General features: G+C 41.9%; 2 protein-coding genes and 3 long non-coding RNA genes across 9 annotated transcripts; 2 read left to right on the top strand and 3 right to left on the bottom strand.

Moving 5' to 3' along the window:
- LOC110435513 (ubiquitin-like-specific protease ESD4) lies at positions 40,164-57,648 on the bottom strand. Of its 4 annotated transcripts, XM_021461132.1 has the most exons (11): positions 57,559-57,648; positions 57,382-57,463; positions 55,960-56,033; positions 55,417-55,647; positions 42,748-42,928; positions 42,534-42,626; positions 42,327-42,452; positions 42,098-42,198; positions 40,887-40,965; positions 40,622-40,739; positions 40,164-40,457 (listed from the first exon to the last, which is right to left on the bottom strand). In XM_021461132.1, exons 3-10 carry the CDS (start codon positions 55,992-55,994, stop codon positions 40,632-40,634), a joined length of 954 nt encoding a protein of 317 aa, XP_021316807.1. In that variant the 5' UTR covers positions 55,995-56,033; positions 57,382-57,463; positions 57,559-57,648; the 3' UTR covers positions 40,164-40,457; positions 40,622-40,631. The 4 variants fall into 4 exon arrangements, 3 of the variants coding, with proteins under 3 accessions (XP_021316807.1, XP_021316809.1, XP_021316808.1); XR_002453231.1 differs by lacking the exons at positions 55,417-55,647; positions 55,960-56,033; positions 57,382-57,463; positions 57,559-57,648 and adding exons at positions 47,337-47,391; positions 48,666-48,836 and having other exon boundaries at positions 40,234-40,457; XM_021461133.1 differs by lacking the exons at positions 40,164-40,457; positions 40,887-40,965 and having other exon boundaries at positions 40,640-40,739.
- LOC110435516 lies at positions 44,175-46,663 on the top strand. The gene is made up of 3 exons (XR_002453234.1): positions 44,175-45,123; positions 46,311-46,396; positions 46,596-46,663. It is a non-coding gene; the product is annotated as an uncharacterized LOC110435516 (long non-coding RNA).
- On the top strand, positions 46,781-65,199 carry LOC110435512 (ubiquitin-like-specific protease ESD4). Of its 2 annotated transcripts, XM_021461130.1 has the most exons (11): positions 46,781-46,870; positions 46,966-47,047; positions 48,456-48,529; positions 48,835-49,068; positions 62,435-62,615; positions 62,737-62,829; positions 62,911-63,036; positions 63,165-63,265; positions 64,398-64,476; positions 64,622-64,739; positions 64,904-65,199. In XM_021461130.1, the coding sequence occupies exons 3-10, from the start codon at positions 48,495-48,497 to the stop codon at positions 64,727-64,729; spliced, it is 957 nt and encodes a 318-aa protein (XP_021316805.1). In that variant the 5' UTR covers positions 46,781-46,870; positions 46,966-47,047; positions 48,456-48,494; the 3' UTR covers positions 64,730-64,739; positions 64,904-65,199. The 2 variants fall into 2 exon arrangements, with proteins under 2 accessions (XP_021316805.1, XP_021316806.1); XM_021461131.1 differs by lacking the exons at positions 46,781-46,870; positions 46,966-47,047; positions 48,456-48,529; positions 48,835-49,068 and adding an exon at positions 55,659-55,823 and having other exon boundaries at positions 64,904-65,143.
- Positions 57,766-58,584, bottom strand: LOC110435514. Its single transcript, XR_002453232.1, has 4 exons — positions 58,495-58,584; positions 58,318-58,399; positions 58,034-58,119; positions 57,766-57,833 (listed from the first exon to the last, which is right to left on the bottom strand). It is a non-coding gene; the product is annotated as an uncharacterized LOC110435514 (long non-coding RNA).
- On the bottom strand, positions 58,702-61,061 carry LOC110435515. Its single transcript, XR_002453233.1, has 3 exons — positions 60,242-61,061; positions 58,970-59,055; positions 58,702-58,769 (listed from the first exon to the last, which is right to left on the bottom strand). It is a non-coding gene; the product is annotated as an uncharacterized LOC110435515 (long non-coding RNA).

The following is a 71,789-nucleotide window of genomic DNA, read 5'->3' as shown; positions in this document are numbered from 1 at the left end:
GCACGGGGACGGGCCGTGCCTAGCACGGGCACGCTACTGGCCAGGCCAGACCGGGCTAGTGTCGTGCTTATTAGGGCCGTGCCCGTGTTGGCCCATCGGGCCTGGCCCAGCTGGCCAACTATAGTTGCGCAACATCGGTGATGGACTCCACGCCAAGGGAAGGTGGAGGTGGCGTGGGCTGGTCGCCAGCGGGCTCGGTGCTAGGCTCCGGAATGGGCTTAGCAGTCTTTTCCTTCTTTAATCTAATTTTTGCAGGTGTCTTTGTGAATTCAACCTGTTATTAATGTGGGTATTTCAGTTTCGAGAGTGGGATCCGTAGCTTAAAGTTAAAGACATGAGACAAGTAGCTGGCAAATAAAAATAATTGGAACTAGCACTTCGCAGAAATACGAGCCGCCTTTGCACAATTTGGCCTTTGCTCTGGATAAAACAAGTCAGAATCAATTGGCAGGGGATCGACGATTACGGAAATTTCTTAAACAATCCCAATCAAACGCTCTCCCAGTAGAAGAGCAGGTAGCTACTATTTATACCAAAACGAGAGGAGATTTGTTAGAAATTGAACAAGTAAAGAAATTTCTGGATGAGTTACGTAAACACCTAAAAGATAATAAACCTCAATTCCAAAAAATTATATCTTCTAGTAAGACATTCACCGAGCAAGCAGAAACCCTTTTGAAGGAAGCTATCCAGGAACAGCTTGAACGGTCTTCCCTTCAGGAGCAAACATAAATATAACATGTCTATTCTTATTAGTATAATAGGCTCATTACTGCGGGTTTTAGAAGTAGCAGTGATTACACTTCTAGGAAACCAAAAAAGGGGCTAACAAATAGGAAAAATAGTTTTAATACCCAGAGGGACCCACTACACAGCCACACGGTAGTGTGTCCATGTTACAAGTCACGTAAATTTTTACACAGAAAACGTTTAATTTGTTGCGGCTGCCAACACTCAAACCCATGACCTCAAGCTTTACATGTAGTTTCCCTAACTATTACACCTATAAGATACTTGTATCCATTTGGGATATATCCATCCTTATTTTTTATGTTCATCTGGTTTTAAAATAAGTATTTGGTACCCAAATAAATTTAAATAAAAAATTGTCAACTATAAAATTTTATACCTTTTTAAGATCTACAACTTTTTTTAGTTATTTCTCTATCAGAGGTCGTTGGAAGAATTTGAATTTCAAATAAAAGGAAATGCATGCGATTTTTTCCTTAGATGTTTTCAATTGAAAAAGTTGTCAACTACGAAGTTGCACAACTTTTCGATATCTATAACTTTTGTTTTGGTCGTTTCTCCATCGTAGATCTTTTGAAAAATTCAAGTTCCAAATGTGAGAATTCAAACGTAATTGTTGTTGGAAGATGATTTCAAATGAAAACATGTCAACTATAAAGTTGTATAACTTTTTGATATCTACAACTATTTTTTTGGTCGCTTCTCCATCTGGGATATTTAACTACCACTACACACTCACTTATAACTATAGATAATATGGATTCCTTTGGTATTAACTTATATAAAAATCTTGTGAATCTAATATTTTGACATCAAAATGACTTCAAATTTAAAAGTTATGAACTACAAAGTTGCATAACTTTTTGATATATATAATTTTTTATTTTGGTTATTTCTCCATCCGTGGTCCTTTTCTACCACTACACACTCACTTGTGACTATAGAGCATAAGACTCATTTGGTACTAACACTATAAAATCTTGTGATGCATATTTGTTAATCCAATGATCTCAAATCAAAACAAAAATTGAACTATAAAGTAGTAGATCTCGTCGAGTACTATAATATTGTTATAAGTTCATCTTCATTGGATATTAGATGAGAAAGTTATGAAGTTTTTTGTGAAACCTATCACTACCGGTTTTCAAGCTACAAACCGGTAGTAATGATGACCCAATATATTTGCCGGTTCATGACTAAAACCAGTAGTGATAACCACCAATATCAGTGCCGTTTTGAGCTAACATTAACAGTGATATGTCGGTAGGCACCATCACTGCCAGTTTATAAGAAATGGTAGTGATGGGCCAACAATGAAGCTCAATTATATAGTAGTGAATGCCGGCTGTTGTGCTCGCCTATAGGCTTGTGCTTGCAGGCGGACTTAATGCCCACCTCGGGAAAGCAATTTTGACCACTTAGGATAAGAACTATGTAGTAGTGCTTGCCAAGCCAGTTTTGGCTAGCTAAGTGCCTAAAACCGTATTTTCTTGGTTTGGACTATAAATGAGATGCTAGATATATTTTTTGATCGTTTCAATGAGAGAAACATAAATGGTGGAGTCTGTGATGCACTTTTTATTAGATGATAAGTTAGTTAGCATAGGGCTAGGATAGCCTGTTGCGCCTCCACCTAGGTTGTTGGAGTTTGTTGTAAGTTTGTTGTAACAACCAGAGATGTAAACGCCACACCGTGGGGCTGTTCCTGGCCTATGTATAACATGTAACCGAGACCCTGGAGGGTATCTCGTTCCACCATCTTTTACATGGTATCTAGAGCCTAGTCCGCAAGGAGATCGATCCATGGCTCAATCCTCTTCATCGGCTGCCCCGGCCTCTCTCGCCCTAGGGTTTATCCCGGTGTCAGAGAAACTTGGCCGCGGCAACTATGCGATGTGGTGTGCTCAGGTGGAGTCCGCCATCAGAGGTGCTCAACTAGGGTGCTTCATCAAGGCGACGGCAACTCCGCCGCCGGAATTTCTGGAACCTGACGACAAGAAGAAGGTGGATGGGAAGGCGATTGATCCCATCCCCAACCCGGAATATGACGAATGGGTGGCAAAGGACCAGATGGTCCTGAGCTATCTGTTCGGGTCCCTCTCCAAGGAGGTCTTCGCCCAAGTGTCGTCCGCGACGACGGCGGCACAGCTCTGGGCGGCCATCGAAGGAGTGAACGTGTCCCAGTCGCGTGCACGGATGATAAGCACGCGCATGGCTCTTGCGACCGCCTCCAAAGGCTCCTCCACGATCGCCGAATACTACACCAAGATGAAGGGGCTCGTTGAGGAACTAGCAGCGGCTGGCCGCAAACTCGAAGATGAGGAGATGGTGTCCTACATCCTCACTGGGCTCGACCAGGAGTACAACCCCTGGTGACCGCAGTCACCGCGCGGGTTGAGCCGATCACTCTCGGCGAACTTTACTCGCAGCTTGTCAGCTTAGAGCAGCGTATGGAGCTGCAAAGTGGAGGGCCTAATCCCTCCGCAAATCTGGCTACCAAAGGCGGTCGTGGCGGAGGCAATAAGTCACGTGGGCGTGGCGGTGGCGGCCGTAGTGGCGGCGGAGGCGGTGGTCGTGGTGACCGCGTCGGATCTGGTCGCGGTAACGGTGGGCGCAGCAGCTTTCAACCTGGTGTCATCTGTCAACTCTGCGGCAAAGAGGGGCATCCAGTTGTTCGCTGCTTCAAGAGGTTCGACCGGAACTTCACTGGTCCGCCGCAGAAGAGTGCGTCGGCGGCCACCAGCTCATACGGCGTCGACACAAACTGGTACGTCGACTCCGGAGCAACAGATCACATCACCGGAGATCTGGAAAGACTGACCGTGCGTGACAGATATCACGGCGGTGAAGAGGTGCATGCAGCGAATGGGACAGGTATGGACATTGTTCATGTTGGTCACAGTATTGTTAGTACCCTAGAAAAATCCTTTCATCTTAACAATGTCTTACACGTTCCCAAGGCTAGCAAAAACCTTTGTTTCGTTAATCGCTTTGTTAGAGATAATGATGTGTTCATTGAATTCCACCCTCGTCATTTTTTTATTAAGGATCAGGTGACGAAGACCACCCTCCACAGCGGCAGATGTGAAGGTGGCCTTTACTCCTTGCGGTCAACCAAAAATAAGCAGGCGTTGGGTGTCATGAAGCCTTCGGCTTCCTTGTGGCATCAACGGCTAGGGCATCCTTCCACTCGTGTAGTCCAGGATGTTATTAGTCGCCACAAGCTTCCAGTTTTTCAAGATTCGAATAAAGATAGGGTATGTGATGCATGTCAGCAAGGCAAGAGCCATCAATTGCCTTACCCTAAGTCTAGCAGTGTGTCATCTGGTCCTCTGGACCTTGTTTTCTCTGATGTATGGGGGCCTGCCCCAACTTCTGTTGGCCGCAAAAACTATTATGTTAGCTTCATTGATGATCATTCAAAATTCGTTTGGTTTTATCTTCTGCAGCATAAATCAGAAGTCTTCCAGTGCTTTCGTGATTTCCAAAATTTGGTTGAGCGACAGTTTGGTCGCAAAATTCATGTTATGCAAACAGACTGGGGGGGGGAGAATATCAGGCCTTGCATTCTTTTTTCACACGTATTGGGGTAGAACACCATGTGTCATGTCCCCATGCCCACCAACAAAATGGGTCTACCGAACGCAAGCACTATCATATAGTCGAGATGGGTCTCACCCTCCTAGCCCATTCATCTATGCCGCTCAAATATTAGGATGAGGCTTTTTCCACTGCCGTGTACCTCATCAATCGATTGCCATCTAAAGTCATCAACAATCAAACACCCTATGAGCGCCTCCTTGGTCACTCCCCTGATTATAGTTTTCTGTGAACTTTTGGTTGTGCTGTTTGGCTGAACCTGAGACCCTACAATACCAGAAAACTAGAATTCAGGTCTAAACAATGTGTGTTCTTGGGCTATAGCACACTTCACAAGGGTTTCCGGTGCCTTGCTCCCAAGGAAGGCCGAATCTACATATCCCGTGACGTCGTGTTTGACGAACATGTTTTTCCCTTTGCTAGTCTCCACCCCAACGCTGGTGCACGCCTCCGTGCAGAGATTTCGATCCTTCCTGATGCTCTCCTTAATCCATCTCATATTGGGGATACAACTTTACCTGACCAACGTGATCATTGTTCAGCTGGTACTCACCCTGCACCAAGCTCTAGCGCTGTTGATGCAGGTGTTGAAAAAAATTCGAGTTCAAACCATGGAGAAAGGGGGAGCACAAGGCATCATTTCATGTGCTCCCCACCTGGAGGCAGCACAACTCCCGAAGGGGATCGCCTGACCGCTGAAACGGTCGCGCCAGGCGGGTCTCCCTCGGCGTCAGAGCAGGCTGGGCGTGTGGAAGCCTCCATTGCACCTGTTCTCTAGGAGACGACTCAGGCGGGATCTTCTGCGCCACTACCGTCCACCATGCCGGCCTCAGCGACACCAGTGCAGCCGCAGACGGATCTCAGCGCGGGAGGGAGTCTGACAGGCACAGATTCTGGTGGGATTCTGCCCTCCGGATCTTCTACGACTGCTGCTGCTGCTGTCCAGCACCCTGTCACGCGACTTCAGCAGGGGATTAGCAAGCCCAAACAATACACTGATGGCACAGTAAGGTGGTGTATGCAGGTGTCACCTTCATCTGAAGAACCTGGTTCATTGGATGATGCACTAGCTGATCCTAAATGGCAAGAAGCAATGAATAGTGAATATCAAGCTCTTATGAAGAACAAGAGCTGGCATCTAGTTCCTTGGCCGAAAGGGAAGAACACAATCGACTGTAAGTGGGTATACAAGGTAAAGAGGAAAGCTGATGGGACAATTGATCGTTATAAAGCTCGGCTGGTAGCGAAAGGCTTTAAGCAATGCTACGGTGTCGACTATGAGGACACATTCAGCCCAGTAGTCAAGGCAGCAACTATTCGGTTGATTCTATCTATTGCAGTATCGAAGGGATGGTTCTTGCGTCAACTTGATGTCCAGAATGCCTTCTTGCATGGGATTTTGGAAGAAGAAGTCTATATGAACCAACCTCCAGGGTATGATGACACATCGCATCCATCCTATGTGTGCAGATTGGACAAAGCTTTGTATGGGCTAAAACAGGCGCCACGAGCATGGTATGCACGTCTGTGTCAAAGGCTGGTGTCTCTGGGCTTTGTACCGTCTAAGGCTGATACATTCCTCTTCTATTACAATAGAGGTGGACATAGTCTGTTTGTCCTGGTATATGTGGATGACATTATAGTTGCTAGTTCGTCCCAGGAGGCTACAGCAGCATTGCTTCGGGATCTTCAGAAGGATTTTGCACTGAAGGATCTTGGGGAGTTACATTTCTTCTTGGGAATTGAGGTGAAGAAGGCTCCAGATGGGTTAGTCCTCTCCCAAGGGCGGTATGTGACAGATGTCCTCAAGCGGTCAGGGATGGATAATGCCAAACCAGTGGACACACCCCTACCGACCTCTGAGAAGCTGAGTCTCACTGCTGGGGACCCCCTCGGACCAGAAGATGCAACTCGTTACAGGAGCCTGGTTGGGGCATTGCAGTATCTAACCCTCACTAGACCCGACATCTCTTTCTCTGTCAACAGAGTCTGTCAGTTCCTGTACGCTCCAACTATAGTCCACTGGAGTGCGGTAAAGAGGATCTTGCGATATGTGCGTGGAACTATGCATCATGGGCTCAAAATCCGCAAGTGTAACTCCATGTTGATTAGTGCCTTCTCAGATGCTGGTTGGGCAGGAGATGTAGATGACCGACGGTCCACTGGAGGGTTCACAGTGTTCATAGGGAGTAATCTGGTGTCCTGGACAGCAAGGAAGCAAGCTACGGTCTCTAGGTCCAGCACTGAGGCCGAGTACAAAGCCCTTGCTAATGCCACTGCAGAAATGGTCTGGGTCCAAAAGTTGCTCACGGAACTAGGTGTTCCTCACCCTAGGATGGCTCGGCTATGGTGTGATAATCTAGGAGCCAAATATCTCTCTGCGAATCCTATGTTTCATGCTAGAACGAAACATATTGAGATTGATTTTCATTTTGTCCGGGAACGAGTAGCTGCAAAGTTGCTTGATATACGGTTCATTAACTCTGCAGATCAGGTGGCAGACGGCTTCACTAAGGCTTTGTCTGCCGCGAAGCTGAAGTTATTCAGATCCAATCTTAATCTTGTTAGTGGCTAAGATTGAGGGGGAGTATTAGATGATAAGTTAGTTAGCATAGGGCTAGGATAGCCTGTTGCGCCTCCACCTAGGTTGTTGGAGTTTGTTGTAACAACTAGAGATGTAAACGCCACGCCGTGGGGCTGTTCCCGGCCTATATATAACATGTAACCGAGACCCTGGAGGGTATCTCGTTCCACCATCTTTTACACTTTTTTGGTACTTTTATTGTTGTCAACAAATACTTACAAACATATATTTTATGCTAATTTGGTGTTGTGATATATTGTGGAACCTGTATCAGATTTGGCATATTGACCAACATGTACCGGCTCTATAATGGGTTTGTGGTCGACATTTTTAAATTGTTCTCATCAATACTTTTTTTCACTTTTCGTATACTTTCATGTTTTGCGTGCAAAGTGATATATAATCATTCTAAAAACTCGGACTGCAGAGGAACATGCCCCCTAGTATTCGTATTAAGGTAGAGGATTCCTCATCCAGTCTGAGAAAACCCTTACCCTGTGAGCAGGTTGGTGCTATAAACATGTGCTTTAAGCAACACGGGGCAGATGAGTGGTTTTTCTTCACCTTTGGCACTGGAATTCGTCCACTTAGCGGATGGAACCCAGGCCACGAGAGTGCCACACCTGGAGTGCTTGACCAGCCGGCAGTAGTCTAGCATCCGTTGGCTACAATCATTCTAATATATGTAAAAGTTTTGAAAATGTATTTTCATGCATGTACATCATTGTATACTGCCGAAACTCTTGAAAATATACGATAGTTGGTGTATCAAAACACTAATTCGAATTGACTGCTTCCTTTGGTTCCAACTATCAATTACTTACGCATCCAAACAATGGCATTGATATTCTTGGCCATCTCCGTTTCCAGCTAGCTAGCTTTGGTATTCTTGGCCAAGTCAAGTCCTCCACCAGAATATCAGCATTCAAACGGAGTCTTAAGGGGAAGTTTTTGCACCACAGGTGTGTATGTCTGGCTTCAAAACGTTGACACAAATAGACGCGTGTAGGAGAGTGAGAGTGTGATGAAAAAAAAGGAGAAAGGAGCTGCGGGCAGCCCTTGTGTATGAGTCTGGCTGCTTCGTTAGCTGTATTGGTGCATCCTGTTATGGATAAATTCCAGGGTGATCTCATCCCCTAGGATACTACCTCTGGGTCCTATCCTAACAGCACGAAAGAGGAAAGAATACTATGAAGACCGGTTCCCCACCGGGTCTTCCCCCACGACTCCGAGCGTGCTGTGAAGACCGGTTCCCTAACGGGAACTTCCCTCACGACTCATCGTGGGCTCGCTTACTTGGAGGAAGAGTTTCCCCCTCCCCTCCAGACTATGTATAAATAGTCGATCAATGGAATAAAGAATACATCAAGTTTATTTTACTTTCTCTCTGTTCTTGCATTTATAATTCTACTCGCAACACATCCAACAGTGCTATTTTCTCTTATAAAAAGGACTTGCTTGAGTTACTATTAAAATATCATTGAAAGGGTCAAAATAAATACTATTTTGGAATGGCTCTGGGCTATGGTTTAGTGCTTTGTTACATATATGAGTAAGATGAAATTTTGAGTTGGACAATATATGCATCTGCCTTTTGTAGGTGCACAATACTTGCAACATAAGTAACCAGGCCTTATACCAACTATTAAATCGATGCAACCAAGCTAAAACTCACCCACGTATCCCTGCTGCTACTGAAACTTTTCATAGTGGTGTCGGTTTGGTACGGTTTGGTTTGCATTGATAATTAATGTATTATTGGGATCGAAATCATTAGGAGGAATTAGTAGAAACTAGCTTTCCTCTCAACTTCCCTTGTATGGAGCTGGGATAGCCTTGTCTCAAAAGGTATGAACAGATAATAAAGCTAAATATGTCCACGCCCATCTAGCGAGGATTTAATTTGTAAATTAGGTAGCGTGGCTCAAACTTTGTAGCAATATAATGTGCCACTTTTTGTTCTTTCAACTATGCAAAAACCAAAAGGGGATTTTGTGTATCATGCCTGCAGCACTGCACAAATATTGGAGATAGAGAAGAAGATAATGCGTGATCCTCGTGGGAGATATTAGAATGAAAAAGGGTGAGGATGAAAAGACTTCATCAGATCTCGCTTGCCATAATATGGTCATGCAACTATGCCATGCTTTAAAACGCTTATATTATTCGCTTGCAGATTTTACAACCGAGAGCCGCCACTTCCGATTAAAAAAAAAGAATAGAGAGGCGTTTCATCTTTACCCTTGAAAAAACAAAGGAGGGGCAAGGGGAAGGTGGGTCTATCTCGCCAAAATCCCCACCAAATCAGACGCCGCTGCGACCGGACGGATCGACAGCGCCTCCCGGGTTTCAAATCCGGCCGAGCCCCCACTGAAAGGATCAAGATGCTCAACAGTGGGTTTCTCTAAAAATTTAAGCAACCTATAAACACCAATTCAACTCTTGTACCTAAGTGTATTCTAGAGAGCTACCGGATAAAAGTTTTGCAACCTGGTTCCAATCCTATTCTAGCATGGCAATTCTAGGAATGTAAAGTACTCAAAGTAAATGCTAAAATATAAAGGATGAGAGTAAGAAGAACGAGGCGATGTTTTGCCGAGGTATCAGAGAGTCGCCACTCTCCACTAGTCCTCGTTGGAGCACCCGTGCAAGGGCCTTACTCCTCCTTGGTCCGCGCAAGGACCAAGTGCTCTCTATGAACTGATTCTTCGACACTCCGTCACGGTGAATCGTCCAAACCGCTCACAAGCTTGACACGAGCCACCCACAAGAACTCTGCACGGTCTTCGTGCCTCCAATCACCACCGAACCGTCTAGGTGATGGCGATCACCAAGAGTAACAAGCAAAGAACTCTCAATCGATCCAAACAAGGCACTAGAGAGTGGTGGATGCATATTTGAACTCTTGGAACTCACTAGAGAAGAATTCACTCAAGAAATCTCTCAAATATTAATTCTCTCTAGGCTCTTGCTTCTCTCTTGCACCACAAGGTGATTCTCAGTTGATCAAATGAGCAAAAGACCTCCCATGGACGAGATGGAGGAGTATAAATACTTCCCATCAAGTCCAAGGGCCGGCCACTCGAATTTCACAGAAAACGAGTGCACCGGACACGCTTGATGTTGCACCGGACACGCTCCGCAGAGGGTCCGGTGCCCCATCAATGGCTAGATGTACCTGCAAACTTGCCCTACGTCGGATGCACCAACACAGGGTCCAGTGTCCCACCTAGACCGCGTCTAGTGAGAAGATAGTTTGCAGACCTCTCTGGGTACGGGACCGGATGCACTCCGTCGAGTCCGGTGCGTGCGTCCGGCGCCTAACCCTAGCCACTCGACGCGCTGACTCCAAGTCAGCACACACCGGACGCACCAGCAGTAGCACTATTGTGTCCGGTGCCAGCATCTAGTGCTGGTTCTCTACCAAAACTTCGTCAAATCGTGAACTTTCCAAAATGAAGTTTGGTTCTTTCGATCTAAGGACTTTCTCAGAGCTACCTAGTGCTAGGTTTACCAAGTGTGCACCACACCTAAACCTAAAGACTTGTCTAGGTCAAGCTACCCACTCAATGCCCCCTTAATAGTATGGTTAAAGGAAAACAAAGTATTAAACTACTCTAAGTGCCCTTCAACTCCATATGGCATTTAGACTTAGTCTATTCTTGACGATGTCCAACAATCCTTTGGAAACCGAAATGATTTCCACCATTAAATTGGTATTTTTTAGATAAGGGATAAAACAATATCCGGCCTCTACATCCGTGGATGTACACAGCCAACTATTACAAATCACCGATCAAGAAAGCAGAGAACCAAGTCTTATAAATAGACTAGGACACTAGAGCAAACGAAATAAATGCTTCCACCCTCTACTTGAAATCTGTAAGGCAATAATCTCTAATTTCTTGCTCATAAGCGAGAGTGTTTCCTTGGCTTGCTCGTCACGCTGCAGCTGAGCCCAATAGCGTAACCAATATGCTCCCCTGAAGATAACCTGCAAGATAGAGTTAACTTTGATTTTGTTAAAAATAACATCATTCCGCGAGCGCCAGATAGCCCAGCATGTGGCAGCTACCCCAACCCAGATCAGGCTTTTGATCCTTTTGTGCTGATTTATAAGCCAAGTACCAAACATATGATTGATAGTACTCGGTTGGTTCAAATTAGTAGCAAAGAAGATAATCCTCTAGATCATTTTTGCAAACGGGCAATCTAGGAATAAGTGTTGGATGGTCTCATTCCTATTACAATAAATACATTTCTGGCTGCCTTTCCAGTTTTTCCTGGTGAGGTTGTCTTTGGTTAGGATAACCCCTCTTTGAAGGAACCAAAGAAAAATCTTAACTTTTAGAGGAATTTTTATCTTCCAAATATTCCTATGGACAAAAGGTGGTTGTGTATCCATGAGATGAAGATACATTGAGCGAACAGAAAATAACCCAGATTTGGTTATATTCCAGTTAAAATAGTCCGAACCTTCCACCAATTGAACATTTGAAATACTTGCTACTAGATGGAGCCACTCTCTAAGTTTATTATCCACCAGAGCCCTCCTAAAAGAGATGTTAAGAGGGCTTGTGGTCATCACCTTAGACACAGTCACATGGGGGTCATGTACTATATTATACAAGGACGGGTAGCTAACTTTTAGAGGCTTGTCACCTACCCATGTATCATCCCACAACCTCGTCTCGGTCCCATCTTTGATATCAAAGGAACCCTTAGTTAGGACTTCCTCTTTAATATGCATGAGGCCTCTCCAAAAATGGGAATCGTTTGGTTTAGCCGTCACTTGAGTAAGAGTCTTTGATCTCAGGTATTTGTTCCTTAACATAGACTGCCATAAGCCATCTGTGTTGAGTAGGTTAACCAACCATTTAGCTAATAAGCATTTATTTTGTAACTTTAAGTCTAGGATGCCTAGACCCCCTTGGTCCTTAGGACGACACAAGATGTTCCATCTGGCAAGTCTATATTTATGATTGTCCGAAGATCCCTGCCAAAAAAACCTTGAACTGTAATGATCAAGGGTTTTAAGGACACCTTTAGGAATTTCAAAGAAAGACATCATAAACATAGGCAAGCTGCTTAAAACAGAATTAAGCAGCACTAGTCTTCCCCCATAAGATAAGTATTTTGCTTTCCAAGAAGAGAGTTTTTGTTGAAAGCGTTCCTCAACCTTTCTCCATTCAGAATTCAAAAGTTGTATATGGTGCATTGGGATCCCTAAATATCGAAAGGGATATTCTCCTGCATTACAACCAAAGAGAGTAGTATAAAAGGGTTCCATCTCTTTAGCTGCGCCATAGCAAAAGATTTTACTTTTGTGGAAATTGATCTTAAGCCCAAACAATTGTTCGAAAGCATAGAGCAAAAGTTTTAGATTCTTTGCTTGCTCTGGATCATTATCGATAAAGATAATGGTGTCATCAGCATATTGTAAAATTGACAGACCATCATCAATAAGGTGGGGGAGGACCCCTCTTATTTGACCATCGTGCTTCGCTCTGTTAATCAGAAGAGCTAGCATATCCGCAACGATGTTAAATAAGATGGGTAACATCGGGTCTCCCTATCGTAAACCACGTTTGGTTTGGAAATAGGGGCCGACCTCGTCATTGACTTTAATCCCTACACTCCCCCCTGTGACCATGCTTTCCACCCACCGACACCATTTCGGAGAGAAGCCTTTCATGCGTAAGGTTTGCAGAATGAAAGACCACTTGACTTTATCATAGGCCTTCTCAAAATCAATTTTGAAAATAATACCATCTCTTTTTTTAGTATGTAACTCATGGATGGTTTCATGTAGAATAACGACTCCTTCCATGATATTCCTCCCTGGCATAAAGGCGGTCTGCATTGGACTTACCACCGTTTTAGCTACCTTATTGAGCCTATTTGTGCCCACTTTTGTGAATATTTTAAAACTAACATTTAGGACACAAATCGGTCGATATTGCTGAATTTTGGTGGCATTTTGGATTTTTGGAATTAAAGTAATAATTCCAAAATTTAGACTGTATAAATCTAAAGCCTCTCTGTGTAGATCATGAAAGAGAGGTAGAAGATCATCCTTGATTACTCCCCAAAACACTTGATAGAATTCTGTAGGGAATCCATCAGGACCTGGGGCTTTATTGTGCTCCATTTGGAAGACAGCTTCCTTCACCTCAGATTCAGTGAAGGGACTAATTAGGATATCATTTTCCTCGGGGGAAACTTGTGGAATATCTAGATTTTGATCTTCCAAAAGGGTAATATCTGAATTTTCAGGTGGCCCAAAAAGGTTTTTATAATAACTAGTAATATGGTTTTTGAGGCAGTTATCGCCAAACACCACTCCCTGATCATCCTCAAGTTTATAAATGTGTTGTTTACGGTGTTTACCATTAGCTACTAGATGAAAGAACCTAGTGTTAGCATCTCTCTCCAAAAGGGTTTTGACTTTGGCTCTGTCATACCATTCTAGTTCTTCCTCTCGTAGAAGACAAACTAGACGCTCCTTCAGATAATGTTTAAGGTTAATTTCTTGATCAGATAAGAAAGCATTCTCAGCTTTCTTATCAAGGTTCTCTAAAAGAGCTAACAGTGTCTTCTTCTCTTTTCTGTATGCTCCTGCTGTATGTCTGGCCCAGCCTCTCAGATGTTGTCTGAGTCTGCGAATCTTATACTGCCAGCGTTCTAGAGGAGTGGACCCTGAGGATGGAGATCGCCAGATATTTGCAACCATATCATAGAATCCATCCCTAATAAGCCATCCCCTCTCAAATTTGAAGGGACGGTTCTGAGTCTGGTGGGTTGACGATCCCGTGTTAATCACAAGGGGAGTGTGGTCAGATATATTTCTATCTCTGGGTTCGACCGTTGCCAATGGGAACTGATCTTCCCATTCTGTACTGACAAGGACTCTATCCAGCTTCTCAAAAGTTGGATTCTCACCTGATCCAGCCCAAGTATATTGGCGACCAGACATCACAATCTCCCTTAAGTCTAGATGCTCAATGACCGCATTGAAAATATTTGGCCATTTCGGGTCAAATACCCCTGAGCTCTTATCCTCTGGGGCCCTCATTATGTTGAAGTCCCCTCCTATCATATACGGAAGGGATTCTTTGGAGCAAGTATTGGCCAGCTCTGAGAGGAATGCGCTCTTATTTTCAGATTGTGCTGGTCCGTACACAGAATATAGCACAAATTTAAATCCATTTGTTCTGTATCTAAGGGTAAATTTAACATAAAAATCACCCTCGCTAATAGCTCCAATATCAAAAATATTCAGATCGACCCCTAGAAGGATGCCCCCTGATCTAGCATGGGGTGCCATGGTATGCCATAGGAATTCATGTCCCCCACACAGATTTTTGAGGACATGATCCGGGAAGGATTCCCTTCCAGTTTCAGAGAGGGCTATGAAATTAATTTGTTCCTCCTTAACTAGTTCTGCCAAGAATCTGTGTTTAGCCAAGTCTCCCAGACCTCTGCTATTCCAGAATACCCCTTTCATATTAGGATTATTTTTGAAGGGGTCTTTGGCTTTTTGGGAAGTTTGCCTTTGTTTGAGATTTTGGCATTATGATATTTTTTTCTTACGACGAAGTGGAGAGAGATCTAGGATTTGATCATTCTCCTCGTCTAGCAAATTCTCATTGAGATCTCCACAGGCGTGGCTGAGAACTGCTTCTAGTCGGTCTTCCCTCTCATCATCCATGTCTAGGTTTGTGATATTAGATTTGACACTACCTTTTTTTATTAGCATGGAGAACCAACCTATCCACCTCTAGATTTTTAATGGCAACCACAGCCGTAGGTCCTAGGTTAATGCCTACCCTACCAAGGTTTGAAATAATATGCTTATCTGACAAATTTGAAAAAGAAGTACCTGCGGGATCGAGGTTCTTTTTCGCCTTCAGTCGTTCGGCTTTGTCCAGGGTACGCTCATCCGCCATCGTCGTAGTTCTGGTGCTACGACGTAGCACCTTGGTGGGCGCCTGCTTTGGTAGGATCACAGGGCTCTCAGCAGCAGTCGGTGTAATGACCTCCGGTATCACAGGATTGATCACCGTGGTCACTTCACCTCTGGTTGTCGTGGCTGTTGTAGCAGATGAGGTCGCGGTATTAAGCTGAGAGTCGTGCCGTGGCGTGGCTGGCAGTAGCATGCGGTCGTCTGCACCAGCTCCCGCCTTCCCCACGTGATTCGTGGAGTGCACGTGGTCTGCTCCAGCGTCCTCCTTCCCCACGTGAACCGTTGGGTGCATCTCCGCCCTGAGAGCAGGCTGGGGGGAGGCCAGGAGCAGCTGGACAGGGGTGCTGAGCGGCATTGCTTCCCCACCGTCGCTCGAGGCATGCTGAAACTCTAGCACCTGGGGGGCGATCTGTGATGTAGAATCCCTCGTGCACAACTGTCCAGCCGCGGACCCTTTCTCCTCGCAGCCCTGTACCACAACGGCGTCTAGCAAAACAGCTGTGGAGACCTCCGGCAACCCCGAGCCAAACACAGGAGAGAGTTGCATTTTGTTAAGATCATTATATGGAGCCCGCTCTTCATCCGTCAAAGGAGAATTTTTTTTCTAGTAGCCGCATCATCCTGTTCAAGCATAACTTTGAGACTGATCTCGCTGAACAGTTGGTCGCATGCCATGTCCAGCCCAGCCTCAAAAAAGGATGCTAGTGTCTTGTGGGGTATGTTCTAAGAAGGTGCCTGCGCAGTGCCAGCATTGTTATTAACATTTGGAGGGTTTGGATTAGAACCCTCTGCATCTTGCATCTCACGGTCTTCTCCATGATGATCATTATCCCTATCCCCATCGCCCAGCAAATCATCTTCGTTTGGATCAAATGGAGCATTCTGTATAGCTTCATCTGGCTTGAAAAAAAGGCGATATATGCTGCAGCCCACACACACATCAGCTTGCTTAGGAATTTGCTTGGCATCCAACACCGCCACAAGGATACGAACCTGTCCAGTTGTTCTTAGGTGAACCATATCAACCTTTTGTGTGGCCCCTATAATGGATCCAACTGCCCACAACGGAAGAAAAGAGCGCAGTACATGGGGTATCTTAGTCACTGTCACCCAAACTTGGTCTAGCACCTTTATAGGCTGGACATCATCAACGAATTCTTCAAAGATAATAGTGCCCTCTTTATTTTTCGTGGTGATTGTACGAATCGCAATCATACGATCCAGCTCCTCCTTGCTCGGAAACAGGACAACAAAAGATTTAGTCCCATGCTCTTGCACCTCCCAATCCCAGCGAACAGGTATGATCCTGGCCAGCTCAGCCTGCAGCAGCTTAGTGGAAACATCACCCACTTCCACTGATATGAGAGCTGCGACTAACGGTTGTGCAAGATTAACAATTTGACTGTTTCTTGCAGCCTGGATTTGGAAAAAGCCTGACCCATCATCAGCAGCCCCGCAATACGCTACTGTTGGTTTCGGGCCACGAAGTAGCGGACACTGATTTGTGTAGTGCTCCTCGATACAGATACAACACTCCAGCTTTACAAATTGCTCCTTCCTTTTCCTCTTTTGCTTACCTTGTTCGTCAGTCAAAAAATTCACAGGGGTCTCCTCAATGAAAGTACGGCCACGACCACGTCCTTGGGGACGCAGATCGGCCCCCTCGCCATGTGCGCTAGGGATGCCACGACCGGCCTCAGCGTTGTCTTGTCCCTGTCCAGCATCTTCAGTTGCGGCTTTGGGAGCACCACGACCCCGGCCATGTGCCGCAGCAGCCCCGATTGGCTTGGCAGATGCAAAGTCGCCACGCCCAGCCGCACCACCCGAGGATGGTCCTCCCCGACTCCCACGAGCGCGGTTCAGGCCTCCGTCGCCCCGAGCGAGTGCGTCAGCAGGGCCCCTACCCCGACCGCGGTGGCTCTCGGTTGCTCCACGGCCAGGAGCATGGCTCCAGAATCTCCCGCCTCCAGCCATCAGCACGTCGCGGAAGGATGGCCTCGGCGTGGAAACGGCGACGTGGAAAAGTGTCAGATTGATTTGGCGACGATTAGGTCTTCCAATAGATTGATGTTGGTCTGGTCCCACCACGTTATGGATATGGGACTGACCAGCCGGCACAACATGTTCCTTCACGGGCTGAAACCCACCAAAGTGCTCCTGGCTGGTTCTTGCGGGCTGAAGGTCCGGCAAGAAATCGCCGAGTGTCGCTGCCGGCGTAATGCGGCGAGGGGGCAGCGGTCCCTTCCATAGTCGCTTCCAAGGCGCTAGGACTCTCCTTGGGGATGAAAGGGAAGCAGTCCTCGCCGAAGGTACAGTCGTCTCCGAGGATCCCGGATTCAGGCGAGGTACTGCCACCGAGGTGTTCTTTGTGGGTTTCTGAAAAGTTGGCTGGATGACGCATCGCGGTAGGACCTCGGCGTCTCCAAGATCATCGCACTCCGACTCGGATTCGGAGTCCCAAAATTTGCCCGATCCTTCACATAGATGGGTAGAAGAACTGAGCAAACTCTCCTGGTTCGAGTAGGACATCATGCGCTTCCCATAATCAGGATGGACAACACAAGACTCCTACGCCGTTAATCTTCGCAGTGCCTTCCGAATGGATGGCGCTAACGACACGGAGGGCATCGTCCATTGCCTGGGAACACCACAAGAAGCGAAATGCGTGCAAAAACAAATTGAAACAGTAAAGTGAAAGGATCAAGATGCCCAAGAGGGGGGGTGAATTGGGCTTCTCTAAAAATTTAAGCAACCTATAAGCTCCAATTCAACCCCTTATGCCTAGTGTGACCTAGAGAGCTACCGGATAAAAGTTTTGCAACCTAGTTCCAATCCTATTCTAGCATGACAATTCTAAGAGTGTAAAAGCACAAAGTAAAAGCTAGAAGGTAAAGGAGTAGTGGAGGAAGGTGCTCGGCGATGTTTTGCCGAGGTATCGGAGAGTCGCCACTCTCCACTAGTCCTCGTTGGAGCACCCGCGCAAGGGTCTTGCTCCCCCTTGGTCCGCGCAAGGACCAAGTGCTCTCTATGGGCTGATTCTTCGACACTCCATCGCGGTGAATCGTCCAAAACCGCTCACAAGCTTGACACGAGCCACCCACAAGAACTCCGGGCGGTCTTTGTGCCTCCAATCACCACCGAACCGTCTAGGTGATGGCGATCACCAAGAGTAACAAGCAAAGAACTCTCACTTGACCCAAACAAGGCTCTAGAGAGTGGTGGATGCACACTTGACTCTCGGAACTCACTAGAGAAGGATTCTCTCAAGAAATCACTCAAAACTCAATCCTCTCTAGGCTCTTGCTACTCTCTTACTCCACAACAAGTTTCTCTGATGTTCAAATGGGCAAGAAGCCTCTCATGGACGAGGTGGAGGAGTATAAATACTACCCACGAAGTCCAAGGGTCAGCCAACCGTTTTCCACTGAAAACGGGGTCACCGGACGCACATTATGTTGCACCGGACGCACTGCACCGAGCGTCCGGTGCTCCATAACGGCTAACTGTACTTCCTTCTGACAGGTCACCGGATGCTAACTTCCAGCGTCTGGTGCACCGTCCGGTGCTCTGGGGAAACTTACAAGCTCCCTGCGCAAGGGACCGGACGCTACCCGGTGCGTCCGGTGCTAGCGTCCGGTGCTCGGGGAAGGTTTGCAACCTCCCTGGGTATGGGACCGGACGCTACCCGGTGCGTCCGGTGCTAGCGTCCGGTGCCTAACCCTAAGCACGACACTGTTCCAACGGCTAAGGACCTCACCGGACACACTCACAGAGCGTTCGGTGTAGCGTCCAGTGCCCCTTTGGGCACCCAAACTTCGTTGAAACGCGATCGCTCCAAAACGAAGTTGGTTTCTCTCGATCTAAGGACTATCTCTGAGCTGCCTAGTGCTAGGTGTACCAAGTGTGCACCACACCTAAACCTAAAGTCTTGCCTAAGTCAAGCTACTAGATCAAAGCCCCTCTTAATAGTACGGTCAAAGGAAAACAAAGTCCTAAACTACTCTAAGTGCCCTTTGTTGATATTTGGTAACGCAATTAGAAAATGATCCGCAAGCGTACGGATATCGGTGAGCATTTCACCCGGGAGGTTATCCAGAGTTATCGTATTTATATTTTTACCACTGGGAGAAAGGGTGCATCTGACTAACCAAATCTATTGCTACTATCCCTTTAGGCTACAAAGAATGTCTCTCGATGTGAGTGATGTATAGAGAAGACTACAACCTTAGTCTCGTTCTAACCTTGGTAAGGATGATCTACTGTTCTATTGGGGAGGCTCACGGAATCTAGACAACACAAAGGATGTTCGACCCGCACCTATAAACCTACCCGTCCTACTAACGAGATGTGATCTGCAAAGGTAACTCGGAAATGTCACGTTCCTCGCTACTACCACGGTCCAGCTAGTCAGGGGATATCTATGAGTACGCTAGCCTAAACACCACGTTTACGCTAGCAAGTGATTACTCTAATACTCAACCGGAAGAGGATTAAAGTAAACTCATAAACCAAAGAACAATAAAACAAGAACTTACTAGTATTAGATGTCGAATTACTGAAGAATCTTAGAAGCAAGCCTCGGGTTAGGAGACTTGATCCCGTAGGTACAACTCGGAGTAGACACCGACAGGCCGGCCTTCCTCCGATCCACACCTCCACTCTATCTCTCTCAATCTAGTAGAAACTAGAAGATCTATTTCTACCTTACATTGGTTGCTAAGCCTAAAAAGAAATATTATTTAGAGAAGAGGTTTTTCTTCGAGGGCACCCCTCAATCTCTATGATAATTTCTTGTCTCCTCCAGGGGCCAGAGGGGGTCTCCTTATATAGTCCTCCCCTTCTATGCGTTTTTGGGTCAATAGGCGAGGTGGTACTATGTTATTCTGGATCCAATAGGTCGGTGGAACGTCGTGTGCGAAGAGAGTCCAGAGGGGGGCGGGCGCCCAGGTCCTCAGGGCGGGCGCCCTGGGCCTGGCCCCTTTCGGGCTCCGCTTCCTTCCCGTGGCTTCTGGAGTCTTCTAGATGGTAGAAAATTGCGCGATGGGTTGATATCTCTATGTAATCCCGACATGTGGGCCTTTCTTCCTTATTTCCTGATAACCCCCTGCAGAAATAGACAAACACCAAAACTCGTGAAATTCTGTCAGATAAAACCCTAAGTCTAGATGTTGATTTCATTTGGATCCTTTTCTTCGTTTATTTGATAATTAAATTTGATACTTAAGGACCGTCAACACCCTTTCTTCACCATATGGCACTTAGACCTAGTCTAGTCTTGACGATGTCCATCCATCCTTTGAAAACCGAAACGATTTCAACTATTAAGTAGGCATGTACGTCCCTGTCCATCGAGTACCTATTTACCATGACCTTACCTATGACTTTGCCTCTGCAAAACACACGTTAGTCATAGTAATCAATAATGTCATTAATCACCGAAATCACTAGGGGCCTAGATGCTCTTTCAATCTCCCCCTTTTTGGTGAGTGATGACAACCTCGAGTATGAAAAGAGTTGAGGTTTTCAAGATGACTTGATTTCAATAAGCATGTTACAATAAGAGCAAAGGGATTAGTCATGCTTATATCAACCAAGTCCAATATCCTGCATCCAATGTATACGACAGGATATAAACACAAGGCTCATGAGAACATCGGAGTAATAACGCGGAAGCAAATGTAATATGAGCCAAAACACATGACATTAAGATATCACAATTAAACACAAGTCATGTCTCACAACCATAGTACCTCACACAAGTGCAATGCATAAAAGTAAACGTGATGCATGATAGAGTAGCACACATAAAAGTATCTCAAAAGAATAAAAAAAGATTCCCTCTCTAGCTCCTATCTCCCCCTAACTCCTAACTCTCATACGCACTCTCTCCCCCTTTGGCATCAAGCGCCAAAAACCTAAGAAGTCGGTGGAGGAGGCGAAGCAGTGGAGTCCCTCGGCACGGCCTCGAAGCGAGCTGCATCGTCTGAACTGTCGGCCGTCGAGGCGGAGGAAGTGGAGTGACCCTCTGAAGCTGCACGAGCTGGCGAAGTGTTCCAGGTCTGCTCTGTAGGTGCAGGAGCTGTCACTGGCTGTGCTGAAGCTGGTACGGACTCGGTCGCTGTGGTTGTCATCTCTGGCACGGTGGAAGACGGTGCAAGCTGCTCGGACGACGCTACAGACGAAGATAGACGCTCAGTGGTGGTGACTGGCGCCATAAAGGCGGCTGGAGCTTGCAGAGGTGGAGGCGTGGGGTCACCAGTCCGAGCACTATAGGAGAAACTGAGGTGCGGGTCTGTCGACGTATCCAACAAAAGCTGAGACGCTGACGCTGACTGCGGTGTGAAACCAGAGCGAAGAGGCGTAAACTGTGGTACCTGCTCAAAGCCAGAAGAGATAGCACCCTGGGAGACCTGGTGCTGTGGCGTCGAGAACGGCTGACTCTGAGCTGGTAGCTGGAGAGGCTGCTGTGACTGGCTCTGAGTCTGAGGCGCTGGAGTGGGCGGCCTGACAGTCGAGGTGCCTGGGAGCTGAATCTGTGGTAGCTGAATCCCAGAGGCGGCCATGAGAGCGGCCATCATCGCTGTCTGCTGGGCCTGGAACGCAAGCTGCTGCTCCTGAAAGGTGAGAAGCTGTCGCTGGAGCTCATCCTGCCTCGCCTGCATGGCTGCATTGATGGCAGCCTGGTCCCTGTCTCGCCGCGCCTGCTCCTCAGCTGCATGGCGCTGGTCTGCCCTCATACCCTCTAGAATAGCAAGTAAAGCTGGATCTGAAGCACTAGAAGAGCCCCCTGCCTCATGGTCGTGTGCTCTGGGAGGGAGGTCGGACACTGGCGGGTGATAGTCATCATCCGAGCTATCGGAGGCGAAGTCAAACTCTCCCTCTGCCTCTGCATCTGCGAATGCCCCAATGGCTATGTCCTGCTGCTCCTCTGTCTCTGGTACTGCTGCTGTACTGCGAGTGCCCCTAGGAGAAGGTGGGGGCACCGGTCCACGTGGTGCACGAGGAGGAGGAGTAGCTCGGAGGTCGTGGTGTGCTCGCAGCATCTGCCTGGGGTCGTAGTGGGGGAAGACGGTGTCTGACTCTGTCAACTCCCTCTGCAAGTGAGCTGGCAGGGGTAGTGGCCTGGCACGGAGAATAAGCAAGGTGATCCAGTGTGCGTACGGCAACTGACGCCGTCCCCCTGAAGCTCTCTGAGATGGTGTCCTCTATCTCTGAGACGATCAGATCCCACAAGTCAAACTGCGTCTGGGAGACGAGGTGAGCGACGAGCCACTGCTGGATACGAGTGAATCCATCTCTGTAACCTGTCCGGGGGAGAAGGGTCTTCCTCAACACAAAGTCGAGGATCTGAGCTGGTCGTGTCAAGTCTCCCACTGTCCTGCTGGAGCCCTCTCCAAACGGCGGACGGAAACAAGGAGCCACGAAGTCAACCGGTGGTATCTCACCACCATGAGGACGACGAGGAGGCTCAATGTTCCCGTAGCACAGCTGGTGAGTCCTGGTGGAGTAGGCTCTCAACCCCAGTACCTCTCTAGCCCTCTGGGCTGTCACTCTGTAATCGGTGCCTGCCAGTGCGTAGTGAATGTAACTATGATCTAGAGAAACCCACACTGACGCGTAGAACTCTCTGACCCACTGCTCACAATAAGTACCAGGGAGTGCTAGCAACTCTGGGAGTCCGTGGAGGTAGGTGAAATACTGACGAATATCTGCCCCAACCACGTTCCTGAGTATCTCAAGGTCAATCACTCGGTGCTCCCTGAACTGAGATTGAGAGCGAACCAGTGCCTCATGGATGTCCTCCTGGACGACTGTGTAGAACCTAGCACCGGCTCTGGGATCCCAGGCAGCTGGAAACCAGGTAGGAAATGGAACAAACCGCAGCTACTGAATCTCTCTGGCTGACACAAGAGTGAGATCCCTATGGATCCGGACTGGCCTCCGTCATGAAGCTGGAGTCCCTCTGGCTGGTGTGGCACGAGCAGTGGAGGTGGACTGGCCCTGCGTACCAGGAGTGGCCTGGGTACGTGCGCGAGTCGACCTCCTGAGGGGCTGCTCCTGCTCCTGTCCCTCTGCTGGACCCTCTGCCTGGGCCTCTGTCTCTGTGTCTGGATCCTCCTGAGCTGGATCTCTGACCACAAGCCTGATCCGCTGTCCTCCAATCGTCACAGTGCCTGGGGGGGATCCATGTAGTGCCTCAGCCTGAAGAACTGCACGCCGCTGCTGTGACGTGAGGTCATCCCCAATCCTCAGAGCACCAGAGCGTCCACCTCTCTCAGCTGCCTCAGCCGCTGCTGCAACTGCCTCTGCGACCTCTGCATCTCTGTCACTGGCCTTGCGCTTCTTGGTGGCTAGCTTCTTGCCCTTGCGTTTTTCTGCCGCTGATAGGCGACGGGGAGGATCACCTCCACCATCACCTCCTGAGGAACCTCCAATGCCAGCTGCCGGACCACTGACGTTCTTGCAACGTGCCATTGCAAGAACTACTGACTGATCGAACGGTCGACAAACAAACAACTGACAAGGAGAACAACGCGCTGCAGAATAGGCAAGATAGGGTATATATAAGAAATCATAATGACTAGAGGCGAGAAAACCCTACAGATTGCAAGAATAGATAAGGAACGGGCGCGAACGGCTTACGATCTAAGACGGGACACGTTCCGGATGAGATGTTGCGATCGAAGATAGCCGGAGACAACGAAACTTCTCCACGAGATGCTACAAGAGAGAGACAAGCGAGATCGGGATCAAAAACCTAATTGAATCCTTCGGCACAACTCAGCGAGCACTTTAAGGGCATGGTTCAAATCACTCACCCGAAACCCTAACAGCCACGCAGAAATAGATCCTCTGCGCGAGGAGAGTTCGAGGAGGAAAACCACGCGAGAGGAAGGGAGGATCGAGGTCGCTGGACCGCCAGATCCGGGGACGAACGTCGGCGGTAGTGGCACGGTGGCTTAGGGCACGGGCGCAGGTTGGGCGAGATTGGAGGAAGAAGAAAGAACCGCCCGAGAAAAGCCCCAGGGCGCGGGCTTTATGCGCCCGCCGCGGGGTCATCGGACGCTCTTAATGTGGCACCGGACGCGTCCGGTGACCACCGGACTCATGCGCAGAGAGATATGCAAATCGGCATTACACCGGACGATGACCACCGGACGCTGGCTTTAGCGTCCGGTGCTCCAGGGCGCGCAGGGTGTGCACCGGACGCACCACACCAGACGCTGCAGAGACACTGTTCCTGCGTTCGGTGAGTGCAGTCAGGCACACTCACAGCACCGGACGCACAGAGGCAGCGTCCGGTGCATCGTCCGGTGCTCCTCTGAGCACTTTTTCAACGAAGCACTACGCCCGACTTTGACCCAACCAAGTTCCATCTTCAAAGACACACAAATAAGCACCAAATGGAACTGGTATGGGTGACTTCTCTCAAACCCTCAAGTTTTCACAAATATTTAGCCATAGGCTTAGTAGTTTTTATGAAAATAGTTCGAGAAAATCACCAAGGAGCATCATATGGCCATAAAGCTAGGAGTTTGAATCACAATGAGCTTTGAATGCTCCCCCTATCTATGGACGAACACAGCGGATGCTCAACGAAAAACCGAAAAGAAACGGTCAACTAACAAGCATGCATATGATATGAGTTGTAATGCAATACTTGAAAGTAAACTAATGCTTGTCAAGTTTGATCCAAAGTTAAGCTTTTTCACACACACAAGGGGGGTTATCTTAACCATATTAGACAAGCCCTAAATGCAAGTTATATTTTAGTTTTAGTATGCATGATATGCAAAACAAAAGATATTTACAAGATTCAACACACAACTTTTATCTTTTAGTGAAGTTAGAGAGATCAAGCACATTAAGTTCATTTCTTAACATACAAAACCTAGCTTCATCTAGGGGTTTTGTGAAGATATCCGCCAATTGATTTTCTGTTCCCACATTCTCTAGAGATATGTCACCTTTAGCAACATGATCCCTAAGGAAGTGGTGGCGGATGTCAATATGTTTCAAGGTATGACTCCATCCGTATTTTCCAATACGGGAAGTCATCCCCATCAAACATGGGTGGCGGTCCATCCCCGTTAGACATCTTTTATCTAGGCGGTAAAGCCTAAATAATGAGCACTAGGCTCCGATACCAATTGAAAGGATCAAGATGCCCAAGAGGGGGGGGTCAATTGGGCTTCTCTAAAAATTTAAGCAACCTATAAGCTCTAATTCAAACCCTTGTGCCTAGTGTGACCTAGAGAGCTACCAGATAAAAGTTTTGCAACCTAGTTCCAATCCTATTCTAGCATGGCAATTCTAAGAGTGTAAAAGCACAAAGTAAAAGCTAGAAGGTAAAGGAGTAGTGGAGGAAGGTGCTCGGCGATGTTTTGCCGAGGTATCGGAGAGTCACCACTCTCCACTAGTCCTCGTTGGAGCACCCGCGCAAGGGTCTTGCTCCCCCTTGGTCCGCGCAAGGACCAAGTGCTCTCTACGGGCTGATTCTTCGACACTCCGTCACGGTGAATCGCCCAAAACCGCTCACAATCTTGACACGAGCCACCCATAAGAACTCTGGGCGGTCTTCGTGCCTCCAATCACCACCGAACTGTCTAGGTGATGGCGATCACCAAGAGTAACAAGCAAAGAACTCTCACTTGTCCCAAACAAGGCTCTAGAGAGTGGTGGATGCACACTTGACTCTTGGAACTCACTAGAGAAGGATTCTCTCAAGAAATCACTCAAAACTCAATCCTCTCTAGGCTCATGCTACTCTCTTACTCCACAACAAGTTTCTCTGATGTTCAAATGGGCAAGAAGCCTCTAATGGACGAGGTGGAGGAGTATAAATACTACCCACGAAGTCCAAGGGTCAGCCAACTGTTTTCCACTGAAAACGGGGTCACCGGACGCACATTATGTTGCACCGGACGCACTGCACCGAGCGTCCGGTGCTCCATAACGGCTAACTGTACTTCCTTCTGACAGGTCACCGGACGCTAACTTCCAGCGTCCGGTGCACCGTCCAGTGCTCTAGGGAAACTTACAAGCTCCCTGCGCAAGGGACCGGACGCTACCCGGTGCGTCCGGTGCTAGCGTCCGGTGCTCGGGGAAGGTTTGCAACCTCCCTGGGTATGGGACCGGACGCTACCCGGTGCGTCCGGTGCTAGCGTCCGGTGCCTAACCCTAAGCACGACACTGTTCCAACGGCTAAGGACCTCACCGGACGCACTCACAGAGCGTCCAGTGCAGCGTCCGGTGCCCCTTTGGGCACCGAAACATCGTCGAAACGCGATCGCTCCAAAACGAAGTTGGTTTCTCTCGATCTAAGGACTATCTCTGAGCTGCCTAGTGCTAGGTTTACCAAGTGTGCACCACACCTAAACCTAAAGCCTTGCCTAAGTCAAGCTACTAGATCAAAGCCCCTCTTAATAGTACGGTCAAAGGAAAATAAAGTCCTAAACTACTCTAAGTGCCCTTCTTCACTATATGGCACTTAGACCTAGTTTAGTCTTGACGATGTCCATCCATCCTTTGAAAACCGAAACGATTTCCACTATTAAGTAGGCATGTACGTCCCTGTCCATCGAGTACCTATTTACCATGACCTTACCTATGACTTTGCCTCTGCAAAACACACGTTAGTCATAGTAATCAATAATGTCATTAATCACCGAAATCACTAGGGGCCTAGATGCTCTTTCATAAAGAAAGGACTCAAACCGGGATTAAGATCCTTGTGTCGCGCTGTCACTGGGCGGCGGAGGTAGATGATCCCCTACGCGGTCGCCTGATGCCGATCTGGTCTCCGCGTGGCCCGTACACCTCCGTGTGGACGAGCTTCTCCCAGCTCCGCTCGGTTGCCGTGGGCCCCGCGCAGGGCGACGGGTGCTTTTGCGCCGACCGAGCCGCGTGGGTGCTAGGTCGCCGGAGCTCTGTGCGCAAGGCCGTCGGGGGCGGGCGGCGCGGGTCCGTCGGACGCCGGCTGCCGGGCGGAGGAGCGCGGGGAGGTGCGGGACGAAGGGCGCGCGGAGGACGGAGCCGCGGCGCCTCCGGTGGCCCGTGGCCGGGAGCGCTTCCAGGCGCAAGCGGCAGCGGGATTTGGTCAGGCGGCGGTTTATGAACGTCCTAGTCCATCGATCAGCATTATCATGACCTAACTCAAATAATTTTGCCTCTGCAAACCACACATTAGTCATAGTAATCAACATTGTTATTAATTATCGAAACTCATTAGAGGCCTAGATGCTTTCACCCACGAATCGGATCGAGTGGAGAACGAATCTCTCTTTGAGCGAGAGAGAGAGGGGAGGGAGTCGGCCGTGCTCAGATCTGAGAGAGAGAGAGAGAGTTGTGTGCGGCTGAGTGAGGAGGACACTACAAGACTTGTGTAGTTTTTTGACATTCTATTTATGTCAAAATATATGGCATTGTTGTCACAACTTAAGGTTATGTTCAGTTGACGAAAATTCAAACGTCAAAAAAACACCGTCACAAAGTGATTATATGACGTTTATATCTTTCATGTCACAAGCTTATAACAATGGATTTTAGCGTCATAAAGGTTTATGACTTTGGTTTATAAAATCTTAGGCCTTACTACATGGATAAATGTCATAAAATGAATTATGACCTGCTAAAGCCCACGTAGCAGGCTGCCTCTTCATGGGCTATAATTTTTTGGCAGATAATGCCCAGCCCACTATTTATTTTTTGTTTTATTACCCATATTTTTAGTCCATACAATTTCAGCCCATATATTTTAGCATATACAATCTTTTACCCTACATATTTTAGCCCATATTTTTTTCAGCCCAATAGTTCGGCCCATACATTTAGACCAGCCCACATTTTTTTCCAGCCACACAAGAAAATCAGTCCAAATAGTAGGCAATATATCAGCACATACAATTGCATCCATATAATTTTAAGCCCAAATAAAGATCAGATTTGCCACATGATTGCAACATCACAAACATTGCACAAGTCTTGAAATACAATACATTACATCCATCCATCCACCAATTTGACATACATCCAAAGTCTCAAATTTTAACTTGCTGCTAGAGTAGCAGCACATCATGTGTAGCACCACAGCACTAGCAGCAAAACAACAGCGGCCACAAGCACAAAATTGTCCAGCTGTTGCTGTTGCAAGTCTAGTAATCACCAAAATAGAAGCCTCACTGACATAGATGCCACCAAAATAAGAGCCTAATTGAGTTTGGAGAGCTTACTGCTAAGCATCAGGTGATGCAAACTTATTGCCAAACAAGGTACGAAGGAAACCTTGGATTTCAAGGCTCTGCTGCTTCAGTTTCTTAGTTTCTTCTTCATTGTTCCTTGCTGCTTCTACATTCTTTCTTGCTACCTCTTTTTGATTCTCTAATTCCTTATGCATATTAGCCAGTTGTGATCGCAGCAGCGGCAGCAACAGCAAGCGGTATAAACAAGTGTCACCTCATGATTATGCAGCACTATATTACAGAATAATTTGAATATACAAGTAAACAAAGTGTATGATCAACAACAAAAAATACACAAATTGAACTAAGATCACTAAAATAAATGACAAAGGACAAACACCAATTGAATTTCTGAAAATGCAAGAAGCCACATGTATTTAGTAATTCATAAACCACAGAAAAATGCTCTTAGTAGCCACACAGTTTCTAGCTACAGAGTGAAGTAGTTGCAGAAACTCTCTAACCAAATGGTTGGATGGACCCTGTATAAGCATTGCTTCTATAGTGCTGCAGGAGGCCCATCTTGAAGATAGAAAATAAAAATAATCTTAGGTGGTAATATAAATGCCAACGTGGAAAGTGCATTTAAAATAATTAAATAAAATAACTTGTGACACACAGCCTTTGTCAAAGATTTATGACATTGAAAAATAAACCTTATGACATAGCATATATTGTCACTAGAAGAAATTAGGCTAGTTGTTTGACATTTGTTGTGACATACAACTTTTTATTGTCAGTAACTCCAAATACCTAATCTAGAACGTCATAAACTAGATAATATTACGACATAATGACCTGGTGTCATATTAAATATGTCAAAAAATCACATATTTCTTGTAGTGGGATAAGGAAACGAGGTAGGGATATCGGGAGGGTTCTCTATTTTATAGTCTAGGGTTTTAAGTGGGCCGATTTGGGCCAGTGGGTGGAAGGAGAGAAGTCTGGGTTGATTTTCTTTTTCTTTTTCTTATTTTTCTATTTCTTTTCTTATTTTATTTTTTTGTTATGTGTATAAAACAGCCAAGAGTACAAGAAAATATGTGTTTATGACCTCCTGTGACGGATGCACTGAACTGCAGACAATTGAAATATGTGTTTGAATAATTCAAATTTTGAATTCCAAAAAACTACAAAGATGTAAAATTTTGAAGTATTGTATTTTAAATTTAAAATTTAAATTGTGCAAAATTTATCAAATAAAAAGATGATCAATATAAAAGTTGTCAAATGAAGATATGACCAAAACAAAAGTTGTAGATCTTCATGAGTTAAAAAGCTTTTATATTCATGACTTTTTCAGCTCAGATCATTTAGTATTTCATAATCTAGTTTGAAGTTATCATTATTTGAAATTTAAAATTTGAATTATTCAAAATTTATCAAATGAAAATATGATCAATATAAAAGTTGTAAACCTTGATGAGTTCTACTAGTTTGGTATTCATTATTTTTTTCATTTGAAATAATTTAGGGGTTTAAAATCCGGTTTGAAGATGTAACTTTTTCAAATTTTAAAATTTGAATTGACCAAAGTTTCTCAAACGAAAAGATGAGAAATATAAAACTTGTAGATATTAATAACTCCAACAACTTTTATATTCATAACTTATTTAGTTGAGATAAATTATTATTAAAAAATCTCACTTGACGCTGTAGTTATTGAAATTTAGAAAAGAGCAACTTCAAATAAGATTTGGAAACCTCAAATGATTTCAGTTGAAAACATGATGAATACCAAAGTTGAATAACTCATCAAGGTCTTCAACTTTTATTTTGGTCATTTATTCAACCGACAAAGTGGTAAATAACAATGTTCACAAATTCTACATATCTCTCACATGGTTGAGATATAAGTTTTGTGAACAATGTGTCCTAACACTTTGTCAAATGAAGAAATAACCAAAATAAAAGTTGTAGATCTTCATGAGTTAAAAAGCTTTTATATTCATGACTCTTTCAACTGAGATCATTTAGTATTTCATAGTCTGGATTGAAGTTATCATTATTTGAAAATTTAAAATTTGAATTATTCAAAATTTATCAAATGAAAGATGATCAATATAAAAGTTGTAAACCTTACAAGTTTGGTATTCATTATATTTTCATTTAAAATAATTTGGGGGTTTAAAATCCGATTTGAAGATGTAACTTTTTGAAATTTTAAAGTCTGATTTGACCACGTTTGTCAAATAAAAAGATAAGGAATATAAAAGTTGTAGATATTAATAACTCCAACAACTTTTATATTCATGACTTTTTTAGTTGAGATCAATTAGTATTCAAAAATCTGACTTGACGCTGTAGTTTTTTGACATTTAAAAGAAGGGCAACTTCAAATAAGATTTTGAAACCTCAAATGATTTCAGCTGAAAATGTGATGAATACCAAAGTTGAATAACTCATCAAGGTCTTCAACTTTTATTTTGGTCATTTATTCATCTCACAAAGTGGTAATAACAATGTTCACAAATTCTACATATCTTTCACATGGTTTCTTAAGCTACATGAGACATAAGTTTTGTGAATAATGTGTCCTAACACTTTGTCAAATGACGAAATAAGCAAAATAAAAACTTGTAGATCTTCATGAGTTAAAAAGATTTTATATTCATGACTTTTTCAGCTGAGATCATTTAGCATTTCATAATCTGGTTTGAAGTTATCATTATTTCAAATTTAAAATTTAAATTGTTCAAAATTTATCAAATAAAAAGATGATTAATATAAAAGTTGTAAACCTTGATGAGTTCTACAAGTTTGGTATTCATTATTTTTTCATTTGAAATAATTTGGGGGTTGAAAATCCTATTTAAAGATGTAACTTTTTGAAATTTTAAAATTTGAATTGACCAAAGTTTGTCAAATGAAAAGATGAGAAATACAAAAGTTGTAGATATTAATAACTCTAACAACTTTTATATTCATGAAGTTTTTTAGTTGAGATTAGTTAGTATTCAAAAATCTGACTTGACGCTGTAGTTATTTGAAATTTAAAAAAGGGCAAGTAGATTTTGAAAACCTCAAATGTTTCTGAAAACGTGATGAATACCAAATTTGAAGAACTCATCAAGGTCTTCAACTTTTATTTTGGTTATTTATTCATATGACAAAGTGGTAATAACAATCTTCGCAAATTCTACATATCTCTCACATGGTTTCTTAAGCTACATGAGAGAGATAAATTTTGTGAATAACGTGTCCTAACACTTTGTCAAATGAAGAAATGACCTAAATAAAAGTTGTAGATCTTCATGAGTTGAAAAGCTTTTATATTCATGACTTTTAGCTGAGATCATTTCGTATTTCATAATCTAGTTTGAAGTTGTCGTTATTTGAAAATTAAAATTTGAATTATTCAAAATTTATCAAATGAAAAGATGATCAATATAAAAGTTGTAAACCTTGATGAGTTCTACAAGTTGGTATTCATTATTTTTTTTCATTTGAAATAATTTGGGGGTTTTAAATCCGGTTTGAAGATGTAACTTTTTGAAATTTAAAATTTGAATTGACCAAAGTTTGTCAAATAAAAAGATGAGAAATATAAAAGTTGTAGATATTAATAACTCCAACAAATTTTATATTTATGACTTTTTTAGTTGAGATTAGTTAGTATTCAAAAATCTGACTTCACGATGTAGTTATTTGAAATTTTAAAAAAGGGCAACTTCAAATAAGATTTTCAAACCTCAAATGATTTCAGCTGAAAACATGATGAATATCAAAGTTAAAGAACTCATCAAGGTCTTCAACTTTTATTTTGATCATTTATTCATCTGATAAATTGATAATAACAATGTTCACAAATTCTAAATATCTCTCACATGGTTTCTTAAGCTACATGGAAGATATAAGTTTTGTGAACAATGTGTCCTAACACTTTGTCAAATGAAGAAATGACAATAAATAAAAGTTGTAGATCTTCATGAGTTGAAAAGCTTTTGTATTCATGACGTTTTCAGCTGAGATCATTATTATTTTATAATCTAGTTTGAAGTTGTCGTTATTTGAAATTTGAAATTTGAATTATTCAAAATTTATCAAATGAAAGATGATCTATATAAAAGTTGTAGACATTGATGTGTTCTACAACTTTGGTATTCATTATTTTTTCAGTTAAAATCATTTGGGGGTTTAAAATCCGATTTTAAGATATAACTTTTTGAAATTTTAAAATTTGAGTTGCCATCATTTGTAGGGGCGGCTGGATCACTGACCGCCCTTACAAATGGGCCGATTTGTAAGAGCGGCTTCCACCCTTACTAAGGCATTTGTAAGGGCAGCTGATGTGCTGGACCCGGGAAGCCCACGGTATTGTCCTAGACCTCTGGCACTTATAAATCACTTTTCACGTAGTGTCGGCCGCCTTGCCTACAAGATCAGCAGGGACCCGAGACAGAGGATGAACAGAACGCCGATGACCCAGATGCTCCTTGCTAGACCTGACCCAGATGCTCCTTCCTGCACCAGTGGACAAGGAAGTGGTCGGCCCGCCGCGCCGCTCAGAGCCGAGATCAACGGTTAGCTCACGCCACCCGCAGCCGAGATTGCTGTGTCATCGCCTAGGGAAGCAGCTGGAGGAGCCAGGCCCTTGGTCGACATGATGACAACAAGAAAGGAGGGAGGTGCACCCACATCCGAAGCACCCAGGCTGAAGTCGCCCCAATGCTCCTGCTTGGAGTGACCGCACATGCGGGGGAGGAGGGTGCCACCCGAGAGGACAAGGAGGAGGGGGAAACCGATGTCGTCCTAGGGGGCTTGCAGTGTGTTCCGACGTGAGGTTGGGGGTAGCCGAGGGGGTGGGAGAGGGAACCATTCCATGTGATGTGCTAATTGATGAATTACTATGTGAAAAAAGCTTATTACAGACGTGTGTTCAGGTATTTCACAGACGCTCCAAGGAGCGTCTGCAATACTACGTCTGTAATAAGGATTTATTACAGACGTGCATGTAAGCGTCTGTAATTGTAATTTGTTAGAGACACGCTGTACTGACAAGTGTCTATGGTAAAATAACGCTCGTCTGTGTACAATCTTTATTACTGACGCGTGTTAATAACACACGTCTGTACAAAGCTGATAATCACCAAAAAAAAGTACTGTTCGCATATAATCCAAACTCGCCCATAATACATCAACACAACACAGATCAACTAAATTAAGTTCAAATTTTCAAATATGTCAACACAAAGTTCAAATTTTCAGTTGTTTACACAATTAACAGTACACAATTATGCATATATGCATAGGAGCAGCTAGCTAGGACAAATGCACCCTTACAATAGCATCACAGATCATCAATATAACTATTGTTGTTGTGATCATCAATATAACTATTGTTCATGAGGCCACCAGCAGGGTCATGAAACGGACCATCTGGGTGGATGATCCACTCCAGAATGAATTTGGAGATCCTCTCTCTAATCTCGCCCAAGCGGATAACCGTTGTGTTCAAGTCAAGGCCCTGCAAAACACGACCAGTAGCCAAAAGATATAAGGTTTTCCTTACAAATAAAAGCATGCAATATAACAAAAAGATTTTAGTTCAAGAGTGTATAAAGTTCATAGCATGTCACTAAAAAGTTTAAAATGAGATAGTACGTATAAAGGTTTTAAAATTAGGTGTAAAAGTTCCAATTCTATTACTACAAAGTTTATAATGTGATAATTTAAAGTTTATAGAACTATAAGTATAGAAGTAGTTTAAATACTATTAATAATTGTAAGCGACAAATTTGAAATTAGCAGTAGGTATATATTTTTGGATGTGATTGTTCAAAGTTTGATAATTTCTTTAATGTAAAGTTTTGAAGCCTTAGTAATATTTCTTGTAATGTTGTATTTTAAAGATTCTTAACATAGAGTACAAAGTTTGTTATGTTTTGATTTTAGAGTGTAAAGTTTTGAACCTAAAGACAAAACATTTATAAAATCGAAGTTTAAAGCTTTGTACTAAAACTATAAATTTTATAATGTTACAGTTTAAAGTTTACATCTATATAGATCGTTCTTTTTTCATCGCCCTAATCTGCTTTGTTATGACGAGATATATAAATGGAGAGAAGGTAAAACATTGAACAAGGTTCCTCCTTATTCTAAGCCCTTCAGGGCATCAATGGGTGCTAGAAGATTGCCGAAGATAGGCAAGATATGCAGCCTGTGCCAGCGTGTGCCAGAAGGCAGCCAATATGCGTCCTCCTTATGTTAATCCAAATTTTGAAAAAAGCATGCAGATGAAGGTGCAAATGGTTACAAGCATAGTAGTGGTGCTGATCAAGAAATAAGGCACCAGAAACGTGAACCATTTTATGACCCTGTTTGGGTAAAAAGTAGGATTCCAAAACCACCTGCACTACACATGCATGTTGATGATTATGCTGGAATGGCTATTGAGAAGATGGCAAACCAAGCACCTGATGGACAAAGGTGTATGGAGTTGACAAAACAGAGGTCACATCTCTCATTGCAATGGGCAAAGGATGAATTTGGGACTCATTGAATACTATTTACTAGCACACAATTCAGTTGTAAAAGATAATAATAAAAATTACATGTCATGTATTTTAGGCATCTATTTAGACGGCACTAATATGCTTGCCTTGTTGACACTTTATTATTCAAACATTATATAGACTTTGTCGAAGAAAATCATGTGGATGCAAAGATGCTTAACAAATCAAAAGGGGATGCTTGTTGTTCACCTCCTCCATGGCTCCCCACCGGCCGGGCTTGCCACCACAAGTCTCCATGGAGCCTCACCCTACATCTCGCCGGCATCAGAATCAAAGCAAATGTGTCATGTGAGTTCACACGACCGGCTGAAGAACTACAGTGATATTTCACATGCATGCACTCTTCTACGAGGTGCAAGAAATTGAAGTAAAGACAAATACATTAACTTATATGTGAAGGCGTGTCTCAATGGCCGAATAAATTCAACATCACATGCATTGGATGCTGGATTAAGTAATCAAAATCAGCCGGGGGCCCTATCTAGTAGCGCCCTTATCCTAAAACAAAACGGTAGATTCAAGAGCACACGAGCAGTGCATAATGGTTGAGGGAATATTCTGTATAAGTTATTATCAATCAATCATACACTCCTAGGTGGTGGCGCAAGGCGCAAGGCGCAACGCATAATAGATGCATGGTCGCCGGGTAGTATAACACTGGCCACTGCTAAATTCCACTGACGGATGCATGTTGCATAATGGAGACACTGCAAGTGGCAAGTGCAGTCCTTGATGGTGATAACGATGCCATTAAGCCAAGGTTGGACGCCATGATTTGAGAGGTCGCACAATGGTGTCATATATTCGACTCACAAGACAAGATGCTGAACCTTGGGGTTTCAACCATTAGAGAAGCATCACATTCAACTAATCACAACAACTAATAAGTAAATAGATCTCGCGTACCTTAGAGTCAACCGCCTTTGTAAACGACAGCATACACAGCAAGTGGTGGGCCGCATAGAACCCACAAGTGTTGTCCATACCTTGTTGTAGGCACTGCGATCATATGATCAAACATGGTTACTAATATAAATAAAACACTAATTAACAACTAGAAGTGAAGCACTACTAACTGGAAATTTGGGGACATGAGTCAACTTGAATTCTGTCTTCCTTGTCTTGGCCTGATAGTTGGCATAGGCCCTTCACATACAAGAGTTGTTACAACATTAGTTGGACTCAATAACATATTTATAAGAAAGGGGCAATAATAGGTTAGAAAGTACTCACTCATCTATCACAGAGACCAACGGACTCAAATTTGTCTTCCCGCCTCTATTGGAGTCAAGGTACAACACCTTGTGCCAGCTAGGAACGATGACGACATCAATCCAGTGATTACCAGAGTTATATGCAAACCCCACATATTTTTTTTGGTTATATTCCATTAGGCATCTTTCCAGATACGCCACACTGTAATCCCTATTTCTTCTCAGGGTATCAATTCTCAATGGCTCTGGATCAAGAAGCGCAACTGGCAGAGATTTCTTTGTAGCTACCGCAATGAGGTATCTAGGAATAAAGAAGCATAGAAAATCAATTTAGCAAGCAATGCTAACACATGAAGAGCATTCCTAGCTACAAAAATGAACATGTCTAAAAGAGAAGAAATTGTACGCACAATGTTATCACGCGAAGAATTGCTACATCCAATGAATCGAACGTGAGGAGGTCAAACACATCTTCAAATCCCACAGTGAGAGGCACATATTGGCCGTCAAGCAAGAAAAAATGGCTCTTCACCCTACCTATTATCCCGATGTTTCTCCCCATTGCACATGCATTCATGTAGTAGATATGAAGTTCAGCACACTTAGGACCTGCCTGCAAAATTTCTTCTTCTGATAGCATTGGCTGTCCAAAATTGAACTTGGAGTTGGGACGTATCAATAAGGAATCCTCAGGCGTACTCCTAGACGATTTGGTCGGTTCCGCCTGCTGCTGCTGCTTGCCACCCACCTGCTGGTCCCGTTTGGTATTTTTACTCATGTGTGCTCTAGAGGATGCGACAGATACAGCTGGACCATGTGTGGAATTGTTAGTTTTTTTCTTTCCTTCTGCAAGCTCCTTGGAAGCACATTTTCCTACAATAGGGGCACTCTCATATTTCTCGTCGTGTGAGGATGAAACTTTGCATGCCAAGTCCTTTAGAGTGACTTTGGCTGACCTCCCAGGCCGTGTAGGTTCTAAAGAGCTTTTACTAGGGGCCTCCTTCGGTGATATCACAATGCCACTCTTACTCCACTGGATCCAGGTGAACAAAGCTTCTCCAAGAGTTGTTATCTCATCATTTGGTGGCGGAGTCAACACAAAGCTCTCATGGCCCGGATGTACAAAATCAACTAATACAACAACATATCCATCCTGTATAGGAACTGAATGTAACACAGTTCGGTTTGGGAATACTTGACCCTTTGCTACCTCCACCGGATAACCTCCAGAGTTGCTTACAAGTGTACAATATGTTGGCTCTGTGAGAAGATCCACAGGATTTGGATATGAATTGCCATTTCCACCAGGTCCGTCCAACTGTACATTGTTGCAGACCGCATCAGCGCCTGAGGCAAAGCTGTTGTCCTTAGCACCCATAGAGGGAAGGGTGTTGGAGGGCAGGTCAGGCAAATTAGTGTTGGAGGGCAGGTCAGGCAAATTAGTGTTGGAGGGCAGGTCAGGCAAATTAGTGTTGGAGGGCAGGTCAGGCAAATTAACTCCTTGTGCACGTAGCATGGCAATGACATCTCTAAGTACCTCCCCGCGAATTTCTTCTTTAATGGCATCCGTATCCACATCTGAACGCTTCTCTTCCTATACATGTCCTCGTAATTCAGCCAAAACTTCCAACCAAAATAACTAGAAACACCGCGCATGCGCCCTGTCTGTTCTTTGCCCAAGACCTGTGAGAGCACATCTTTATCCCTGACCAACTTGTTTGTGAGCCCTAAAGACTCAAGTTCTGCTTGTTTCTCTACAACTTGCTGAGAGACCGCTTCAGCTGACTTAGACAACCATTGAATCTTAGGGAAACCTTCAGGCGTCATAACCAACTTACCATGTGCACGCAGATAATTCCTAGGGCGACCCTCAGGACATTTGTGCCAAGGATTACTGAGGCCTTTGGCGGCTAATTCCAAATCCTCTTTCCTCCACTTTCGAAGTGCTGTAGCATATCCTCCTGTCCCCAGGCAGTGGTCATTCTTGTTCTTCGCCCGAAGCTTCTTGTAAAACTCACTTCTTTCTTTTGCTTCATCGGTCTCCTGTAGGCTCACAAATGTTTCCCAATCTTCAAGCTGAATGTATGGGTGCTTCTTCAAGGGATCCAACCCTGTATTGACAAAATTGCGTACTAGGTCGCTTTTGTGGGTTCTCCAAGATTTGTTTACCATCCTCATCAGCATGTTACTCGCCTTAGCCTGCAATGGTTCTTCAAACTCCAACCAAGGTTGGACATAATCCTGAAATAATTTCTCCCTTTGTGTTTCAGTTAGGGCATCAAATGAAAGCAAGGTCAAGGGCAACCTTTGTCTAGCAATCAAACCAGCAAGCCTCTTCATCCTCCTCTCGGCCCTCAGCTCAGTGGGCATCCCATTCTCTGTGATCTCTCTGACGACTATCTTGTCGGTTGGCCACTGTGCCGGTTTCCTGTTTCTCCGGCGGCAACCTGGAGGTTGAGATGCCTGCACCTCACTCTCTTGCTCCCCTGCAGTATCATGTCCATATTGGCCCTCTGCATTAGCATCACTACTCCCTCCCTCATCTGATGCATTGTAATTAGATTCTACGTCGGCAGATGATGGTGCGCGCCCGTTATCAAAATCCTACAAAATAAATTTTAGTAAGGTTTTTAGGGACCATGATACAACTCGATCGGTCATGTAAGAGTACCTAGCTAGTCACGTATATCACAAAGCAAAAGCATACCATTCAGAAAGGGCTCTCTGTGCGTAGGCAACAGCCACCACTAACACCAATAACCACCGCCTTTTGTTCGTTGCCGTAGATTGCTGCAAATAGCGAGCAAATTGAGTAACTTAGTTGTAAAAACAGTGGTACTACTTGGTAAAACAGGGAGATGCCGATGCTGCGTACTTTGGAGCCGCTCGGTGTTCTGCGTCGTGGCGACAACGGCGATGTCGGAGCAGGCAAAGAACAAGGCAGTTTCCTCGTCCCTGATGCTCGTGTACTGCTGCGGGCGAGGGCGGACAGCGGTTCCACAGAGGGCGAGTGTGAGATCCAGAAGTGGGCGGCGTGGGCGGATGTCGGTTCGTGGAGGGCGACGGCGAGCTGCAGAGGCGGGCGCGCGGATGGCTGTTCGCGAGGTCGCAGGCCGGGGCAGGCGTGGAGAGGCCGGGGCTCGCCGCTTCGCGGAGATGTGAAGTTCTCCTATCCAGAGGGGAGGAGCCGCGAAGCTAGCCGGGAGTGGAGACTCCGCGAGCTCCCCGTACGTCCAAGCGGCCGGAGGAGACGCGTCCTCGCCGGATCCGTTGAGAGACGACGGACGGTCGCGCGATGGGCGGGGGTGGCAGCGGAGGCGGCGGCTGGTAAGGGGAGCGCCGAGCCGGGCCGGGTTGTGGGAGGTGGGGAGGGCCGGTTTCTAGAACTCTCTGTTTGTGACAAAAGGACGAGTTTTTTTTTGAGTGCCGAGCGCGGGAGCACTGTGGAGTTAGAGCATCTCGTTGGCAAAAAAAAATGGCAAAATGAGCAAAAATGCATCTCCAACCGTGTTTGGCAAAGCAAATTAACACGCTTGGCAAATTTATGAGCGGCTGCCGGACTCGCTTGCCAACGCGTGATCCCTCTTCTTCTTTCCCTTTCCCGGGCGGCAAGTGAAACTTCTGCCCGTCGTCCCCTCGTTGTTCCTGGCACAGACCGGCCGACATTGTTTGAAGGAAACTTTGCACTGGTGCACAGAAACTTTCTATTGGTAAACAATAAACGTTTCACCGGTATAAAACTTTCTATTAGCGCAGACAAGAAAGAGCGCAGGAAACTTTCCATTTCACCAGTATAAAACTTTCTATTAGCGCAGGAAACTTTCCATTGATAAACAATAAACTTTTCACCGTATACAAGAAACTTTGCGCACAAGAGGTTTTGTTAAGTTTTGGCAATCATCAAATATTTGACTTGACTTGCCATCCTTTTTACTTAGATTTGCCAAACAGTTTTTGCCAAACTCCGCGTCGCCCCACACTGATCACGGTGGGGAGGCCGATTTTTTTTTTAACAAAGCCGGGAGGCCGATTAGGTAGACGATAACAGTCTGGGCTTTTTTTAGGGACAGTTCGGGCTTTTTTATATATATGGTGAGAAATTGAGAGGTGGGGAAAAATTAAACGGTGAGGGAGAAAAAGAAGACACTGTATTGTGGGCCTCAGACTTAATGCTAGGATAATGAGCGTGATGTGTTTTTTTTTAAAAAAAAAGGGCAACCACGATATTAGATCTTTGAAAAATCTGGCCTCACTTGAGCACAAAACATTTTACAAATTCATTGAGCCAAAATGTATTTGGAACATCATAGTTTTTATTGAACATTTATTTTTGAATGAGCCAAAAAGTATTTGGAACATCATAGATTAAAAAAAACGCATATTATTGTTATTTTGAGTTCTACCCAGACATCACCATTTTGATATTTTTCCCACTAACATTTTCTAAGAAAAATCTGTTACAAGCTGACTGAGAGTGTGTATATATATATAGATAAGAGAGAGTGAGGTTGAGTTGCTGGAACTAGGAAATCTCCATTTCCTTCTGAAATCGTTGAGTTGAACACCTTGCAGTTTGCATTTTTAAACCTGAACAGTAAAACATAATATCAGTCATATATGTATACTGCATTTTTGTCTAGATGGCTGTATTAAGTGGATGAATTGGATTAGGCAACAAGGAAGTAGTGGGTGAATTATAATGACTGAAAGAAAAACAGGCATAATGAGTTTGTCCATAATATGTTATGTACCTGAGGAGATTTATGTGTCTGAACTTATAAACTTCTTCACAGCAGCAGTTGTTTTTAAATTCTTTGGGTGTCTCAGAATGTAATTTGCAATCTTCTGACGATATGTGTTGGTATCCTCCTTCACAATCGAGCACAGAGGTAGCATATTGTTTATTTTTGAAAAAAAAAAGATATGCACTTGTCAGCTGTGTTGCCCATAAGAAATGGGTAAAAAATTAGAAAGAATAAACATAAATGTGTAAAAGCAAAAAAAAAAAGTACAAACCATGGATAAGTCATGCAAATGCAATTTCCTGCCATCCCAAAGCTCCATAAACTTCATCACATAGATACCACAGTCAAAGCTGTTTTTTTGGAAAAAAAAGATAAAATAGATTACATTTGGAAATATAAACACTATGACATTAGAATCTTTGGATGGGAAGTTAAAAAAAAAGTTGACACAAACTAGTAGCCTATCAGTAAAAAAGTTTCAAAAATGCGCTATTAAAGAGTTTTTGAAATTAAATATAGATGATAAAGTTTTGCATGTAAAATTATAAAAGTTTCCAATATCAGAATACAAAGTTTCAAAACTTGGAGTGTAAAGTTTGCTATTATAAAATGTTAATTTAGATATATATATAAAGTCCATAGCATCTTAGTAGAAAGTTTAAAATGAGATAAAATAAAATTTATGAAATTAGGTGTAGAGTTTTAAAATCCTAAAGCTTTGAAGCAAGTAGTATAAGTTTATAAGGTGGTTCAAAGTTTTTAACATTTATAAAGTTTATGGGATGTTACAGTATAAAATTTATAATCCTAGACAGCAAACTTTGAAATACGACATTGTAAACTTTATACTCCTACGTTGAAAACTTTACAACCAAAGTATTAGGGGCTTTTGTAAAAAAAAGGCTAGATTAAAAATTAGAACTGTAACCCTATAAAACTTGGTACTTTAACAATTCATACTCAGAAAAATAAAAAATATTTTAACAAGAGATGAGAAAACTTGGTACATATAGCTTTAACAATTCATACTCAGAAAAATAAAATATCTTTTAATAAGAGATGAGAAACTTTTGTACTACAGTGTTAATCATATTGCAAAACTTTGTAATGGTGGAAAAAATTTGAACTATGATACTATAAACTGTGTACAGCTAGGTTTATAAATTTGCACTTGTAAAATGAGTAAAAAAGAACTTTAAAATTATGATATTACAGAATTTTTACTAGGTTCAATATTTTACTCTCAGAAATTATCAAATTATGATATATAATTGCAGGTGTAATACTTTGAACTATGACAATATAAAAAAAATTCTGCTTGATTGAGAACTTTACAATAAAAAAATTATTAACTTTCAGTCATGACTTTACAAATAAAAAAATGTGCTGTCTTGTAAAATATTTTGAAACTTTGCACTACTAGTTCCAGAACTTATCAAAGAAAAAGGAAGCAAAAGAAGAAGGCAGATGTATGGAAAATACCCAGTTTTCTGTTGCGGTGCTGGTTGTACTTGAATTGGGAGACTCAACTTGTCAAACACCTTCCCAAAATTGTGTCGGTATAGCTTTCTGAAGTTGTCACACTGACAAAATGGATAAAATAAAAAGACTATAAACAAGAGTACTTTGAATAGTTAAAAAAAGACATAAATGATATGAAACTTATGTTTGAAATAAACCAAATGAATGTGTGAAAAAAAGGTTTTCTCACTATCTCGTTCGTCATCTTTGAGGTGGTACCATCCATTTCCAAAGAGTTAAGGATATCAAATCGATTGTCCCTAATGTTAGCTACTATCAACCACCAATGTTCAAATTTGCACACGGGGATCATGACCTGGGGCATTGATTTAAAAAATGTGTTGAACTGGACTATGATGGGTAAGAATAAAAAACTAGAAACATGATCCATGCTAACCATGTTGAATTTGTTAATGGAAAAACCAATCACCCGACTGGAGAGATATGAATTATATGCTGAAACTTCAAATGTCTGTGTACAAAGTTTGTCCTGCCATGTAAATAGAAAAGGATGTGTAAGAAGGAAAGGTGCAGTAAAAATTGTGAATTAAAAAAATACATGTACAAGTTGAATATGATAAAAATAAGATTAGTTATTGTAATCATATTACCACAACATCACTTGTTAAGAAACATTTGGATGGCTTCAAATCTGGGTTTGCTTTGTAGTCGGTATTGAGTGCTTCACAAAAAACATTCATAACAAATGTCCCTACTCTGTGCCTCCGACGAAAAGAGTCTCCAAACAAAGTTGCATCAACATGGTAACGTCCTATTTGCACAATTGTTTCGCTGCAAACATGGCATAGAAAAAAAAAGCAAAAAGAACAAGTGCCAAGATATTATCAACCAAAAACAAAAACCAGTTTCAGTTAATTAATAACTATTTCTATTTTAGGTTCTTTTCATATTCTATTCTAGGTTCTGTTTATTAGAAAATGCAGTCTGAACCTTGCGGCACATGCATGAAGCACATATAGATAAAAATATAAACTAATTACACAGTTTACCTGTAAATAACGAGATGAATCTTTTGAGCCTAGTTAGTCTATGATTGGATAATATTTCTTAAATAAAAATAAAATGCTATAGTATCGAAATTTTACTACTGTCTGCATGCTTTCCATGTTGCTATTTTTTTCATCTTTTTAGAGGATAGCTATTTTTTTCAGATGCCAAAGTTAATTACCAGTTTTGATGTTTCATTAAAATAAAACACACTAACTTTTGTCAAATTATTAAATATATGTACGCCTTACGCGCGTCTGGGTTGCTTTGGAAAAATTGTTGTTTTGAATAAATAAAGATTTTAGTTGTTAATATATTTTGACGACTTTAACATGTTTGGTTTAACAAAATATCATGAGCTCCCGAAGGGAGCAAGTAGCACTGTTCCATCTTGTCACCAATAATGCATAAATGTCTACTGACCCACACCATGCCACCTCGTAGACCCTAGCTACAGTGTCATGAGCGGCTGCATACTAAATGCTTGTGTATATATACCCTCTCCATACTCACAAAGAAAATCATTTACACTCACAATGCAAGACTCATCACAGAGTCCAAGACAATTAATTATATATTATTTATGGTATTGGTTTGGTCCATGGCACCTAGGCGGAAATTTTGTCTTTTCCATGCGGATCGTCATAGTTCCTCTCTTGTTCCATTAGAGTTCCTTCTTCGTCACCAATGTTCACAGACTATAATTTTCTTTACAATCAGCGCAATGAAAAGGAGCAGACAGAAATTAAAGGCGAAGAGAAATTTTCACAATTAAAGATAAATATTTTGGTTGGTTAAATTTTTGGATATTGATATAACACATATTTAACAAAAAAAATTACATACTACACATGCTTTAAAAAAGGAACACGGTGCCCAAATTCGGCAAGGACGAAGACTCAGACACCATCTTAGATGTAGGGGCAAGATGATGTGACGAATACGATTTAATAAAAAATATCAAATAAATACTACATTAGTTATTGTTTGATACATACTTTATCTGTCCAAAAAAAGTGTTGTTTTAAAATTTCAGACATCTTGTCTAATAATCCGTTTTATTTAAAATTTTTACATAAATATTATATATTTTGTTAAGATCTATTTTATCATTAGCGATAGTACTAATGATTTATTTATTTTATAATTTACATAAAATTTTTGAATAAGACAAATGGTGAAACATGATTTTTAAGGGTTTATGCTATTCTCACTTGGTAAAAATAGAGGATGACAGATGGGACCGCTCATTTGGTAAAAGAATATGTGTCTCCAACAAGTTGCGCTCGGGATAGCAACTTGGCTTGACAAATCTCGGCAGTAGAAACCTCTAGATAACAACTTGGGAAATTTAGCAAGTTGAGATAAGGAGTTGTTGGAGGAGGATTTTTATGTTTTAGCAAATTTTGTAGGGTAGCAAGTTGAAATACAAGTTATTGGAGATGCTCTAAGTCATATAAAAAAAAGTCCCTATAAGAAGCTCCACAGTGCCTCTCGTTCTAGATTCTTCCCCAAATTTCTCATCCCCTCATCCCCATCATCCGGTGGTCTCTCCCTCACGTTCTCGATCCCCACCAGGGCGGCGCGGGCGACGCAGCAGCGACGGCCGGCCTCCTCCTCTCCACTCGCGTCGCGTCTCGCCGTGTCGACCAGATCCGTGCCGCCGGCTCATGGTGGAGTACGACGGCATCCCAGGGCCACGGCGCAGCGGGCTAGGGTTTGGCTTCTCCCTCTCTTGTCCTTCCCCACGGCCTCGTCCCCGGCGCCAGCGACCCTGGCACGGCCGATCTCGGGAAGGGAGGCACCTCTGGCGCGGCGGGGCTCCGGCGTGGACAGACGAACGCCCCCTCAATCTGCAACGGCGGTACGGGGCCGGCGCGACGTCGTTGGGGCGACCTTGCCCCCTGAGCAGAGGCGGCGCGGGCGGAGCACCCTCCCCTCCCCCGCGTGGGGGCTCTGGCGGCGAGCATCTCCATCAGGTCCGCTCCCTTTTTTCTTGTATTAATCTGTCTCAATTCTTTTTAGGATCGTGATGCCAGGCACATGCTTTATTTAGCCAAATATGGCTGCTGAACGCAGTCATGGCCGTGGAACTTAGTCACAAAGTGATTTTGGATGTTAACAAAAATAGGCCAGCCTTCAAATTTCAGTTGAACAAATATATATGTTACTGAATAGTGAATACTTTTGCTTGCAAATTATGCCTGGGCTAAAAGTGTGCACCATTTGTTTTACATGCTGTAAATTTAAGAACTTGAAATTGAGCTACATGCAATCCTGAGATGAAATCGTTTCTTATCACACTCCTCAGGGATCATGCTGTGCCAGGTTTTTTTAGAAGATGAAATTCTTGCAACATGGTGCATTGGATAAATATTGTTTATTGCCTAACCAATAGAAAAGGAGCAAGATTTCAAAAAAAGCTTATCATGTTTTACTCCTCGATGAGCTGAACAAATTAGCTTTTCAATGCATATTTTAGTGTACACATATTTTTATAGATAATTATAATAGTTCGTTTACAAAATAATTTAGATTGATCATGATAGTTTTATTTCCTTTCCTAAACTGAGGTAGGATAATACATTCAAAGAAACTTCATGTTTGGATATGTGCTCTAGTAGCAGTCCATCCTGACATAGATGAAGCATTTTGGTATGTATATGAATATATGATGCTTGTCCATGTTGCTTTTCCAAATTATAATCTTATTGCCCGTGGTAAAGATGCCTGCAATACAGTGGGAACTGTTTAATTTTTGGCCTCGGATCTTGCCTTTATTGTACAATGTACGATTTCTTACCATGATTGAATTAAATAGGTGTTAGGCCTGTATATGGGGCTTCCATCTGTGCTGTAAACAACGGCTTTGTCAGTGACACATTTTTTTTATTTAGAAGTCCAACTACTAACATGCGGCTTCCAACTCCATTTCACTATGAACTCACTACAGTTACCTTTCTCATGTAATTATAATATATTGCTATGCACTTTATACTAGATATAGAACAAAAGATATTGGTCCAAGTCTCAGATCTGCCTAATGCTATGGTTAATTTTTGACAAAAAAAAAATCACGACATATGCAGGTTTAGTACGCATTGTTGTTGTTCATTGATTGAGGATTAATGATTGTTTTGTCAAAATAAACTTGCTACATTTGCAGGTTAAATGGTTATTGCTATTCTTCATTGATTGAGGATTAATGAGGGGATGAGCACTACACAACCTCTGGCCCCTGTGTATGATAAGGTGAGATGTCTCGATTAATGTTTGAGATCTTCCTATTGCTTTGCTTAACTTCGACAAGAAATATTACTATCTTCACCATTCCTAATTTGGGGCTAAAGAAAAATCAGGTTCTAATTTGGGAAGCAACAGCCTTTTTTCGCATTGTGATTCAGTGACCCTCAAATTTGCTTCAGCACTGAATTTTGTTGTTTTCTGCTAGATTTTCAGAGCAAAAAGGTTCCTTTGTGGAAGTGGTCTTGGTCAGCTGGTTGAAATAATAAAGGCAATATTTCTCTTCTCTTTTACCCAAGATTTGGGGTACTCCAACAGTCATTTATTTTTCCAGTGAACTATGGCATGGTTTTACATGATTCATCAATCACTATTTTTTCTTCTTCAATTTGCTATAGTAATCGACATCAAACCATGTATGAGTTGCAGCAGCCTGATTCCAGATTATAGTCAGTGATTTTCATAGTGCTATGGGTGTCCCAGGTATTCTGTCCGCTCTTTTTAGCATTGTCCCCTGAATGATCTTCATCTACAGTTTTTATAGTAATCGACATCAAAACATGTATGCTTTGCTGCAGATTGATACTGAAGGGAGCACGTCATATTCCCAGTCAATAATAAGTTTTAGAAGATTTACAATTCAAGCTAGAAGCGTAAAAGGTACACACCATTTTATTTACTTCCTAGTACTATGTTACTATGTATGAAAGTTATCATCTCCTAAATGGGTATATGAACCGTGGAATATCATGTATGCTTTACTGCGGTTTCACACTGAAGGAAGCAAAAACAATATTGTGCTCCTACTGAATAATAATACTCATCCAAACTGCGGTGTATGTATTTAGTAGTGATGCATTGACACATCATTGTTTGATGATGAAATATTTTCTGGTTACATTTCGATCCTGCAAAATAAATAGGCAATGCAGCAGCTTAGAATGGATACCTGCCTTATCACAGAGGCTTCCAATTTGTGCACATGTAATTTTGCTTGCTCATACCTGATGCAAAAACTAAATAATGATGATGAGTCAAAAATGCCGTGTGCTCACTACAGAAAGGCAAAAGCTTTTTAGTTAATCTTGTTTACTTCCAAAATATTTTTGCAAAATAGGAATAGTAGCACTTTCGTTTGTATTCGATAAATATTGTCCAATTATGGACTATATACCTGATGCAAAAACTAAATAATGATGATGACTAAAAAATGCCGTGTGCTCACTACAGAAAGGCAAAAGATTTTTAGTTAACCTTGTTTACCTCTAAAAAATTTTGCAAAATAGGAATAGTAGCACTTTCGTTTGTATTTGACAAATATTGTCCAATTATGGACTAAGAGCAACTCCACAGCCCTTAAAACTAGACCCCTACTTTTAATTTGGGTGCTCCTCCTACTTCTTAGGGCTCAACTTTTTTTTGCTTCAACTCCAACATTACCACCCAAATTTGGGCCTCCAAACCTATTCCAGAGAGAATGACATAAGGGACCCACTCGTCATTGTCTTTTTTTTCTTTCTCTTCTTTGGATAGGAACACAATTAGAGCATCAATCCGGTTACGGTAGGGTGTCATACAGGGCTAGGACACGCGATGGAGGATGGGGGCTTGGGCCAACAAGAATGGGGTCTGAGGGAAAATATGGGTGCCCAGCCAAATATGGGGTCTGGAGGGTCTGCTGGAGTAATGTTTTTAGCCTAGACACCTATATTTAGCTATTGGGGCTTGAGTAGGGAACCTGCTGGAGTTGCTCTAACTAGGCTCAGAAGATTCGTCTCGTCAAACTGTGCAATTAGTTTTTTTCTATCTATATTTAATACTCCATCTAAAAAAATTTTCAAAATTTTTGGGAACTAAACAAGGCCTACACCTCGATGTCCTTTTGCCTTAAAAAGATTGCGGTTCACATGAAGAATTCCTATCTAATTAGAAGATAGCTCTGTGCAGGTTGCTATAAAGTAACATGTTCAGCAGATGTCATGTTTAACCTGTCCATACCAAATGTTGCCTTATTACGAATGTTTCCTTTCCGTTCAGTGATTTCTTATTGGCTAACTGGTTTGTACAGGTTTCACAGGTATCCTACTCTGCAAGTTGGATATCCAGGATGCTGGTGCATGTACTCCCTAGAGTGGTAGAGTGGTACGACTCTTGTATTTCTTTGGTTTACTCACGGATCAAATTTAGAGCTCTTTATGGAACTATAAAAGTGCTTTAGTCCTCTCTAATAACTTTTAGAAGCCTGGAGTTGTTAAAAGAGACTAAAATTTAGTAGCACCTTTTAGGAGCTCCCAGTGGAACCAAAGCCTTAATAGCATCCATCTGTTCTGTATTTTATCGATTAAGATTTTATCTACAATGATGGCATCCCCAAACCGATCTCATCACCATTCCCCTGATTCTTCCATTTGTGTTTCCTGATGCCCACTGCATTTGCACCTTTATAGGCAAGTCAAAAGTTGCTACATTTGCACACTGTTTGCTGGCGATAAAGGAAGTCAAAAGTCGCTACAGTACATAGAGCTGTACTATGGACCATGGAGAAGGGAAGTAGGGAAGGGAAGTAGTGAAGAGAAAGAGGAGTGCACGTGGTCCTCGCTACTGGGGACGAATTCAAGAGCACCTGTCCTGGCAGCTGCGTCTTGTCTCGCTGCATCGTCTCGCTGCGTCTTGTCTCGCTGGTACGTTCCTGCCTTTTACTTTTTACTCTACCGGATGATGCTTGCACTGTGCCATCTGTCTCCCTGGGTCTTCTTGGATGCTTGCATTGAGAGCAGCATCCGAAATAGTAGCAGGGGTCGATGGGGGGCCCACAACCGACTAGATAGCTCTTAGTTTTTTGTCGGCAGAATAGTCATTTTGGTCCCTCAACTATTACTCCAGGCTCAATTTCGTCCCTAAACTTTCAAAACGACTGTTTTAGTCCTCAGAGTATACTTTTAGGTTCAGTTTCATCCTTAGAACTGTGAAGATGGTCGTTTTGGTCCTCAAACTTTGTATTATGAGCTCAATTTCATTTTAAAACTATTAAAGTGTATTTTATCCTTTAACTTTTATTTTTTAACTCAACTTCTTCTATGTTGTACGCGGAATGCTGCACTATTGTACATCATTAGCTCCAACACCACCAACAATTGAAGATAGAAAAATAATATTTATCCAAAAACTCTTTCATGGCCATTGATAATTCTAAGCTGTTATTTTTAGTGTTACCTTATAATTGTACCATTTATATATGTCCAACTAAATTGATATTTGTGGGAGCAATTATAGTTACATCGAACACTATTTATTCTTCAAGAATACATGGATATATTGAATGGATGAAATTATGCTTAAAATATAATGTTTTATTTTTGAATAGACAAAATTGAGTTGGAAATAAAAAGTTAAATGCACTTTGATAGTTTATGGATGAAATTGAGTCCAAAATACAAAATTTAGGGACTGAAACGATCATCTTCATAGTTGTAGGCCAAAACTGAGCCTAAAACTAAAGTTTGAGGACTAGAATGGCCGTTTTAAAAATTTAGGGACGAAATTGAGCCTCGAGTAATAGTTGAGGGACCAAAATGGCTATTGTGCCTTTTTTGTCCTTGCAATGTATAGCACCCCCGCTCGACCCTCGATCATGCTCCAAACAAATCAACAGATCCCCTTCGTCCTCTCTTAGGACCTTCCACAGTGTGGAAGCGATGCCCACAAAAATCTGTAAAAAACAAAACTAGCACCACTCGGATGCTGCAGTGTGCATTTTGATTCTTGAGAGTCAGAGGTGCAGAGGCAATCTGGCTCGCACAGCAAACAAAAATACTTCTTTAATGAATGGGCATGGGTGCTTCTACATGCATCGAATCTTTTATTTCAAGCATCGTTGTTGGCATCGGCTCAAAGTGGAAAGAGAGAATTTTAGCACCACTTCAAGAGCACACTGAAGAAGGCCTTAGGCATTGTTTAGTTCCAATTTTTTTTCAAGATTCTCCGTCATATCAAATCTTGTATCATATGAACCATTAAATATAGATAAAAAAACTAATTACACCGAGACGAATTTTTTAAGTTTAGTTAGTCTCTGATTAGACAATAATTGTTAAATAAAAACAAAGTGCTACAGTAATAAAATTCAAATTTTTTTTGAACTAAACCAGGTCTAAGAGCAAGTAATGGTCTTGTTTAGTTCTCAAAATTTTTTGATAGTAGTTTCGTTTTTATTTGACAAACATTGTTTAATTACGGAGTAAACTAAGTTTAAAAGATTCATCGAGCGCATGAGGCCTTGTTTAGTTCCAAAAAAGTTTACAAAATTTTTTAGATTCTCAGTAATATCAAATCTTTAGACGTATGTATAAAGTATTAAATATAGATGCAAATAAAAATTAATTACACAGTTTGGTCAAATTTGATGAGACGAATAGTTTGGTCAGAATTGACCAGACGAATCTTTTAAGTCTAGTTAATCTATAATTAGATAATATGTCGATTTCCTAAAATTTTTTATAACTGGACCCTCCAGTGTGCAGGCGAACCTTGCAAGCAGTAATAAAAGTAACATATATTACAGTTCGATAGCTATAGTGTGTAGGCCTACATAGAACAAAAAAAAAATGTATGAATAGTAGATGCGCATGTGTTGGGCTCGGTTCTCCGTTGGGCTCGGTTCTCCGTTCGACACCTGCGACACTGAGACGCCTGCCCGTGTTTGGCTGCACGCGTGCCTGTGTTTGGCTGCATGCGTGCCCGTGTTTGGCTTGTGATGTGGGCATCACTTTTCACAGCAGGGGTCACCGTCCACAGTGTGTGCCTGGGCGCAAGAGGCATTCAGGTGCAGGCGTGCAGCCCTTTAATGTTGTGCAGCCCGCTCTTAGCATCGATCCTTTAAAGTCTGTAAAAATGTGGGCCACTCCGTCAGCAAGAGTCATCGATTCTTCAAAGGCTGTATAAGCAATTGAGATTGTAGCCAGTCAAATATAATACTTGAAGAGCCAGGACCACGACTCATGCAGTCATGCTGCATGGTGAACTGCACCATATATATCGCTGCTTAGGTAAAGTAATATTACTTTATAAACTCTTAGGTAAAGTAATATTACTTTATAATCTTGGCACCACTACTTCTACATGCACGCTCCCTATCCTGGCATCACTTTACTCATTATAAGAGCATTGAAGGGCTGCACAGCATTAAAGGGCTGCACCTGACAGGTTTTGTTTAGTTGGCAATTTTTTTTTGATTTTTGGATACCATATCACTTTTGTTTGTTTGTAGCACATAGTATTGTCTAAGAGTATAGACTAAGTAGTCCATCCCATATAAGATAAATAATTATTTCTCTTTACAATCCTGTGCAAAGCTAAGAAAGAGAGGAGTGAAAAAAAATAACAATTTTTTATTCTCTATGGATAGTGTATAAGCTTATGGGTATCTTTTGCTATGGACTTCTTGGACTAGTCTCACAATGTTCCAGTTACCTGATAGCAAATATAGAAAAATATTTTAATCCTATGGACTACCTTATGGCACACATTGCGGTTGCTCTAATTATAGACTAATTAGGATCAAAAGATTTCTCTCGCGATTTATAGGTACCTGTGTATTTAGTTTTTATTTTTGTCTAAATTTAATACTCCATACATGTTCCATTTGAAGTGGATGCATGCCGGCCATTTTGGCGTGCCTTTTGAGACAAACAAGGGCAGGCCCGTCTTTTGATCCATTTCTCTTCACTCTGTCTCATTTAGGCTATTTTTTGTTTTTATTTGATAAATATTATAAAATCATGTACTAACTAGTCTGAAAAGATATGGATGTAGATGTGGGCACGATGCATGTCTAAATCTTTTCAGAGCCAGACAGTCTACTTAGCATGTGTCTCACTCTGAAAAGATATGGACTACTTGTCTCGCTTGTTGTCTCACTTGTCTGGCTTGTACTGTTAAGTAGACATGCATCGTGCCCACATCTACATCCATATCTTTTCAGACTAGTTAGTACATGATTTTATAATATTTATCAAATAAAAACAAAAAATAGCCTAAATGAGACAGAGTGAAGAGAAATGGATCAAAAGACGGGCCTGCCCTTGTTTGTCTCAAAAGGCACGCCAAAATGGCCGGCATGCATCCACTTCACATGGAACATGTATGGAGTATTAAATTTAGACAAAAATAAAAACTAAATACACAGGTACCTATAAATCGCGAGAGAAATCTTTTGATCCTAATTAGTCTATAATTAGAGCAACCGCAATGTGTGCCATAAGGTAGTCCATAGGATTAAAATATTTTGCTATATTTGCTATCAGGTAACTGGAACATTGTGAGACTAGTCCAAGAAGTCCATAGCAAAAGGTACCCATAAGCTTATACACTATCCATAGAGAATAAAAAATTGTTATTTTTTTTCACTCCTCTCTTTCTTAGCTTTGCACAGGATTGTAAAGAGAAATAATTATTTATCTTATATGGGATGGACTACTTAGTCTATACTCTTAGACAATACTATGTGCTACAAACAAACAAAAGTGATATGGTATCCAAAAATCAAAAAAAAATTGCCAACTAAACAAAACCTGTCAGGTGCAGCCCTTTAATGCTGTGCAGCCCTTCAATGCTCTTATAATGAGTAAAGTGATGCCAGGATAGGGAGCGTGCATGTAGAAGTAGTGGTGCCAAGATTATAAAGTAATATTACTTTACCTAAGAGTTTATAAAGTAATATTACTTTACCTAAGCAGCGATATATATGGTGCAGTTCACCATGCAGCATGACTGCATGAGTCGTGGTCCTGGCTCTTCAAGTATTATATTTGACTGGCTACAATCTCAATTGCTTATACAGCCTTTGAAGAATCGATGACTCTTGCTGACGGAGTGGCCCACATTTTTACAGACTTTAAAGGATCGATGCTAAGAGCGGGCTGCACAACATTAAAGGGCTGCACGCCTGCACCTGAATGCCTCTTGCGCCCAGGCACACACTGTGGACGGTGACCCCTGCTGTGAAAAGTGATGCCCACATCACAAGCCAAACACGGGCACGCATGCAGCCAAACACAGGCACGCGTGCAGCCAAACACGGGCAGGCGTCTCAGTGTCGCAGGTGTCGAACGGAGAACCGAGCCCAACGGAGAACCGAGCCCAACACATGCGCATTACTATTCATACATTTTTTTTCTTGTTCTATGTAGGCCTACACACTATAGCTATCGAACTGTAATATATGTTACTTTTATTACTGCTTGCAAGGTTCGCCTGCACACTGGAGGGTCCAGTTATAAAAAATTTTAGGAAATCGACATATTATCTAATTATAGATTAACTAGACTTAAAAGATTCGTCTGGTCAATTCTGACCAAACTATTCGTCTCATCAAATTTGACCAAACTGTGTAATTAATTTTTATTTGCATCTATATTTAATACTTTATACATATGTGAGAATCTAAAAAATTTTGTAAACTTTTTTGAACTAAACAAGGCCTCATGCGCTCGATGAATCTTTTAAACTTAGTTTACTCCGTAATTAAACAATGTTTGTCAAATAAAAACGAAACTACTATCTAAAATTTCTAAAATTTTTGAGAACTAAACAAAACCATTACTTGCTCTTAATCCTGGTTTAGTTCACAAAAAAATTTGAATTTTATTACTGTAGCACTTTGTTTTTATTTAACAATTATTGTCTAATCAGAGACTAACTAAACTTAAAAAATTCGTCTCGGTGTAATTAGTTTTTTTATCTATATTTAATGGTTCATATGATACAAGATTTGATATGACGGAGAATCTTGAAAAAAAATTGGAACTAAACAATGCCTAAGGCCTTCTGCAGTGTGCTCTTGAAGTGGTGCTAAAATTCTCTCTTTCCACTTTGAGCCGATGCTAACAACGATGCTTGAAATAAAAGATTCGATGCATGTAGAAGCACCCATGCCCATTCATTAAAGAAGTATTTTGTTTGCTGTGCGAGCCAGATTGCCTCTGCACCTCTGACTCTCAAGAATCAAAATGCACACTGCAGCATCCGAGTGTTGCTAGTTTTGTTTTTTACAGATTTTTGTGGGCATCGCTTCCACACTGTGGAAGGTCCTAAGAGAGGACGAAGGGGATCTGTTGATTTGTTTGGAGCATGATCGAGGGTCGAGCGGGGGTGCTATACATTGCAAGGACAAAAAAGGCACAATAGCCATTTTGGTCCCTCAACTATTACTCGAGGCTCAATTTCGTCCCTAAATTTTTAAAACGGCCATTCTAGTCCTCAAACTTTAGTTTTAGGCTCAGTTTTGGCCTACAACTATGAAGATGATCGTTTCAGTCCCTAAATTTTGTATTTTGGACTCTTTTGTCTATTCAAAAATAAAACATTATATTTTAAGCATAATTTCATCCATTCAATATATCCATGTATTCTTGAAGAATAAATAGTGTTCGATGTAACTATAATTGCTCCCACAAATATCAATTTAGTTGGACATATATAAATGGTACAATTATAAGGTAACACTAAAAATAACAGCTTAGAATTATCAATGGCCATGAAAGAGTTTTTGGATAAATATTATTTTTCTATCTTCAATTGTTGGTGGTGTTGGAGCTAATGATGTACAATAGTGCAGCATTCCGCATACAACATAGAAGAAGTTGAGTTAAAAAATAAAAGTTAAAGGATAAAATACACTTTAATAGTTTTAAAATGAAATTGAGCTCATAATACAAAGTTTGAGGACCAAAACGACCATCTTCATAGTTCTAAGGATGAAACTGAACCTAAAAGTATACTCTGAGGACTAAAACAGTCGTTTTGAAAGTTTAGGGACGAAATTGAGCCTGGAGTAATAGTTGAGGGACCAAAATGACTATTCTGCCGACAAAAAACTAAGAGCTATCTAGTCGGTTGTGGGCCCCCCATCGACCCCTGCTACTATTTCAGATGCTGCTCTCAATGCAAGCATCCAAGAAGACCCAGGGAGACAAAGATGGCACAGTGCAAGCATCATCCGGTAGAGTAAAAAGTAAAAGGCAGGAACGTACCAGCGAGACAAGACGCAGCGAGACGACGCAGCGAGACAAGACGCAGCTGCCAGGATAGGTGCTCTTGAATTCGTCCCCAGTAGCGAGGACCACGTGCACTCCTCTTTCTCTTCACTACCCTTCCCTACTTCCCTTCTCCATGGTCCATAGTACAGCTCCATGTACTGTAGCGACTTTTGACTTCCTTTATCGCCAGCAAACAGTGTGCAAATGTAGCAACTTTTGACTTGCCTATAAAGGTGCAAATGCAGTGGGCATCAGGAAACAGAAAACACAAATGGAAGAATCAGGGGAATGGTGATGAGATCGGTTTGGGGATGCCATCATTGTAGATAAAATCTTAATCGATAAAATACAGAACAGATGGATGCTATTAAGGCTTTGGTTCCACTGGGAGCTCCTAAAAGGTGCTACTAAATTTTAGTCTCTTTTAACAACTCCAGGCTTCTAAAAGTTATTAGAGAGGACTAAAGCACTTTTATAGTCCCATAAAGAGCTCTAAATTTGATCCGTGAGTAAACCAAAGAAATACAAGAGTCGTACCGCTCTACCACTCTAGGGAGTACATGCACCAGCATCCTGGATATCCAACTTGCAGAGTAGGATACCTGTGAAACCTGTACAAACCAGTTAGCCAATAAGAAATCACTGAACGGAAAGGAAACATTCGTAATAAGGCAACATTTGGTATGGACAGGTTAAACATGACATCTGCTGAACATGTTACTTTATAGCAACCTACACAGAGCTATCTTCTAATTAGATAGGAATTCTTCATGTGAACCGCAATCTTTTTAAGGCAAAAGGACATCGAGGTGTAGGCCTTGTTTAGTTCCCAAAAATTTTGAAAATTTTTTCAGATGGAGTATTAAATATAGATAAAAAAAACTAATTGCACTAATTGCACAGTTTGACGAGACGAATCTTCTGAGTCTAGTTAGAGCAACTCCAGCAGGTCCCCTACTCAAACCCCATATTTGGCTGGACACCCATATTTTCCCTCAGCCCCCATCCTCCATCGCGTGTCCTAGCCCTGTATGACACCCTACCGTAACCGGATTGATGCTCTAATTGTGTTCTTATCCAAAGAAGAGAAAGAAAAAAAAGACAATGACGAGTGGGTCCTTTATGTCATTCTCTCTGGAATAGGTTTGGAGGTCCAAATTTGGGTGCTAATGTTGGAGTTGAAGCAAAAAAAAGTTGAGCCCCAAGAAGTAGGGGGAGCACCCAAATTAAAAGTAGAGGTCTAGTTTTAAGAGCTACTGGTGGAGTTGGTGGAGTTGCTCTTAGTCCATAATTGGACAATATTTGTCAAATACAAACGAAAGTGCTACTATTCCTATTTTGCAAAATTTTTTGGAGGTAAACAAGGTTAACTAAAAATCTTTTGCCTTTCTGTAGTGAGCACACGGCATTTTTTAGTCATCATCATTATTTAGTTTTTGCAATAGATATATAGTCCATAATTGGACAATATTTATCGAATACAAACGAAAGTGCTACTATTCCTATTTTGCAAAAATATTTTGGAAGTAAACAAGGTTAACTAAAAAGCTTTTGCCTTTCTGTAGTGAGCACACGGCATTTTTGACTCATCATCATTATTTAGTTTTTGCATCAGGTATGAGCAAGCAAAATTACATGTGCACAAATTGGAAGCCTCTGTGATAAGGCAGGTATCCATTCTAAGCTGCTGCATTGCCTATTTATTTTGCAGGATCGAAATGTAACCAAAAAATATTTCATCATCAAACAATGATGTGTCAATGCATCACTACTAAATACATACACCGCAGTTTGGATGAGTATTATTATTCAGTAGGAGCACAATATTGTTTTTGCTTCCTTCAGTGTGAAACCGCAGTAAAGCATACATGATATTCCACGGTTCATATACCCATTTAGGAGATGATAACTTTCATACATAGTAACATAGTACTAGGAAGTAAATAAAATGGTGTGTACCTTTTACGCTTCTAGCTTGAATTGTAAATCTTCTAAAACTTATTATTGACTGGGAATATGACGTGCTCCCTTCAGTATCAATCTGCAGCAAAGCATACATGTTTTGATGTCGATTACTATAGAAACTGTAGATGAAGATCATTCAGGGGACAATGCTAAAAAGAGCGGACAGAATACCTGGGACACCCATAGCACTATGAAAATCACTGACTATAATCTGGAATCAGGCTGCTGCAACTCATACATGGTTTGATGTCGATTACTATAGCAAATTGAAGAAGAAAAAATAGTGATTGATGAATCATGTAAAACCATGCCATAGTTCACTGGAAAAATAAATGACTGTTGGAGTACCCCAAATCTTGGGTAAAAGAGAAGAGAAATATTGCCTTTATTATTTCAACCAGCTGACCAAGACCACTTCCACAAAGGAACCTTTTTGCTCTGAAAATCTAGCAGAAAATAACAAAATTCAGTGCTGAAGCAAATTTGAGGGTCACTGAATCACAATGCGAAAAAAAGGCTGTTGCTTCCCAAATTAGAACCTGATTTTTCTTTAGCCCCAAATTAGGAATGGTGAAGATAGTAATATTTCTTGTCGAAGTTAAGCAAAGCAATAGGAAGATCTCAAACATTAATCGAGACATCTCACCTTATCATACACAGGGGCCAGAGGTTGTGTAGTGCTCATCCCCTCATTAATCCTCAATCAATGAAGAATAGCAATAACCATTTAACCTGCAAATGTAGCAAGTTTATTTTGACAAAACAATCATTAATCCTCAATCAATGAACAACAACAATGCGTACTAAACCTGCATATGTCGTGATTTTTTTTTGTCAAAAATTAACCATAGCATTAGGCAGATCTGAGACTTGGACCAATATCTTTTGTTCTATAACATAGTACTAGGAAGTAAATAAAATGGTGTGTACCTTTTACGCTTCTAGCTTGAATTGTAAATCTTCTAAAACTTATTATTGACTGGGAATATGACGTGCTCCCTTCAGTATCAATCTGCAGCAAAGCATACATGTTTTGATGTCGATTACTATAGAAACTGTAGATGAAGATCATTCAGGGGACAATGCTAAAAAGAGCGGACAGAATACCTGGGACACCCATAGCACTATGAAAATCACTGACTATAATCTGGAATCAGGCTGCTGCAACTCATACATGGTTTGATGTCGATTACTATAGCAAATTGAAGAAGAAAAAATAGTGATTGATGAATCATGTAAAACCATGCCATAGTTCACTGGAAAAATAAATGACTGTTGGAGTACCCCAAATCTTGGGTAAAAGAGAAGAGAAATATTGCCTTTATTATTTCAACCAGCTGACCAAGACCACTTCCACAAAGGAACCTTTTTGCTCTGAAAATCTAGCAGAAAATAACAAAATTCAGTGCTGAAGCAAATTTGAGGGTCACTGAATCACAATGCGAAAAAAAGGCTGTTGCTTCCCAAATTAGAACCTGATTTTTCTTTAGCCCCAAATTAGGAATGGTGAAGATAGTAATATTTCTTGTCGAAGTTAAGCAAAGCAATAGGAAGATCTCAAACATTAATCGAGACATCTCACCTTATCATACACAGGGGCCAGAGGTTGTGTAGTGCTCATCCCCTCATTAATCCTCAATCAATGAAGAATAGCAATAACCATTTAACCTGCAAATGTAGCAAGTTTATTTTGACAAAACAATCATTAATCCTCAATCAATGAACAACAACAATGCGTACTAAACCTGCATATGTCGTGATTTTTTTTTGTCAAAAATTAACCATAGCATTAGGCAGATCTGAGACTTGGACCAATATCTTTTGTTCTATATCTAGTATAAAGTGCATAGCAATATATTATAATTACATGAGAAAGGTAACTGTAGTGAGTTCATAGTGAAATGGAGTTGGAAGCCGCATGTTAGTAGTTGGACTTCTAAATAAAAAAAATGTGTCACTGACAAAGCCGTTGTTTACAGCACAGATGGAAGCCCCATATACAGGCCTAACACCTATTTAATTCAATCATGGTAAGAAATCGTACATCGTACAATAAAGGCAAGATCCGAGGCCAAAAATTAAACAGTTCCCACTGTATTGCAGGCATCTTTACCACGGGCAATAAGATTATAATTTGGAAAAGCAACATGGACAAGCATCATATATTCATATACATACCAAAATGCTTCATCTATGTCAGGATGGACTGCTACTAGAGCACATATCCAAACATGAAGTTTCTTTGAATGTATTATCCTACCTCAGTTTAGGAAAGGAAATAAAACTATCATGATCAATCTAAATTATTTTGTAAACGAACTATTATAATTATCTATAAAAATATGTGTACACTAAAATATGCATTGAAAAGCTAATTTGTTCAGCTCATCGAGGAGTAAAACATGATAAGCTTTTTTTGAAATCTTGCTCCTTTTCTATTGGTTAGGCAATAAACAATATTTATCCAATGCACCATGTTGCAAGAATTTCATCTTCTAAAAAAACCTGGCACAGCATGATCCCTGAGGAGTGTGATAAGAAACGATTTCATCTCAGGATTGCATGTAGCTCAATTTCAAGTTCTTAAATTTACAGCATGTAAAACAAATGGTGCACACTTTTAGCCCAGGCATAATTTGCAAGCAAAAGTATTCACTATTCAGTAACATATATATTTGTTCAACTGAAATTTGAAGGCTGGCCTATTTTTGTTAACATCCAAAATCACTTTGTGACTAAGTTCCACGGCCATGACTGCGTTCAGCAGCCATATTTGGCTAAATAAAGCATGTGCCTGGCATCACGATCCTAAAAAGAATTGAGACAGATTAATACAAGAAAAAAGGGAGCGGACCTGATGGAGATGCTCGCCGCCAGAGCCCCCACGCGGGGGAGGGGAGGGTGCTCCGCCCGCGCCGCCTCTGCTCAGGGGGCAAGGTCGCCCCAACGACGTCGCGCCGGCCCCGTACCGCCGTTGCAGATTGAGGGGGCGTTCGTCTGTCCACGCCGGAGCCCCGCCGCGCCAGAGGTGCCTCCCTTCCCGAGATCGGCCGTGCCAGGGTCGCTGGCGCCGGGGACGAGGCCGTGGGGAAGGACAAGAGAGGGAGAAGCCAAACCCTAGCCCGCTGCGCCGTGGCCCTGGGATGCCGTCGTACTCCACCATGAGCCGGCGGCACGGATCTGGTCGACACGGCGAGACGCGACGCGAGTGGAGAGGAGGAGGCCGGCCGTCGCTGCTGCGTCGCCCGCGCCGCCCTGGTGGGGATCGAGAACGTGAGGGAGAGACCACCGGATGATGGGGATGAGGGGATGAGAAATTTGGGGAAGAATCTAGAACGAGAGGCACTGTGGAGCTTCTTATAGGGACTTTTTTTATATGACTTAGAGCATCTCCAATAACTTGTATTTCAACTTGCTACCCTACAAAATTTGCTAAAACATAAAAATCCTCCTCCAACAACTCCTTATCTCAACTTGCTAAATTTCCCAAGTTGCTATCTAGAGGTTTCTACTGCCGAGATTTGTCAAGCCAAGTTGCTATCCCGAGCGCAACTTGTTGGAGACACATATTCTTTTACCAAATGAGCGGTCCCATCTGTCATCCTCTATTTTTACCAAGTGAGAATAGCATAAACCCTTAAAAATCATGTTTCACCATTTGTCTTATTCAAAAATTTTATGTAAATTATAAAATAAATAAATCATTAGTACTATCGCTAATGATAAAATAGATCTTAACAAAATATATAATATTTATGTAAAAATTTTAAATAAAACGGATTATTAGATAAGATGTCTGAAATTTTAAAACAACACTTTTTTGGACAGATAAAGTATGTATCAAACAGTAACTAATGTAGTATTTATTTGATATTTTTTATTAAATCGTATTCGTCACTTCATCTTGCCCCTACATCTAAGATGGTGTCTGAGTCTTCGTCCTTGCCGAATTTGGGCACCGTGTTCCTTTTTTAAAGCATGTGTAGTATGTAATTTTTTTTGTTAAATATGTGTTATATCAATATCCAAAAATTTAACCAACCAAAATATTTATCTTTAATTGTGAAAATTTCTCTTCGCCTTTAATTTCTGTCTGCTCCTTTTCATTGCGCTGATTGTAAAGAAAATTATAGTCTGTGAACATTGGTGACGAAGAAGGAACTCTAATGGAACAAGAGAGGAACTATGACGATCCGCATGGAAAAGACAAAATTTCCGCCTAGGTGCCATGGACCAAACCAATACCATAAATAATATATAATTAATTGTCTTGGACTCTGTGATGAGTCTTGCATTGTGAGTGTAAATGACTTTCTTTGTGAGTATGGAGAGGGTATATATACACAAGCATTTAGTATGCAGCCGCTCATGACACTGTAGCTAGGGTCTACGAGGTGGCATGGTGTGGGTCAGTAGACATTTATGCATTATTGGTGACAAGATGGAACAGTGCTACTTGCTCCCTTCGGGAGCTCATGATATTTTGTTAAACCAAACATGTTAAAGTCGTCAAAATATATTAACAACTAAAATCTTTATTTATTCAAAACAACAATTTTTCCAAAGCAACCCAGACGCGCGTAAGGCGTACATATATTTAATAATTTGACAAAAGTTAGTGTGTTTTATTTTAATGAAACATCAAAACTGGTAATTAACTTTGGCATCTGAAAAAAATAGCTATCCTCTAAAAAGATGAAAAAAATAGCAACATGGAAAGCATGCAGACAGTAGTAAAATTTGGATACTATAGCATTTTATTTTTATTTAAGAAATATTATCCAATCATAGACTAACTAGGCTCAAAAGATTCATCTCGTTATTTACAGGCAAACTGTGTAATTAGTTTATATTTTTATCTATATGTGCTTCATGCATGTGCCGCAAGGTTCAGACTGCATTTTCTAATAAACAGAACCTAGAATAGAATATGAAAAGAACCTAAAATAGAAATAGTTATTAATTAACTGAAACTGGTTTTTGTTTTTGGTTGATAATATCTTGGCACTTGTTCTTTTTGCTTTTTTTTTCTATGCCATGTTTGCAGCGAAACAATTGTGCAAATAGGACGTTACCATGTTGATGCAACTTTGTTTGGAGACTCTTTTCGTCGGAGGCACAGAGTAGGGACATTTGTTATGAATGTTTTTTGTGAAGCACTCAATGCCGACTACAAAGCAAACCCAGATTTGAAGCCATCCAAATGTTTCTTAACAAGTGATGTTGTGGTAATATGATTACAATAACTAATCTTATTTTTATCATATTCAACTTGTACATGTATTTTTTTAATTCACAATTTTTACTGCACCTTTCCTTCTTACACATCCTTTTCTATTTACATGGCAGGACAAACTTTGTACACAGACATTTGAAGTTTCAGCATATAATTCATATCTCTCCAGTCGGGTGATTGGTTTTTCCATTAACAAATTCAACATGGTTAGCATGGATCATGTTTCTAGTTTTTTATTCTTACCCATCATAGTCCAGTTCAACACATTTTTTAAATCAATGCCCCAGGTCATGATCCCCGTGTGCAAATTTGAACATTGGTGGTTGATAGTAGCTAACATTAGGGACAATCGATTTGATATCCTTAACTCTTTGGAAATGGATGGTACCACCTCAAAGATGACGAACGAGATAGTGAGAAAACCTTTTTTTCACACATTCATTTGGTTTATTTCAAACATAAGTTTCATATCATTTATGTCTTTTTTTAACTATTCAAAGTACTCTTGTTTATAGTCTTTTTATTTTATCCATTTTGTCAGTGTGACAACTTCAGAAAGCTATACCGACACAATTTTGGAAAGGTGTTTGACAAGTTGAGTCTCCCAATTCAAGTACAACCAGCACCGCAACAGAAAACTAGGTATTTTCCATACATCTGCCTTCTTCTTTTGCTTCCTTTTTCTTTGATAAGTTCTGGAACTAGTAGTGCAAAGTTTCAAAATATTTTACAAGACAGCACATTTTTTTATTTGTAAAGTCATGACTGAAAGTTAATAATTTTTTTATTGTAAAGTTCTCAATCAAGCAGAATTTTTTTTATATTGTCATAGTTCAAAGTATTACACCTGCAATTATATATCATAATTTGATAATTTCTGAGAGTAAAATATTGAACCTAGTAAAAATTTTGTAATATCATAATTTTAAAGTTCTTTTTTACTCATTTTACAAGTGCAAATTTATAAACCTAGCTGTACACAGTTTATAGTATCATAGTTCAAATTTTTTCCACCATTACAAAGTTTTGCAATATGATTAACACTGTAGTACAAAAGTTTCTCATCTCTTATTAAAAGATATTTTATTTTTCTGAGTATGAATTGTTAAAGCTATATGTACCAAGTTTTCTCATCTCTTGTTAAAATATTTTTTATTTTTCTGAGTATGAATTGTTAAAGTACCAAGTTTTATAGGGTTACAGTTCTAATTTTTAATCTAGCCTTTTTTTTACAAAAGCCCCTAATACTTTGGTTGTAAAGTTTTCAACGTAGGAGTATAAAGTTTACAATGTCGTATTTCAAAGTTTGCTGTCTAGGATTATAAATTTTATACTGTAACATCCCATAAACTTTATAAATGTTAAAAACTTTGAACCACCTTATAAACTTATACTACTTGCTTCAAAGCTTTAGGATTTTAAAACTCTACACCTAATTTCATAAATTTTATTTTATCTCATTTTAAACTTTCTACTAAGATGCTATGGACTTTATATATATATCTAAATTAACATTTTATAATAGCAAACTTTACACTCCAAGTTTTGAAACTTTGTATTCTGATATTGGAAACTTTTATAATTTTACATGCAAAACTTTATCATCTATATTTAATTTCAAAAACTCTTTAATAGCGCATTTTTGAAACTTTTTTACTGATAGGCTACTAGTTTGTGTCAACTTTTTTTTTAACTTCCCATCCAAAGATTCTAATGTCATAGTGTTTATATTTCCAAATGTAATCTATTTTATCTTTTTTTTCCAAAAAAACAGCTTTGACTGTGGTATCTATGTGATGAAGTTTATGGAGCTTTGGGATGGCAGGAAATTGCATTTGCATGACTTATCCATGGTTTGTACTTTTTTTTTTTGCTTTTACACATTTATGTTTATTCTTTCTAATTTTTTACCCATTTCTTATGGGCAACACAGCTGACAAGTGCATATCTTTTTTTTCAAAAATAAACAATATGCTACCTCTGTGCTCGATTGTGAAGGAGGATACCAACACATATCGTCAGAAGATTGCAAATTACATTCTGAGACACCCAAAGAATTTAAAAACAACTGCTGCTGTGAAGAAGTTTATAAGTTCAGACACATAAATCTCCTCAGGTACATAACATATTATGGACAAACTCATTATGCCTGTTTTTCTTTCAGTCATTATAATTCACCCACTACTTCCTTGTTGCCTAATCCAATTCATCCACTTAATACAGCCATCTAGACAAAAATGCAGTATACATATATGACTGATATTATGTTTTACTGTTCAGGTTTAAAAATGCAAACTGCAAGGTGTTCAACTCAACGATTTCAGAAGGAAATGGAGATTTCCTAGTTCCAGCAACTCAACCTCACTCTCTCTTATCTATATATATATACACACTCTCAGTCAGCTTGTAACAGATTTTTCTTAGAAAATGTTAGTGGGAAAAATATCAAAATGGTGATGTCTGGGTAGAACTCAAAATAACAATAATATGCGTTTTTTTTAATCTATGATGTTCCAAATACTTTTTGGCTCATTCAAAAATAAATGTTCAATAAAAACTATGATGTTCCAAATACATTTTGGCTCAATGAATTTGTAAAATGTTTTGTGCTCAAGTGAGGCCAGATTTTTCAAAGATCTAATATCGTGGTTGCCCTTTTTTTTTAAAAAAAAAACACATCACGCTCATTATCCTAGCATTAAGTCTGAGGCCCACAATACAGTGTCTTCTTTTTCTCCCTCACCGTTTAATTTTTCCCCACCTCTCAATTTCTCACCATATATATAAAAAAGCCCGAACTGTCCCTAAAAAAAGCCCAGACTGTTATCGTCTACCTAATCGGCCTCCCGGCTTTGTTAAAAAAAAAATCGGCCTCCCCGCCGTGATCAGTGTGGGGCGACGCGGAGTTTGGCAAAAACTGTTTGGCAAATCTAAGTAAAAAGGATGGCAAGTCAAGTCAAATATTTGATGATTGCCAAAACTTAACAAAACCTCTTGTGCGCAAAGTTTCTTGTATACGGTGAAAAGTTTATTGTTTATCAATGGAAAGTTTCCTGCGCTAATAGAAAGTTTTATACTGGTGAAATGGAAAGTTTCCTGCGCTCTTTCTTGTCTGCGCTAATAGAAAGTTTTATACCGGTGAAACGTTTATTGTTTACCAATAGAAAGTTTCTGTGCACCAGTGCAAAGTTTCCTTCAAACAATGTCGGCCGGTCTGTGCCAGGAACAACGAGGGGACGACGGGCAGAAGTTTCACTTGCCGCCTGGGAAAGGGAAAGAAGAAGAGGGATCACGCGTTGGCAAGCGAGTCCGGCAGCCGCTCATAAATTTGCCAAGCGTGTTAATTTGCTTTGCCAAACACTGTTGGAGATGCATTTTTGCTCATTTTGCCATTTTTTTTTGCCAACGAGATGCTCTAACTCCACAGCGCTCCCGCGCTCGGCACTCAAAAAAAAACTCGTCCTTTTGTCACAAACAGAGAGTTCTAGAAACCGGCCCTCCCCACCTCCCACAACCCGGCCCGGCTCGGCGCTCCCCTTACCAGCCGCCGCCTCCGCTGCCACCCCCGCCCATCGCGCGACCGTCCGTCGTCTCTCAACGGATCCGGCGAGGACGCGTCTCCTCCGGCCGCTTGGACGTACGGGGAGCTCGCGGAGTCTCCACTCCCGGCTAGCTTCGCGGCTCCTCCCCTCTGGATAGGAGAACTTCACATCTCCGCGAAGCGGCGAGCCCCGGCCTCTCCACGCCTGCCCCGGCCTGCGCCCTCGCGAACAGCCATCCGCGCGCCCGCCTCTGCAGCTCGCCGTCGCCCTCCACGAACCGACATCCGCCCACGCCGCCCACTTCTGGATCTCACACTCGCCCTCCGTGGAACCGCTGTCCGCCCTCGCCCGCAGCAGTACACGAGCATCAGGGACGAGGAAACTGCCTTGTTCTTTGCCTGCTCCGACATCGCCGTTGTCGTCACAACGCAGAACACCGAGCGGCTCCAAAGTACGCAGCATCGGCATCTCCCTGTTTTACCAAGTAGTACCACTGTTTTTACAACTAAGTTACTCAATTTGCTCGCTATTTGCAGCAATCTACGGCAACGAACAAAAGGCGGTGGTTATTGGTGTTAGTGGTGGCTGTTGCCTACGCACAGAGAGCCCTTTCTGAATGGTATGCTTTTGCTTTGTGATATACGTGACTAGCTAGGTACTCTTACATGGCCGATCGAGCTGTATCATGGTCCCTAAAAACCTTACTAAAATTTATTTTGTAGGATTTTGATAACGGGCGCGCACCATCATCTGCCGACGTAGAATCTAATTACAATGCATCAGATGAGGGAGGGAGTAGTGATGCTAATGCAGAGGGCCAATATGGACATGATACTGCAGGGGAGCAAGAGAGTGAGGTGCAGGCATCTCAACCTCCAGGTTGCCGCCGGAGAAAGAGGAAACCGGCACAGTGGCCAACCGACAAGATAGTCGTCAGAGAGATCACAGAGAATGGGATGCCCACTGAGCTGAGGGCCGAGAGGAGGATGAAGAGGCTTGCTGGTTTGATTGCTAGACAAAGGTTGCCCTTGACCTTGCTTTCATTTGATGCCCTAACTGAAACACAAAGGGAGAAATTATTTCAGGATTATGTCCAACCTTGGTTGGAGTTTGAAGAACCATTGCAGGCTAAGGCGAGTAACATGCTGATGAGGATGGTAAACAAATCTTGGAGAACCCACAAAAGCGACCTAGTACGCAATTTTGTCAATACAGGGTTGGATCCCTTGAAGAAGCACCCATACATTCAGCTTGAAGATTGGGAAACATTTGTGAGCCTACAGGAGACCGATGAAGCAAAAGAAAGAAGTGAGTTTTACAAGAAGCTTCGGGCGAAGAACAAGAATGACCACTGTCTGGGGACAGGAGGATATGCTACAGCACTTCGAAAGTGGAGGAAAGAGGATTTGGAATTAGCCGCCAAAGGCCTCAGTAATCCTTGGCACAAATATCCTGAGGGTCGCCCTAGGAATTATCTGCGTGCACATGGTAAGTTGGTTATGACGCCTGAAGGTTTCCCTAAGATTCAATGGTTGTCTAAGTCAGCTGAAGCGGTCTCTCAGCAAGTTGTAGAGAAACAAGCAGAACTTGAGTCTTTAGGGCTCACAAACAAGTTGGTCAGGGATAAAGATGTGCTCTCACAGGTCTTGGGCAAAGAACAGACAGGGCGCATGCGCGGTGTTTCTAGTTATTTTGGTTGGAAGTTTTGGCCGAATTACGAGGACATGTATAGGAAGAGGAAGCGTTCAGATGTGGATACGGATGCCATTAAAGAAGAAATTCGCGGGGAGGTACTTAGAGATGTCATTGCCATGCTACGTGCACAAGGAGTTAATTTGCCTGACCTGCCCTCCAACACTAATTTGCCTGACCTGCCCTCCAACACTAATTTGCCCGTCCTGCCCTCCAACACCCTTCCCTCTATGGGTGCTAAGGACAACAGCTTTGCCTCAGGCGCTGATGCGGTCTGCAACAATGTACAGTTGGACGGACCTGGTGGAAATGGCAATTCATATCCAAATCCTGTGGATCTTCTCACAGAGCCAACATATTGTACACTTGTAAGCAACTCTGGAGGTTATCCGGTGGAGGTAGCAAAGGGTCAAGTATTCCCAAACCGAACTGTGTTACATTCAGTTCCTATACAGGATGGATATGTTGTTGTATTAGTTGATTTTGTACATCCGGGCCATGAGAGCTTTGTGTTGACTCCGCCACCAAATGATGAGATAACAACTCTTGGAGAAGCTTTGTTCACCTGGATCCAGTGGAGTAAGAGTGGCATTGTGATATCACCGAAGGAGGCCCCTAGTAAAAGCTCTTTAGAACCTACACGGCCTGGGAGGTCAGCCAAAGTCACTCTAAAGGACTTGGCATGCAAAGTTTCATCCTCACACGACGAGAAATATGAGAGTGCCCCTATTGTAGGAAAATGTGCTTCCAAGGAGCTTGCAGAAGGAAAGAAAAAAACTAACAATTCCACACATGGTCCAGCTGTATCTGTCGCATCCTCTAGAGCACACATGAGTAAAAATACCAAACGGGACCAGCAGGTGGGTGGCAAGCAGCAGCAGCAGGCGGAACCGACCAAATCGTCTAGGAGTACGCCTGAGGATTCCTTATTGATACGTCCCAACTCCAAGTTCAATTTTGGACAGCCAATGCTATCAGAAGAAGAAATTTTGCAGGCAGGTCCTAAGTGTGCTGAACTTCATATCTACTACATGAATGCATGTGCAATGGGGAGAAACATCGGGATAATAGGTAGGGTGAAGAGCCATTTTTTCTTGCTTGACGGCCAATATGTGCCTCTCACTGTGGGATTTGAAGATGTGTTTGACCTCCTCACGTTCGATTCATTGGATGTAGCAATTCTTCGCGTGATAACATTGTGCGTACAATTTCTTCTCTTTTAGACATGTTCATTTTTGTAGCTAGGAATGCTCTTCATGTGTTAGCATTGCTTGCTAAATTGATTTTCTATGCTTCTTTATTCCTAGATACCTCATTGCGGTAGCTACAAAGAAATCTCTGCCAGTTGCGCTTCTTGATCCAGAGCCATTGAGAATTGATACCCTGAGAAGTAATCCGGGATTACAGTGTGGCGTATCTGGAAAGATGCCTAATGGAATATAACCAAAAAAAATATGTGGGGTTTGCATATAACTCTGGTAATCACTGGATTGCTGTCGTCATCGTTCCTAGCTGGCACAAGGTGTTGTACCTTGACTCCAATAGAGGCGGGAAGACAAATTTGAGTCCGTTGGTCTCTGTGATAGATGAGTGAGTACTTTCTAACCTATTATTGCCCCTTTCTTATAAATATGTTATTGAGTCCAACTAATGTTGTAACAACTCTTGTATGTGAAGGGCCTATGCCAACTATCAGGCCAAGACAAGGAAGACAGAATTCAAGTTGACTCATGTCCCCAAATTTCCAGTTAGTAGTGCTTCACTTCTAGTTGTTAATTAGTGTTTTATTTATATTAGTAACCATGTTTGATCATATGATCGCAGTGCCTACAACAAGGTATGGACAACACTTGTGGGTTCTATGCGGCCCACCACTTGCTGTGTATGCTGTCGTTTACAAAGGCGGTTGACTCTAAGGTACGCGAGATCTATTTACTTATTAGTTGTTGTGATTAGTTGAATGTGATGCTTCTCTAATGGTTGAAACCCCAAGGTTCAGCATCTTGTCTTGTGAGTGGAATATATGACACCATTGTGCGACCTCTCAAATCATGGCGTCCAACCTTGGCTTAATGGCATCGTTATCACCATCAAGGACTGCACTTGCCACTTGCAGTGTCTCCATTATGCAACATGCATCCGTCAGTGGAATTTAGCAGTGGCCAGTGTTATACTACCCGGCGACCATGCATCTATTATGCGTTGCGCCTTGCGCCTTGCGCCACCACCTAGGAGTGTATGATTGATTGATAATAACTTATACAGAATATTCCCTCAAACATTATGCACTGCTCGTGTGCTCTTGAATCTACCGTTTTGTTTTAGGATAAGGGCGCTACTAGATAGGGCCCCCGGCTGATTTTGATTACTTAATCCAGCATCCAATGCATGTGATGTTGAATTTATTCGGCCATTGAGACACGCCTTCACATATAAGTTAATGTATTTGTCTTTACTTCAATTTCTTGCACCTCGTAGAAGAGTGCATGCATGTGAAATATCACTGTAGTTCTTCAGCCGGTCGTGTGAACTCACATGACACATTTGCTTTGATTCTGATGCCGGCGAGATGTAGGGTGAGGCTCCATGGAGACTTGTGGTGGCAAGCCCGGCCGGTGGGGAGCCATGGAGGAGGTGAACAACAAGCATCCCCTTTTGATTTGTTAAGCATCTTTGCATCCACATGATTTTCTTCGACAAAGTCTATATAATGTTTGAATAATAAAGTGTCAACAAGGCAAGCATATTAGTGCCGTCTAAATAGATGCCTAAAATACATGACATGTAATTTTTATTATTATCTTTTACAACTGAATTGTGTGCTAGTAAATAGTATTCAATGAGTCCCAAATTCATCCTTTGCCCATTGCAATGAGAGATGTGACCTCTGTTTTGTCATCTCCATACACCTTTGTCCATCAGGTGCTTGGTTTGCCATCTTCTCAATAGCCATTCCAGCATAATCATCAACATGCATGTGTAGTGCAGGTGGTTTTGGAATCCTACTTTTTACCCAAACAGGGTCATAAAATGGTTCACGTTTCTGGTGCCTTATTTCTTGATCAGCACCACTACTATGCTTGTAACCATTTGCACCTTCATCTGCATGCTTTTTTCAAAATTTGGATTAACATAAGGAGGACGCATATTGGCTGCCTTCTAGCACACGCTGGCACAGGCTGCATATCTTGCCTATCTTCGGCAATCTTCTAGCACCCATTGATGCCCTGAAGGGCTTAGAATAAGGAGGAACCTTGTTCAATGTTTTACCTTCTCTCCATTTATATATCTCGTCATAACAAAGCAGATTAGGGCGATGAAAAAAGAACGATCTATATAGATGTAAACTTTAAACTGTAACATTATAAAATTTATAGTTTTAGTACAAAGCTTTAAACTTCGATTTTATAAATGTTTTGTCTTTAGGTTCAAAACTTTACACTCTAAAATCAAAACATAACAAACTTTGTACTCTATGTTAAGAATCTTTAAAATACAACATTACAAGAAATATTACTAAGGCTTCAAAACTTTACATTAAAGAAATTATCAAACTTTGAACAATCACATCCAAAAATATATACCTACTGCTAATTTCAAATTTGTCGCTTACAATTATTAATAGTATTTAAACTACTTCTATACTTATAGTTCTATAAACTTTAAACTATCACATTATAAACTTTGTAGTAATAGAATTGGAACTTTTACACCTAATTTTAAAACCTTTATACGTACTATCTCATTTTAAACTTTTTAGTGACATGCTATGAACTTTATACACTCTTGAACTAAAATCTTTTTGTTATATTGCATGCTTTTATTTGTAAGGAAAACCTTATATCTTTTGGCTACTGGTCGTGTTTTGCAGGGCCTTGACTTGAACACAACGGTTATCCGCTTGGGCGAGATTAGAGAGAGGATCTCCAAAT

The sequence above is a fragment of the Sorghum bicolor genome, chromosome 5, assembly GCF_000003195.3.
Source record: "Sorghum bicolor cultivar BTx623 chromosome 5, Sorghum_bicolor_NCBIv3, whole genome shotgun sequence".
NCBI classification, from domain to species: domain Eukaryota; kingdom Viridiplantae; phylum Streptophyta; class Magnoliopsida; order Poales; family Poaceae; genus Sorghum; species Sorghum bicolor.
Note: the sequence above shows the minus strand (reverse complement) of the source record. Positions and strands in the feature narration are given on the sequence as shown.

Excerpts from the sequence above, each read along its gene's own strand:
- LOC110435512 (XM_021461130.1), top strand. The coding sequence starts at position 48,495 with ATGCTGGTGCATGTACTCCCTAGAGTGGTAGAGTG. Across the intron at positions 62,830-62,910 it reads CCATTAACAAATTCAACATG|GTCATGATCCCCGTGTGCAA; the intron begins GTTAGCATGGAT and ends TCAATGCCCCAG. Across the intron at positions 64,477-64,621 it reads ATTTGCATGACTTATCCATG|GAGGATACCAACACATATCG; the intron begins GTTTGTACTTTT and ends TCGATTGTGAAG.
- LOC110435513 (XM_021461132.1), bottom strand. The coding sequence starts at position 55,994 with ATGCTGGTGCATGTACTCCCTAGAGTGGTAGAGCG. Across the intron at positions 42,199-42,326 it reads CAAAGATGACGAACGAGATA|TGTGACAACTTCAGAAAGCT; the intron begins GTGAGAAAACCT and ends CCATTTTGTCAG. Across the intron at positions 40,966-42,097 it reads GCACCGCAACAGAAAACTGG|CTTTGACTGTGGTATCTATG; the intron begins GTATTTTCCATA and ends CCAAAAAAACAG.